This window comes from Gossypium raimondii, chromosome 1 (assembly GCF_025698545.1).
Source record: "Gossypium raimondii isolate GPD5lz chromosome 1, ASM2569854v1, whole genome shotgun sequence".
Taxonomy (NCBI): domain Eukaryota; kingdom Viridiplantae; phylum Streptophyta; class Magnoliopsida; order Malvales; family Malvaceae; genus Gossypium; species Gossypium raimondii.
This window is the reverse complement of record NC_068565.1, coordinates 20,114,255-20,186,343: the sequence shown is the minus strand read 5'-3', so window position 1 is coordinate 20,186,343 and position 72,089 is coordinate 20,114,255. Positions and strand designations below refer to the sequence as shown.

The 72,089-nt window shown below is 33.9% G+C and overlaps 2 protein-coding genes and 1 pseudogene across 9 annotated transcripts; 1 reads left to right on the top strand and 2 right to left on the bottom strand.

The window, feature by feature from the left end:
• Positions 1 to 44,004: 44,004 nt before the first annotated feature.
• On the bottom strand, positions 44,005 to 47,163 carry LOC105785335 (transcription initiation factor IIF subunit alpha-like). Of its 8 annotated transcripts, none has more exons than XM_052632816.1 (8): positions 46,924 to 47,156; positions 46,579 to 46,843; positions 46,374 to 46,487; positions 46,123 to 46,217; positions 45,743 to 45,785; positions 45,143 to 45,513; positions 44,806 to 44,918; positions 44,005 to 44,229 (listed from the first exon to the last, which is right to left on the bottom strand). In XM_052632816.1, exons 6-8 carry the CDS (start codon positions 45,450 to 45,452, stop codon positions 44,050 to 44,052), a joined length of 603 nt encoding a protein of 200 aa, XP_052488776.1. In that variant the 5' UTR covers positions 45,453 to 45,513; positions 45,743 to 45,785; positions 46,123 to 46,217; positions 46,374 to 46,487; positions 46,579 to 46,843; positions 46,924 to 47,156; the 3' UTR covers positions 44,005 to 44,049. The 8 variants fall into 8 exon arrangements, with proteins under 8 accessions (XP_052488776.1, XP_052488762.1, XP_052488765.1 ...); XM_052632802.1 differs by having other exon boundaries at positions 45,713 to 45,785; positions 46,924 to 47,155; XM_052632805.1 differs by having other exon boundaries at positions 45,143 to 45,785; positions 46,123 to 46,228.
• Positions 47,164 to 49,276: 2,113 nt separating this feature from the next.
• Positions 49,277 to 51,012, top strand: LOC105785333 (UDP-glucosyltransferase 29). The gene has a single exon (XM_012611381.2). It carries the CDS (start codon positions 49,346 to 49,348, stop codon positions 50,744 to 50,746), a length of 1,401 nt encoding a protein of 466 aa, XP_012466835.1. The 5' UTR covers positions 49,277 to 49,345; the 3' UTR covers positions 50,747 to 51,012.
• Positions 51,013 to 59,174: 8,162 nt separating this feature from the next.
• LOC105785334 (40S ribosomal protein S15a-1-like) lies at positions 59,175 to 66,540 on the bottom strand (annotated as a pseudogene).
• Positions 66,541 to 72,089: the final 5,549 nt, after the last annotated feature.

Here is a 72,089-nt window from a genome sequence, read left to right as displayed (position 1 = left end):
ATAGAATCGACGCTGGAGACTCGGTATTTCACAAACTTACTTTTTAGATTTAAAAATAAACATTACTCGAAAAAATAGTTTTCTTTCACAAACATAAGTTTGAACCCAAAATTTCACAGTCCTAGTTTTGCAACCTGACTCTGATACCACTACATGTAACACCCTAAACTCGGCCCAGACGTTATAGCCAAATCTGGAAATGTTACCTAAAATAGTTATAAAACCAACTTTCCCTTTTCAAAAAACATCGTGTATCTTTACTTAAAGGCCCGCTTTATTCAAAAACGTGTTTTTCATACTTATTTAATTAAAATTGTTGTTTGTTTGCATTTTCTAACTGATTCGAATATTTTTTAGTGGAATTTCTCAAAACATTGTATTTTGAAAAACCGAGTTTTTTTCTTGAAAATAGTTGATTGTAGAAAAATATTCATTTTCGTAAAATCGTTTTAACAAACATCATGCTAGTAATCCCAAAATAAAATCCAAACTAGAAATAAAATCCAAAAAGTCCAGAGAGTCTAAAATTTACAAAACTCTCAAACCAGAATATAAAATAAGTTTACTTTAAGTAAAATTAGTTTATGGAAGAATGAATGTAACCAAGCTCCCGTCGCACCGGACCGCCTATGTCTGAGGGTTACCTAAAATTAGCGGACAAACAGAGAGTGACTTTTTATAATTCAGTATGTAACTAGTAAGAAACAGAATTTTAGATTTAATTACATGGCAGATGTAACGCTTCGGTTTGTGCAAGTGTACAAAGTCGTTATCAAGTAATAAGTATCGAGTTATCGTCTCCACAAGGATTGTACTTGTGCTAAGTCACTTAATTTGTAAGATTATATTAAAAATTTGGAAAATAAAAACACAATATAGTTGAGAAGTGGTGATTAAAATATATTAAACTAAATGCAATGATCCCTAATGCAAATTATCCTAAGTATGCAAACTATATGAATGAAATAGATTCTAGTAAAATTAAGCACAATTTGCAACAATTATAACATAAATAAACTAGGACAATTACTTTAATTAAACTCAATTAATTATCAACATGCTTAATAACATTCGGAAAAACATTCCATGGCAACTCGATCTTTCATGAGTTTGGAAACCACATTAGGTCCTTTTGGTATCCTTTACTTAGTAAATATGCAATTTAATGATCCTTATTTACTAAGGGTTTCTTAGCATTCGCGTGAGATAACAGGGACGTGTTAGGTTTGAAACAATTTAATCACACAAATCTAAAAACAGATTGGTTAGTGTTGTTATGCAACCTACAATTTAATCATGTTAAGATCTAAATTGAGCATGCACATTTCAATTATACGTCCATTAGCCGTCTTCTTGTTAGGATCACTCAGCTAATTCAGGTGCATTTCAATCACGTATGAACGAAATACAGACTTGATTTTAATTGACAACATGATCGATTGAGGCACAAACGTTATAAGCATTAATCAAATAAATATTATTTAATCAAAGCAATCATCCTAGCTTAAATAAAATTAAGCTAACATTGTTGTAAACAAGAACAAAGAACATATAGCAACATCTTTATATTAAGTTAAAGAAAAGAAAGATTAAACCCAATTTAGAGTGGTTGTCACCCAAGACTCTGACTGACGAGACTCATTTGTTCCTTTGTTTTACTTCTTTACTGATGGTTCTCCAAGGTGGCCAACCAAGGGTTCTTTGAGAGGCTTAATTGCTAAAATCTCTATGAAGAGATGATGCTAGGCATGGGAATGGGAATGGAAAAAGCTAAGAGAAAAAGAGTGAATGATGCTTGATGGATGCTTGAAAGATGATGAATGAAGGAATGAAAGGGTCTTATTTATAGGTCAGGAGAGAGAGATAGTTTGCTAAAAATAGGAGTTTCCATCTTTTGAAGCATCTTCCATGGGTGGCCGGCCATAATTTTAGCAAGTTGAGCTGATTTTTCCTTAATTTTTGGGAAATTTGAATGCCACAACAACTCAGTACTAAGACTCGGTCAAGTGTAAATTTTCAGGTAAATCTCTAATTTTTCAACTCTTTAAGGACCTTGTGCAATTAAACCAAAAAGTGGTTTATGGACAGCTATGTCCAGTAGAATTTTGGGTTGACTTGGCCTCTAATTTAGACGGTTTTGTAATCTAGCAAAGCTATCAGACCTGTCCAAAATAAATCAACAAGATAGAGGACCAAAGAATTAAATTTATCCAATTTAATTAATTAATTAAGACCCAAATTATTAATGAAATATTTTAAAATGAATTATTAAATATAATTTTATATTTTATTATTCAATTTAATCATGCATGGCCCATTTTATGTCTTAAAAAATATAATATATTCAAATTAATATAAAATAAGCCATTTATTGCATGAAAACTATATAATAAAGCATAAAACCACATTTTAATAATTTCTATGTCCTAATTTCATATTTTCACATATTTCATTAATTTATTAAACAATTCTTGAAACAACCCAATTTTAGCTAAATCGGAACAATGGTTATGAAACCACAAATCGAGGTCGCAAAAATATTTTTATATTATTTTGTGTGTTTATAGCATGTGAATTAACATGTGTGAAAATTTCATGAATTAATTTTATTGATTGGTTGTCTAATTTGATAAAAGGACTTAATCGCGTAAAGTGAAAATTTTGAGGTCTATTTGTTAAAGGCATCAAATTAATGTAAAATGGAAATGTAGAACACTTTCATGTCAATTATACCATTAATAATAGTGGTGGACAATATTGGATAAAGTTAGGTGAATTTTAATGATAATGCATTAAGGGCATAATGGTAAAACATGAATTATTGTTAATAAAATTAAAATAAGACAAAATGTTCATCTTTCTCATGCATTCCACCACCGAATATTGAAGAAAGAAATACCCATTGAAACATTTTAGGTTTCGGCACACTCATAGCTCAATTAAGGTATGTTTTGAGCTCAGTTTTCGAAGATTTTTACGTTTTTGAGATCGTTGCTTCGTATTCTAACTAGCCCGTGTCCTAATTTTTGAATTGGTTGATGAATTTGTGAGTTGCCATTGATGATAGCTTGATGTTTTTTTTTTGTTTGATGATGAAAAAAAAATATTTGTTGATAGATTATTAAATTTTGTTAAGTAATTTTTGATAAAAATCCAAATAAGGGATTTATTTGTGAAATTTGTAAATTTAGGGGTTGAAATGTGAAATAAATGAAATAAATGGGCTGCTATGAACCTTAGCAAAATTCGGCTATATTTGGGTTTAGCGAAATTTTGTGTATTTTGTGTTTTTTTGAAATAGAGACTAAATTGACAAAATATGAAATGTTAGGGGATAAAGTGAAAAATGCCCAAATTATGTATTTTTGAATGAATTTGAGTGAATATGTTATTAAACAAGTCAAATTTGAATTAATTTAGATCAAGAGAGAAAGAAATTGGATTTGGATCGGGAAAAGTCGAAAGTTGTCGAATAGTCATTTCGGTCCGTTCGTCTCCGTACGAGGTAAGTTCATAAGTAAATAAATATTGTAAATTTTGAATGTATATGTTTTAAATATGTTGAATTGGTATGTATATATATTTGACATATTGTCGAATTCTTATAAGCATGGTGTGACTTGTATCGAGCTCGAATCAATCGAATTACGACTTCTGAAAGCCTCATACAAACCATAGGAATAGTTAGGATACATATGTCATGAAATAGGATTTTGATATGAGATTTAGTGTAATACCACGTCTGGGATGTTGGCATCGATTGGAGACTTTCGTGTAAGACCCTATCTCGGACAATGACATCGATATTTGATTACATGTAAGACCACATCTGGGACGTTGGCATTGTACGAGCTTTATGAGCTATCCGAGTATCCTTATTGATTTCGAACGGTTCAACGGGCAATGTCAAGATGAGACCGAATGTGAATTTGAGTTAAATGGCTCAGGTACGTATAAGGTTTAAATGTTCATGAAGTAAAGGTAAGTAAAGTACTTACATGATTATATGAATTTGCAAGCATGATAAATGTATATGTGGTAAAGATTTGCTTGATGGCCTTGTTAAATTGAATTATGTATGTTATTGAAATGTTTTATTTGCTTATGGCTTACTAAGCTTTCCAAGCTTACTTTGTGTGTTTATTTGTTGTTTTATAGATATTGAAAGTTAGCGTGAGCTTAGGGATCGCCAAGGAACATCGTCACACTATCGATCGCTATTTTGATACTTTAAAAGTTTGTACTTTTGACATATGACATGTATAAACTAGTTTCGATATGATTCATTTTGAATTGTGTATAAGTAGCCATGCGAAAATGGCTTGATGATGATGTTAATTATGATGTGAATTGGCCATGTATTTAGCTTATTTTGAAAGTATTTTTAAGGTATATCTTGTGAGATGGATGGTCTTATAATTCGACTTAAGTAATGAGGTAAATGATGGATGCATCTTCGACTTATGATATGTGTTTATAATTTCCATGGAATGACTATGCTATGCCTTTGAATTTGGCTATTTGGTATTATTTATTAATGACCTATGTGTTGATGTATAATTTGCTTTAAGAGTTGGCTTAAAAATAGTGTTTAGGTTGGTGTGCATTCGACCTTGTCACTTAACTCATTTTGGGGAATATGTTACATGGTTTAAGATGTGGTTATAATGTTTTAATGATTTGGAAATGTTTGAATGAATAATTTTGGTAATTGGTTGATTACGTATTTGGTAAATTGTTAATAATGAAATTTCTTTGGTCATTTGTGAGATAAAATATGGTATATGTTGTCCGATTTTGGTATGTTTGGTTTAGGCAAAATGCATTTCGAAATGGTTGCATTATTATAGTTCGAATTGGGCATAGTTTGGATTTGTTTTAGCTGCTTATTTGAATGAGATGAATAGTATCGAAATGTGTTGTTGAAAATGGCATGTTTGATAATTAGCTAATGGAGTATATATATATATATACAAATGAATGTTGTGAAATGTGTGCTTAGTATATGAAATAAAGTATGCTTGAATCTTGATTTTAAGTTAGATATTCGAATGCCATGAAATTTGATGGTTATAAGGTTTGAATTATGCTTTATAAAGCATATGTAGTATGACCTTGATGCATGATAGTTGATTCGACACTTTGAATAAATAAATAATATTGACATGGTTGAATTGATGAACCATGGTTCATATATGTATTATAAGTAGTGAAACTTTGAATGATTTTTATTATTTATGTGTTTCATATGTGATAAATTGACTTTTATATTTGAATGAATGATTGCTATTTAATTTAACAGTTTATTTATGACAATTGAATATGAGATAAATTTCATGACTGTGTTAAACTGTGTTTTATTCGGTAATGCCTCGTAATTCTATTCTGGCGACGGATATGGGTTAGGGGTGTTACAATTACTTAGTTTTAACAACGGATTTAAGTAAAAAGGTGATAAATTACATAGGAAAAATCCTATATATTTTTCCGTTTACAGCAGAACATATACAAATATACTTCTCATGCAGAACCAGAACCATATCAGAGTAGTACAAATGCAGAAATATATAATCCTACCCCAATCCTCTACACACCAGCTCCGACCATTCCAACACACTACATCGGGGTATAAAACACCCTGCCAGCCCTACACACCGCTTAGTATCCATACGACACTTTTCAGAATAATCGCAGCAGTTCTACCAGTATAGTGGCAAGATATCGCCTCACACAGAACACTTCCTCCACATAATATATGTCCCACCCCATAGCTAGATATAAACAAAATAACATAAATAATAGATACTGAATTTACATTTCATACATGCTCGTATAACAGGTGCGGAACATGCTTTGTATATAGCAGATCATACATATCACATCACAATACATTAACTTAAGCGTAATTTACGTCAAGTTTCATACTAACAGATTGACAAAATTCATCCTTTAAGGCTTATATAACCACATAACGACCCCACGGAGGGCCCACAGTTAGTCGGGACAACATGTAGGGCCCTAGGGAAAAATTCTGAATATTGGGCTCACATGCTCGTGTGGCCCACACGACCCAAAATGGCTTGTCTCTGTGGCCCACACTCCTCAAAATAGGTTGCCCGTTGGCTCACACGCCCCAAAATGGTCTTCCTCGTATGGCCCAAACGGCCTGGTACAGGCCTACACACGTCTGTGTCGCCCACACGACCCAAGTTGGCCTAGACTGTGTGGCACATGACATGTCACACGACCGTGTGGCATTGACAGGCCCCAATTTTGGCTTTCACCATTCACTGTTTTTCGAGTTTCTCATTACAAACTTGATCTAGATCCGATACGAAAGCCCCCAGAAGATAACCAACACCTGAAAACATCACAAAATTAACAAATCATTTCTTAGGAACACTTCAATTTACGAAACTAATTGCCAACGACTTCCTAAATAATCAAAACTTTAACAACCACAATTATCCCAATTTGACAGAATTACTTACCTTTGAATGAACAGAACTTCCCTACGAGGATTGATTCGTCGAAGGACATGTCCCACCTAAACCAACATATTCACAACTGTTAAATTCTTGTTGCAAAAACCATTACTACAACTTCGTCACTCCCAAAATCCCTAAACCACGTGAACTCACATAAACCCTACTTACCAAACTATAAGAAAACTCAAAACGAAACCAAGCCACAACGATTCAATTGAGCAGAAAGAAGTCAGAATTGAAGAAAGTAAAAGGGGGAAAGACCAAAACAAATTAACATCAGAAGAAGAAAATTTGCGAAGAACAAAATCATGGGAAAAAAAAGGGAATTTGGAAACAAGTCATAAATAAAATAAAATTCCAAATAACACTCTCAACTCCCCAATACCCTCATTACCAACCAAATCCAACAAAATTTGACCTACTAATCCTCATACAACTACCACAGAATATCAATTCCACCCAAACTCTACGACACAAACGGCGCACACACCAAGAAGCAAAAATTATTGCCATCCACCCACATAAGGATTCGAACACAAGATCTTAGGGCAAGCCAACACCTTACCACTTGAACCACCAGACTCATTCTAACATGAGTTGACCGAAAGTACAATATAAACCAAGTAATTAAGGACAAGGCTAGGAACAAAAATAACAAAATTTCCAAAAGTGAGACTTGAACCCAAGACCTCAACAACACACCCAAATCTTTTAACCACTAAAACAAGTGCTCATTAACGAAGAAACTTAACAAATCACACACATACGAAATTTGTAGCGTTACAACACCATTTTCAAGCCATCATCAACATGCCAAAAAAACCTTATAAACAAGCATTTGAAAATGACCAAAATGACATAATTTGGTGAGAAGATAAGGTTCACCAAACAAAACATGAAATTCAAAGCTCATACATATCAAATACGTATTAACACATTTACAAAGTACCATCACTAAACAACATATACATGTCATTATTAACCTTGGCCAAAATACACAAAATCTACCCAATTAGTTGTTGGATAGTGTGATAGGTCTCTGACAAGCTTCCAACTGGTCGATCTTCCGATAATCTATAAAATAAAGGAAAATAACTACATAATCAACGAGTGCTTAGTAAGCTCGTATAAACTTCAAATAAAACTTACCACTTCCAATAATACAATTCATAGGTTAAGCATAAACCATTACCAATGAAATAAGCTTAGTAAAAGCCTATACAACATCATCAATTCAAAAGTTAGTATACTTGTTTATGATACATATGAAATCAACCATAAGATATGTAGTTTACCATATACGTACATAACATTTAACTCATCAATGTTGTCATAAGATCATGATTCATTCCATTTGCATACTTACCATTTCATTTCCCTTTTCTTACCCGTTGAACCATCTAGAATTACATCTGATACTCGGGAAAGCTTACACATAGTGTGTTTTTACATATAATCGTAACCTTCCCTTTACATCAATGCTCACACGAGCCGTGAAATGGGCCTGCCCACACGAGCTGTGGGTCAGAATGTAAGCTACACAATGCTGCTCACATCTGATTTGTTTCAATTTGATCCTTGATTGCTCGAAAGCTATTTTAATGCCACGTAGGCTTGATTTAAAGCTCGTAAATTCATGATTTATTCCATTTTGAATTTCTTATGTATGTATTAAATTAATTTGAAAATTAATTATTATTGGCTATAAAATGTTTCGTTATGTACGGTAATACAATGTAACCCTACTTCGGTGACAAAAACGGGTTATGGGTGTTACAACTACGTAACCTAGACAGCAGGTATTATTGTTCAATTCTAAGCTCAAATTAGTTCCTGGTAAGTTAAAATCTCTATGGTCTAGACCTTTTGAAGTAATTCAAGTGTATTCATATGGTGATGTTGTTATTAAAGACCTAAGAACAGGGGACACATTCAAGGTTAGTAGACAACGCTTGAAGCATTACTGGGGGTGCTCCTATAGAGCGTGAGAAGCAAAGCGTTAGCCTTCGTGATGTTTGAATTTTTTGTTTTCGTCAATAAGTAGTTTTTTTTTCTGTTTTATTTCTCATTTTTATTTTTATTCTCTTTATTTTTAATACAATTTCATTTCTATTTTTTTTATTATGAACAGGAGCATAATAAAAGAAGCAGGATTTGTTAGTATGTACTTAGCAGTAGTTTGTCGTAGCATTACAAAGAAACGTTATGTCGTGACAAACTGAACGATGAGGTGTTAATAAAAGAGTTGATCGGTTAGAAAATTCCAAAGGAAAGATTTTTAAGCAATTGCATTTAGTGAATATTAGAAAACTATTCCTCCACGTCATAACCCTTCTTCCTCACATTTCCCATTCCCCAAAAACTGTCATCATTATCCCTTTTTATTTTCTTCAAACTGTTCATGTTTCTAACTTTTCACAAAGTTCACATTTTTATAGTTTTCTTGTCTTCAACCTTTCTGCTATTTGTTGTTTACTCCATTATTTTTTGTTCTTTGTTTTCCTGACTTTCTCTTCATGGCTCGTCTAAAGAGTACTTTCAAAACAACTGAATCTTCGCTGGTTTGGCGCCCCGTAACCGAATATATTCTTCAATGCTACTACTGCCACAAGGTATTCAACTAATATTCTAAAGTGACCATTTTTCTTTGAACTAGGATTTTTATTGAAGGATGAACCCCACATGGGGTACGATGAATTGGTATCCTCAATTGTAGAAAAGAACAATTGGAGCAGATTTTGTCTACACCCAGGGGATGTTATGGGTAAAGTGGTAAGAGAGTTTTACGCTCATGTAAATTCCCCAGATTCTCCCTTATTTATATGAGGGGTAAATCTGTACCATTCAATGAAGATTTTATTAATGCCTAGTTTGGCATCGAGGAGGTTAGAAATGAGCATTCAGAATTTGCGAGAATATTACACCGGAGGGGTTGGCAAAAAGCATTGGAAGATTTATGCATTGAACGAACGTAATGGATTATTTCAAGCCAGAAGTGTTACATGGTTGAAAGAGGTGCATTAAAACCAATTGGGAAGGTGTGGTACCACTTTTTAAGGAGTCCTCTTATGTCGTCTACACATAATATGACTGTTTTGAAAGAAAGAATGTTGTTGTTGCATTCTATTTTACAAGGAAGACAGATAAATATAGGGAATATTATCTTCTAAGAGGTCCATAGGTGTGTTCATAAGAATGTCGGGAGTTTGAATTTTTCTTCCCTTATTTCTACCCTATGTAAGACAGCAAATGTGCCTTTAGTTTATGTTGAAGATGTTACCCACAATAAGGGTGGGATCACGCAAGCAATTTTTGCAAAGCTACGGAGAATTGAGATTGCCACTACATCCCAACACAGTCAAGCTTCCCCTACCACACATGTTCCCACAGCAGCATCTCTCGCCCCTCATGACATGAAAATCTTGACTTCTCTAAAGCAGTTAGCATAGAGGTTGTCTTTGTTTGAGGTACAACAATACCAGATGATGAAAGCGTTGGAACAAAGCAACGAACACCAGGCTTGGTACTGGTTGTATGTGAAAGATAGGGATTTGGCATTAAGATCACTCTAGAAAAAAATTTCGACACCCATGCCAAAATTTCCTACTTTCCCATCTACTTTGCTCTCGTCTAATAAGTTTGGAGAAAAGCTAGTTCCATCCGCTGCCAAAACTGACTCCCTGACTAAAACAACCACTGCAGATAAAGGAAAAGCTACTAAAGAGGAGATAAAAAAAGTCAACCTCTACCGAAATAGAGAAGGATATAGAAGAAGGAAAGTAAGAAACAAATGTCCCAGCTACTGCACCAGCCACTGCACCAACTACTGCCACTGAAAAAGGTAAAAATCCTATACCGACATCTTCACCCACCTCTATGACTACACAGGATCAAGCAATTGATCAAATGATCGATGAACTAACGGACACTGAAAAAGAATGTGAGGAATTTGGCCTAAGGAAAAGGAAGATGCAATACAAAGTCAGTGTTCGCAAGTCCACAAAAAAGAATTGAATGAAGTGCCAACATTCCAGTCCAAGAAAGTTAAGTTCTTGTTTTTATTTTTCTCTCATGCATTGCATATTTTTTATTTATCGTTTGTGTGCATATTCATACTTGTATATATACTATTCATGATTTTACATGCATTGAGGACAATGCATCCCTTAGGTTTGGGGGTGTATTGTACATCTATGTTGCACTTTATATTTAGTATGTTCATTTTGGTATATAGGATATTTTTCCATGGCATAATAACTATTGAAATACAGCTTTGTCTATAAGAAGTACAGTTTTTCTTTCTGATGTTCAATGATGAGCTTCATTTTTTTCCAATATACCTAGAATAGGTAACAATAGATTAGGTGAAGTTAGCTTAGGCTAAGTTGCTTGGGAATTGATTTCTAAAAATGGGATGTCCTATACTCTATTTTTTTTTATTTTTCGAAAGTATCTTTTAACGCCCTTAGAGGTTTTTGAAACCAAACATTAGTTAAATTGCTACGACATTTTGTTTAAATAAGTATGCACTCGAATACGTAGAGTTGCTAAATAGGTCAGCATCACTTTCTTTGCTCCATCGTGCTGTTGATTAGAAATGAGGGTCTAAGTAAGAGTGTGTGATATAATTTTAGGGGCATTCCGTTGTAACAAAGGATTGAGTTGCTAATGAGGTAGTTGTATGCTCCATCCATCTTTTTAGTTAAAGGTCTTAGCTTCATGAGTGACTTTTGGTTTAAATTGTGACATGATGAGGTACTCGACAATTCGGTGTATGTTCCATCGTGATTGTCAAGTCAAAAACATTTTTGTGACATGACTAAATCCCCTAATATGGTTTCCATAAAACAAAGGGAAAAAAGGGGGAAAAAGAAAGAATAGAAAAAAAAAAGAGAATAAACATATAAAAACAAGTGACTCCTGTTTAGGTAACAAATGAACTAAGTGAATAAAAAAGATATTTGCTATAGGACGATAGAAAGAATGCATGGGTACTTAGTAAACAAAAATTTTGCACTGCCTTTGCTAAATAAACATTTGGCATTCGAATCAGTTTTAGGAAAAGAGAATATTACTAAGAACGGAGGTATAAATTGTTTTTCGAATAGCTAGGCAATACAAGAAGGATTTTTTTTCCCTAGGCAAAATGGGTGCATTCATTCATTTAGGTGTATTTTGCTTGAGGACAAGCAATAACTTAGGTTTGGGGGTGTGATAACTCTTAAAAAGAGTTATATTTCATGCCTTTAAACATAGCTAATTGCTTGTACTTAAGTACATTTTGTTGCATTTTAGGACATTTTAATTAGTATTTTTAATATTGTATTAGGACTTGGACTGTGTTGGAATTAGGTGTTTTTAATCGCTCGCGGTGGATTTTTGTGTGCTGGTGTGGCAGGAATAGGTTTTGGAATGAGGAAATAAAGGTGTAACACCCCTAACCCGTCTCTGTCACAGGATTAGGGTTATAAAGCATTGCCATACAATCAAAAACAATTAAACATCACATCATTCAATATATTAATAATATCATAAATCATTCATTTACATGCATATTGTCCTTAAATTAAGCCCTTGAGGCCCTAAAAACAGTTTAGAAACAATTCGAGACTAATATGAAATAAAACGAAAAGTTTAGAAAAAAGTTGCAAAAATTGGAAACATGGGTCACTCGGCCGTGTAACTTTCACCCCGGGCCATGTAACTTTCAAACAAGGGACACACGGTCGTGTCCTAGCCTTTGTCCTCACAGTGTAACTCTTTGAGATGCCCCACACGCCCATCTGGTAGGTCATGTAACTCACTAACTTGGTACCATAAAGAATCACAAGTGACACACGACCGTGTCGCTAGGCCGTGTGACAGCCTATGTCTCAAGCTGTGTGAACCCAAAATTCACCTAAGATCAAACCATTTCATAACCAAACCATGCATAAACATCCAGTCCATTTGTGCACACTTTCAAGAGACTCAAACATCATCCAAATACACTTAAACATACCATTCAAAACATCTTAACTTGCCTAATCAATTGGCCATTCATGGGCACCACAAACATACCAAAACATCAACTATCAATACATGCCATTTTGTTCAAACATAATAACCTAATTCAAACACCTACCAAAACACATCACATTTACCATTTTCAAGCCACCACTAGCATACCAAAATACCATACCTTTCAATTACCCTAAAGTAGTCAAAAAGACCTTACTTAACAAGCAATATAGGTTCTTCAACTAAACATAAACTTCAAAGACATAAACTTACTAAATCAACCATTTAATACATCCATGAGCTATCAATATAAAATACCTATACATAATAATATTGACATTTCTCTACATGATAACTTAGCTCAAATATGAATTAAAACATGTCACGAGTAATCATTTTCAAGTCATCATCAACATGCCAAGATCATCTTATAAATAAGCACTTTAAAGTAACCAAAATCACATAACTTGGTAAGGCATCAAAGTCTACCAAACCAATATAGCTTTCCAAAGCTTATACATGCCAAAGCACTATTAACACATACACCATAATACCATTACAAATCACCTTATATATGCCATTATAAACCTTAGCCCAATTACTCAAAAACTACCGATTTGTCTAATGGATAGTGTTATAGGTCTCCGACGAGCTTCCCAACTAATTGAGCTTTCAAAAATCTATAAAGCAATGAAAGAAAACTGCATAAGCAATGAATGCTTCACAAGCTCGTATAAACTTAAAACATAACTTACCATTTCAATAAGGAAATTTATAGAATAAGTACAAACCTTTACCAATTCCATAAACTTGGTAAAAGTTTATATAATACCATCAAACTCACAAGTTAGTATACTTGTCCATGATACATATGAAACCAACCAGGTATAAACATAACATTTAATTCATCATCGTTTCCATACGATCATGATTCATTCCATTTGCTTACTTAAAAATTCTAATATTACAATTCACAGATTAAACATAAACCATCACCAATGCCATGAGTTTAGTATAAGCCTATTCAAACATCATATAACTCACATGTTAATAGGTTCATCAACAACACATATAAACTCATTTACATCATAAATAGAATTTCATAAGATACATTACATAAGCATCAACCCTTTTCATATAGTCATGAACATTTCCATTAAGTTACTTACCGTTCCATTCCTTTTCTTACCCATTAAAAAATTTAGAATTACATCAGATACTCGGGAAAGCTCACATGAAGTGTGCCTTTACAAATAACCGTAACCATTCCTTTACATCAGTACTCACACGAGCTGTGAAATGGGCCTGCTCACAAAAGCTGTGGGTCAAAATGTAAGTTACACGATGCTGCTTACACGAGCTATGGAGAATCTGCAACAAATGCAGGACCTCAGCCATTGGTAGGACATTCAAGACCAGCACCCGAAACATAAAATCCCTAATGACATGTCATTTGTATCCTAAAAATTCCTAAGGTTCAACCAGGACTCAATATCCGTCAATTCATAATAGCTTTAATAAATTTATATTTTTATTCATTTACATCAAAAAAAACATAATAAACATTAAATTTAAAAAATATTTAAATGATTACAGTTCATACTAACTTACCAGACTAAATTCTAGCAATGACTAAGTATAGGGGCTATTTGGTAATTTTCTCTTCTCCTCAATTTTCCACTCGTTCTTGATCTAAAATAATAATTCTATTCATTTCACTAATTCTAAAAGAAAATTAAATTCATTTTATGCAACTAAGTCCTTTTTGATATTTTTACAAAATTGCCCCCAATATTTTACTTTTATAAAATTTAGTCCCTAAGCCCAAAACATGCAAATTAATCATTTTTATTCAATTTCATGTTTAGCCAAGTTGCTTGGAACCCTATTGCAGCCTATATTTATCCATAATTTACATTATTTTCCTTGAATTTTACCTTTTTCATAAATCGGTCCTTAAACTTGAAAATCATAAAAAATTACTTAACAAAATACTTATATTTAACAATAAAAGCTTAATAATCTATCATAAAATTTTAAGAACACTTCAATTTCATCCATGGTAAAATTCTAAACATTTAACAATTTAAAAAATTGACCCCCGGGCTAGCTAGATTAAGCTAATACGAGCCTAAAAACATAAAAATCATTAAAAACGGGATCAAAACACATACCATGCATGAAATGGAAGCTTGGCCGATTGTTTTTCTCCATAACCATGGATGAATCTGTTTTGGCTAAGCTAAATTAAAGAAGATGACAAAATTTCATCTATTGTTTGTTAAATCATTTAACTTAATAATTCAATTACTAAATTAACCTTTTAAAATCTATTAAATTACACCAAAACCAATCCAATATCATCCACTAACTTAAAACAGGGAATAATTATCATCCAAGTCCATGAATTTACCTTTTCATAGATATTAGATCCATTTAACTAATAGAAGTCAACCTTTGCACCTTTTACAATTTAGTCCCTTTTAATTAATCACCTATTTAAGCGTTAAAATTTCTTAACGAAACTTTAGTATAACCTTAATAACACTCCATAACTATTTTAGTCGATTTATAGAAATGAGGTCTCGATACCTCATTTTCTAAAACCACTTGACTTTAGGATCATACCACTTGAACCTAATTATTCATTCAAATAGCATAAATTGCATATTTAAAATTTATTTAAATTTATTTTAATACTATATTTGACTCATAAATATTAAATAATAACATTTATGAACTTACTCGTTAAATTTGGGGCCCTGAAACCATTGTTTCTGACACTACTAAAAAACGGGTTGTTGCAAAAGGAGTGAAGTTTTGTCAAGGCAAAGTGTAGACACTTTGCCAACATGAAGGTCGTGGCAATTTCGAGAAGACCAAATCAACATTTTTCGCGCAACAGTCCCAGCTTAAATTCAAACTTGTACTAGATAAATCCCCCTAAAAGAGGAGAAGATAATCACAAGTTGTTAGCCGACCCTAGCCTAATCTATCTATAAAATTCGATAAAAGGGACCTTACAAATGGTGAACAAAAAAAGTGAGAGAGATCCTTAGGCGTGAATAAGGGTCTGGCTGCGCAAAGCCAAAGTGTGGATTGGGCAAGTGAAATCTATTTCCCGAAGTTCTTCCATTATTTCCATTGGTGTTCCTTTGAAAGATTGAATTGAAGTAGTTGAACACAATGTCGGATAATATTTTGGTTTGGAATTTTATTTCCCAACCCATGAGATAAATCTCATAGAGTTGGGATTACTTCCGATGAAACCTTAAACTATTTTTATGGATGCAGTATATACCAAATTTACTTTACTATTTCATTTGAGTGTTCTTATTTCTTAAATAAAATTCAAACGATCTCTAGACATAGAAGATTATTCGTATACTTATAAATTGATTCTAATTTTGAAAGGGTTGGATTGGTTAGATTAAAATTAAATGAAATGAGCAAGTATGCGATAGACACTTGTTGTCAACCTTAGACGTAGATTCACGATCATACAGAAGGAACCCATGCAAGATATCTAAAAAGCCTATAGACACGGGTAAGGTAACTTAAGGTTTTGCTCTCGAGAGAGGCAGGGCATTTTAGAACTCTTTTGTGCAATAAAGTAGATACAATTTTGCCAAGGTATTATTGACAATAAGGGTCAATTTTGGGTAATCCTAACCTTCTGAATCAACATCACTCCATTCTTATTCTTTGTCGTAGTAACTTTGCCATAACATATATAGTTGTTTATTTCTTTGTTTACATTCTATTCAGATGATCACTCTTGTTATTGCCATTACATTTCTACTCTCACATTTGCCATAGCATTTCCAATAATTCATCAATTTCATCTATGACATACATCATCATTCCTTTGAATTCCCACTGCATACTTATCTTAATTTACCATAGCATCTTATTCGTTAGTCTATCCATAACATTAACAATATTGCAATAACTTGACCAATTTTATGCCTCGATCTGATACTCGTGGGAATGATACTCACTCATCACTTTATTACTTGAACCAATGTGTATACTTGCACAAAAGTGCACATCATTTTCCATGCAACACATGGAACTATAGTTAATTCATGCTCGTAAAGCTAAAATAGCGAATACTCATAATAGACCCATACAAAATTTCAACATACTTAGCATTTTTGGGTTGGAGTATAGAAACTCATCAGATACTCCTTTGTCTCTCCAGCTTAGCTTTTTAGATGCCAGAGCTTCCATTCTTTTGGCAGCTGATCTGTCGTAAATCAATGTGGCAAATTAGGTTTTTCTAACACACTTAAGCAACTTTTTCTCGATCAAAATAGATTTTTTAGCTTAGTTTTTTTATATTTTCGTGTTTTTATATTTTTCGGGTAATAAGTGAAAATCTTTCATATTTGTTTATTTTTTACCCAAATTGGCTGATAGTGCCATTGGGAGGTCTAACATGTGTTTGAGTGACATAGGGACATGTTAGAGGTTAAAAACGAGTGAGAACGACATCTAGGGCAAGGGTATTACGATATCTAACCCCTGGAATCACGATACCTCCAACAATATAGAAAACCAAAGACCCTTCAGTGGTACCGCGACATCCTCCTCAGGTATCGCAATATCTAACTTTCAAGGAAGACCCTCAAGTTCAATACTGCCCCAGATATCATGATATCCTCTTTTGGGTATCGCGATATTGCCTTCGTTAGAGGGATAAACATGGAAAAAAAAGGGCAACGTTTGTCTACCTAATCCACCAATCACACAAAGGCCATATAGGGGCAATTTTGGCATCAAAAAGTCATTAGAATACCCTTCAAAATAGCCAAAATTTGTTGAGGAGAGAGACACAAATTGCTGAGGAAAGGAAATTTCAGTTTACTTTACTTCAAATCTGTTAAAGCTTGTTCCTTTTATGTTTCTTACTTTAGATTTCTTTGTTAAATGCTTTTGATTTCATTCTATTTAAGTTTTCTTACTTAAAAATCTCAAGTTTCACATTTTTCTCAAGTTTTACTTTACTGGCTGATTTGTTTTCGACCGTTATGTTTATTTTCTTGACTTTGAGCAAGTGTAGCTAAATCCTTAAGGAGGTTGGTTATGGAGATGTGGATAAGCTAAAATATTTGGACAATGGACTAAACCGTAACAAATTGGACTAATTTGAGTATAACTCAGAACTTAGGTAATGACGTCCCCAAGGGAATTTTAAGATAGAAACCAGAAGGTAAAATTGTCGTGGACCCGTTTGTTAGTCTCAGATTAACTGATGAGATTGGAAGATAATTCGGACCTAATCCATCTAAGTCGGTAAAATTGAGATTAGAAGATAAAATGGAGTCATTTGGTAACTTACGCGATTTATATCCCTAGTCTGAGATTTGGTGAACCACATCAAAGTCAATAAACCTCCATCAATCATTTGCTAGACATTTCCTATAATTTACATTTCTTGCAATTTAGTCCCTAGAGTAGAATATTTAATTTTCTTACAAACTCATCTTTTATGAATTGTCGTAATATAAATCGTATTAGAAGCCACTTAGTCTCTATTATGTATGCTAGTTATTCTCAATTGCCTCTTCCTTTGGGTTCGATCCTTAGAATATTTCAGTGTTTCTTTGTAACACTATAAGTATTACAACTAACCTGTATGCTTGCAGTAAAATCGGGCTTTAAAATTTTTTTCATAAATTAGTTGTTTTAATGCACACGCGCGCAGCCAGTTAGTAGCTAAGCAAGATAATCGATCCCTAGGTTAAACTTAGCAATCCTAGTTTAAAACTTAGTTTTTCAAAAACATGCAGAACCGTTAAAAATGGATTCTGGAAACTCTTAACTTTATTTTCTAAGTCTTACGTACATCGAAGGGATCAAAACCTTACCAGCTTATTGGCTTCTTTCCTTTCTAACTTAAAGCTTATAATCATCGCCCCATGCAGAGCTTCCATGGCTATCTCTCTTTCAGAATAATTAAGGAATAAGATGAAGAAGAGAAAAAAATGGAACATAATGGAGTTCAATCCTCCTTGCAAAGTCCTTTCCCAACTATATATATAGCCCTTCATGTGCGCTCTTTCATCGCATAACAACCATTCATCCATAATCATTTTATCTCCCACTAACCTAACCTAACCAAACCGAAATCGGATTTCAACCATGTCCAATTTCATTTCTACCGTTTTCCTAATTTTTCAATAAAGATCACCAACTCTTGGCTTCCTCCAATTGCATCCCTCAATTGGCTCATAATTTTCGGTCTTTGTGGAATCTGGGTATGATACGTAGGCAGACTCAAACCTTGAGAGTGACCAATTGGCTAATTGAGTGCGTAGGATGCCAATTCGGGTCAAGAATACAAGGAATAAATGTCAGGCCGTGATATAAGGAAGCCCATATTGCAACATGGAACAAAAATGATACCAAGGTTGGAATAGCATTCCAATCGTGACGAGGATTTTTCCCTCGTCACGTTGACATGACGATCATGGGAAGGAAAGCATGATGGAGATGTCGTGACAAGGAGTCTTCCCACGTCACGACAACGCAACAAAGGCAAGTCAAAATGAGTTGAATCCTTTTTCGGCACTCTTGAGATATTTCCATACTGACCTTAGTCATTTAAGAGTATCTTGTATTAATTGGTATCTAAATGTATCTTAAGTTGTGTGGGCACCAAGTAGCCCGTAGCCTATATAAGTAACCTTAAGGTCACCGGAATTGGTGTGCAGACTTAGGCGGACAAATTTTCCTATTCAGTTTTCTTTGTATTTTCTTTTCATGTTTGCTTAGTCGAAATTATTCTTATTCCAATGTGAAGTCATTTGCGAGCGGAGATTGCTCCGAAACCGCGCTTCCATATATACTCATGCGTATTCTCTTGACTTTTCTATTTTATTCTTCTATTTATATTTCGTTTCTCTAGCCAATTAATGTTTGTATGAATATTAGAATAAATCTTGTGCTTTATTCATATCTCGCATGATTCAATTATTAAACTAATATATTAGTTAAGTAATTATTTATCTAAAATTGGTTGTTTATTCAAGAGTACTTAGTATATTAGAGAGTAATGCTCCTGATAGAATATTGAGACAGGCGAGACCGGAATGGTATCCTATCGTGTATAACTTGTGCCAAGTGGTGAGACCGAGAGGGTATCTGTATGCCTAGGAAGAGACTGAAAGGGTGACTTAGGTGGTAATCCTTAGTGAAGATGAGACCGAAGGGTATTCTTAGCTAAGGGTGATAAATAACTTAATTGGGGATAATGAATTATTTAATTAAATAATTAAGGATTTAATCGGTCATAGTCTAGAGGCTTGCATTGTCAACATTAGGAGTAGGAAATTCCATTAGGTTAGTTAGGTTAATTAAGTTAATTAGTTTAATTAATATTTTCATCTGTATTAAAACTACTAATTCATGAATCGATTATATTAGTAATTATTTCCTGTAATTAATTTAATAATAATTTCTCCAATCTGCAATCCCTTGGGTACAATCCTCGAAATACTTACCAGTGTTCCGTTGTAACACAAATCTATATTATAATTTGACATGCACGCTTGCTCATATCACACTTAAATACTTATATTTTTATTTGTACATTTTTAACTCTAAACATTCACACGTTTGGAGGCAGTCAATCGAGTCAAACATTATAACCTTTGATGAGCTAGTGGAGTTGATGGAGAATGCAAGAAGATCGAATATGTCGTTCAATGATAATTGAACTTGATCATGGATAATGATATATATAGGCACTTGTATGAACAACATATGAGTAATTAAAGATTAAGACGATCGATCAAAGCCTCGACGAACCAATGGAATTATGAGGGAGGATGTGGAGAAAATGACTATTCATACAAAACACCTTATGATATGTATGACCAAGAAAATTTTATGCTTAATTATCCAAATGAGCACTCTTATGATTCTCATGAGATATCTCATACGAAGCAATTAAGCGGCCAATATCCGAACGATTGGAGACAATATCTAATCGATGGGAGGTTATGTCAGACCAAATGTCACTCATGATAAAGCTACTCTAATGAAGGCGAAGCAATGACCCCATTGAAAGAGGTCATGTACGATGTTCCCAACCCTGATCATGTGGACCACAACATTGTCATCGATCATCTTAAAATAGGTGATAATAGTCAACAAGAATTTGCAACTAGAGACCATGAAGAGTTAAAAATAGCCAAAGATGTATTTAATCCAATTCATATAGAGCTAGACGTAGCAGTAGAGGTAGAGGTAGCATTGATAACTAACATTCAGTTGCAACTGATTCTAAATGAAGGTGTAAAAGAGCCAATACACTTTCTGGATAAAACCAAAGAGGTTCCAACCAAAGGATTAGGTTGGTTTATACTATTCTCATACGACGACAGAGGCCAAATTTGTGCAACCAAAGCTTCACGCAACATGGAGGTGACGAAGCTTAAGTCAATCATACCCCAAAACATAATTGGGGTTGGCTTGGATTCGGCACCAAATGGCTTGTAATGTGGACATTGCACCGGTCGAAAATAAGACAATATCATTGGAATCGGCCAAAGTTGTTTGTTCAGATACATCGACAATGGAACAAGCAGAGGATCAAAGTGTTGAAATCAGCTGAAAGTTCTCCGGTGGCAATACGAATTGTCTCGGTTCTAAAAAAGAACTTCTCTTTTAAATTTATTTTGGTTTTAGATTTTATTTTCATGTGTTTATTTTTATTTTTCGTTTTCTTATTTTAAGCTTTGAATTATATTATTTATTTATTTATTTATTAGAAGTTGTTCAACTCGTAAAGTGAACGAATCAAAGAATCAAAGAAGTCAAACTTCGCATGGAGAGATCTGAACCAATCCACCACATCGTGAAGAGGAAAGCCGTGTCGTCGTAACGAGCAAACCACGTCCCAACTTTATTAATAACTTTGTAAATATAGTAAAGTTTTGTGTGTTTTCAATTTTTTGAGTTATACTTTTTTAATTTTAGTCTAATTTAGAGTTGGAATAAGGTTTTCTGGAGCGAAAGTGTTCTTAGAGGTTGTCTAGAGTGATTGAGCACAAATCGAGAAGTCCGACACAACCCGAAAAAGTAGTTTTTGAGACTTTCAGGCTGCGTCGCGAGACAAATACCCCTGTGTTGTGATACAAAACTTTGAAGCTTAAGATTTTGAAAATTCCTAGTCGTGTCACGACATAGACCCCTGTGTTGCGACATGCAACTTCGAAATAAAAATACTGAAAATCCTAGGGCCGTGTCGCGACACGTATAGCCCGTGCCGTAACACGCAGCTTCGAACTCAAAAACCTGGAAATTAGGGCATTGTGTCACGACACAGACCCCCTATGTCACTACATGTTATCGGTATTTTGCAACTTCGGGATCATTCCTATGTGCGGCCCTTCAGATTTCCTATACATACCAGATGATTTTTACCCTAAATGTCACTTTCGAAACACCCTAAACAACCACCAAAGTACCCCCTTAGGCTGTCACACTCCCTCTTTCCATCGCCAATCGAGATTTTATGATTCCAACCCCGTCTTCCACTAGTCTTCTCTTTTCCTTGTTAGTTTTCCATTCTCTAGTTCTTTCTTTTGGTTGTCGTCTCTTTTGTGGGTACAAAGTGTAACAACCCGTTTTTTAGTGGCATCGAGAATAGTAGTTTTGGAACCCTATTTCTGATGAGTGAGTCTATAAATATTAAATTTAGTATAAGGTTAAATTAAATTTTGGTTCTTTAATTTTGTCATTTAAATAGTTACTTCAGGTACAGTGACTAAATTGTAAAAGTGGTAAAAGTTCTATCACTATGAGTTTTTTTTAATTTAGGGATCAATTGAATCATTAGACCCATTTTTATTCTAAATGATGGATGGTAATGACGTCATCCACTTAGTTTTTCTTAATGATGATTAGAAATAAGTTAATTAAGGTTTAAATTAAATTAATTAAGTTTACTAATTTTCAACTAAGTATAAAAGACAAATTAAAAGAAAAATTAAAACATTTTCCTTACCTTTATCTTCTTCATCGTATGAACAAGGAGAAATAGGGTTTCTAAGCTTCCAAATTTTAATCATTCAATTGGTTAGTGATTTTGAATTTGCTTGTAATTTTTATATTTTTGATATCCCAAGAGCTTGATTTAGATAACCAGTGGACTATTTTGTGAAACTGTTAAAATTTTTAAAAGTTACCGTTGTTGAATCTTAAAGCTTTTGGTACTAATTGTTCGACTTTAAGTTTTAAAATGAAAAACTAATTTGTAAAGGGAAATTTGTTAGTTTTGAACATAGGGACTAAATTGCAATAATTTCAAATTTGACATGAATTTTCTATAATTATAGTTTTTGATGGTCTAATCATAATACGGAAAGACAACTCATATTAGTAGATAATTTAAACACGTCCTTAATCTAATCAGAATTGAGCAAATCGATTAAAGACTAATATGTCATTTATCAAGTCCAATTCGGGAGAACATTGCCTTAATTATCGAAACAAATGACTGTCAAAAGATTGAAACATAGATGTGACTGATTGGATTGACAGTACATTAGACAGGACCCAAGTAGAATAGAACCTAGATTCGTTTATGGATTTCTTCACTTGTGACATTCATAGAGTGACATATCTTAATCTTAAGTGGAAGAAGGACTATGTGTGACTTATATACTTTTATGTAAATTAAATTCTAAGTTCAAATAGGTAAAGAATAGAAAATTGGTACGTTGGGTATGTGAGTTCTACAATAAGTGGCATCATTCCACACAGTGGAATTTAAATCTCAATAAAGGGTAAATGATATCCTCTCATTGGCATTACATGATAGATTGAAAGTAACATGGCCACAAATTATTTTTCTTTGTGATAAATTATTTAATTACTATTTGATAGTAATTGACGTTTCATGAAGGAAGATATAATGATTACCATGAGATAAAATAGAATCATATTAGGAGAACGAATTTATCCCAAAGTAATTAAGGATATCCTATAAGGATAACCCACTTATGACAAGATCATTGGACGAGCACTTGATAAGCAGCTTTCGTATAGTATATAATAAAGGAAAGCTCAATCATGATACTTTAGTGGAATCACTTTATGACTAAATTATTTGAACCCTAATTATATATGTCCAATTGATCCCTCCGTTAGCTCGAGATAACTAGAAACGAATTTTATATAAAATCAATATATGAGATGAATAAAAACAAGGAAGTAAGATGAATAGATCGCATGAATAACTATCCGTGAATGCGTTTTCTCGTTAAGTACAAAAGATGACTTGAGAATTAATTTAAGTTTTTCAAGTTATTATTTAATTAAGGTAAAATTGTCATGACTTCAAAAAAAATAGAATTGGGTTGAAAAAATAATTTAATTGACAAAATTAATTTAGTTAATTTAATTAATTTATTTAATAAAAAATAGTTTGGGAAATAGAAAATAAACATTAGGTTGGATAAATTATAAGTGTTGAATAAAAGTTAAGATAACACATATAATTGGACATAATACATAAAAGGCCAACTAGGCCTTGTGAGATGCATGAGGCGGCATACCCTAGTAGTTTTCAGGGCATGTCGTTGCCGCCCTATACTTTTACTTAGAGTATAAGTTATAGTTTTCATTTAGATATTATTATTTAATCAAACATTATTCAAATAGAACTCTTGTACTGATTCTTTATAAATAGGAATTATGTGTTGTACTATAAAGGTATTTCACATACGCCGTTATCCAGTGGAAATTTATTTTATAGAATAAAGTCTATTTTTCTGTGAAAAACATATTGTTTTTGGTTAAAGACAGAATCAACTTCCCTACTGAAAGTTAATAAAGTTTTCATTTTGTGCAATTCGTTTGTGACATTTTGAGCCCACATCTTTGGATTCGCGGTTCAAGAATAATAGAAAAGGTCATTTCGCTAGAAAGTGTTTTTTCACAGAAAAATAGACTCTCTCATACAAAGAATAAGTCTATTTCAATTAATATCACAAAAGCTTGATTTTAAAGAAAAAAATTTAACTTACACTATACTTAATAGCATTATTTTTTAAACGGATTTTTTAACATGGTTGAATTCTTTCTCCCCAAACCAATGATTCTGCTTCTCTTTATTTCCATGCATTGTAACAAGGACCTAAATGTGTGTAAAAAAAACATTATAGGATCGTAAAATTAGTATTTAAATTGATAAAAAAAAAAAAAAGAAAACTATTTGGTAGAATTTGATTTATTTTGTTGTAGGAAATAGGCACACAAAATATATTTTTGAGTTAGACAAAAGTGTTGCTGACCATACTTATATGAGTATCGATGGAGAACCATAGAAGTAGGCAGTGCCGAAAGACAATGATACAATTGTAGTTGAAACTTCCCACCTTGGACAAGTCAACATGCTGACAACCCAAAATTACTTATTCACTGTAACAACATTTAGTTTTAATTTGGTTTAAAAATTGTTGTAAAAGCTTATCATTCAAAACAAATATTATTTAATATTTGTTAAAAATTTTCAAAAATAATGATGTCGGATATGGAACGACCAAACTCGGTGATTCTTTCAGGGATCGAGCAGGCGACCAAGAAAGCCAGGAATAAAGAATTAAAAGAGGATATTCCCGGGGATCTGGCCATGGAAGATGAGGTTCTCGGAAAAGTATCGTTTAAAGATAAGCTTATGGCCAATATGGTAAGCAACGAGGGAGAGACATGCAAATTTGGTTAATGACGAGTTTGAAATATTTGAGAATGACATTAGAGTATCCATAGACGGACCATATCTAGAAATAGTTTTTTTCTGACCAGATTCAAGCGATTTTAGACAAAAGCATGGAGCAGACAGTGGTGGTGAGACTGTTGGGAAGAACGATAGGCTATAGAGCACTTCTTAACAGAATCCAGTCGCTTTGGAAACCTATCGGTTCTTTCCAAGTGATTGACATTGAGAATGATTACTTTCTAGTTAAGTTCTCCATGAACCAGGATTATAACAAAGCATTAACCGAGGGTCATTGGGTGGTTTATGGGAATTACCTCACGGTCCAACCATGGAGCCAGGATTTTTCCACAAAAGAGCGACACCCCTCTAAGATCGTTGTTTAGATGCATATATTGGGTTTTCCTTACAGATTCTATAATGAAAAGCTTTTGAGAATTATAGTCGAGACGGTGGGGAGAGTGGTTAAAGTGGATTATAATACAACAATTGGGAGATGAGGGAATTTTACGAGATTTGCCATTGTTGTGGACCTTAAGCATCCTCTGAAAGCCTTCGTTGGTATTAATGGCGTCCCTTATTGTATCAAATATGAGGGGTTTTCGTCGATATGCTATAAATGCGGCTGTTATGGACATTATCAAGAAAAATGTCCGAAGTTTGTTAAAGACATAGATTTGCCATATCCCATACTGAATGAGTCTAGACCTTCACCACCAAAGGCTGAGAATATGGCTGTAGGACACAGTGGTTTTGCCCCATGGATGCAAGCAACAGGCCGGAAACGTCGATCGGCGAAACAAATAGCCATTAACAAATATGGAAAGAGTATTGTCGTAGAAAAGGCAACATCGAAGAATACTCGATTCAACATCCTTGCTGATATGGAGGAGCCGGACATTGGGGAATCTTCTGGATCTGGGACTGAGAAGATGGCTAAATTCACGAAAATGTAAATGGGAGGAAGATTGAAAAAGGGAAAGGTGTTCAGTTCAAGGAGGGAGCCGTTGTTAAAATCATGGAGTTGACTAAAACTAAAGAGGTGGCAGCCAAGCAAATAGGGAATGAAACCATAGAAGTGGGACAAGGAATGGATAGGACTGGAATAATAACTAGGTCAACTGAGATGCTTGGACCAATAGTGGATGCGCCAGGTGGCCCAAGTGGGTTAAAAGCAGCTAGTTTGGATTGCCATAATTCAGTTATTCTTGAGCAGCCTACAAGCCTAAAAAATGCATGTCATAGAGCAATGATAATTGTTAAAGATAATGACAAAAAGGGAGATGGTCGTGGCATGCATGAACCATGCAAAAATAAAGGTTTAACAGCCATGAAACAAAAAGCTTTATCGATAAAAGAAATGACAAAAAACGACACAATGTGCGCAAACGAATGAAACAAAAATGGCGTTTGAAGCCAGTCTTGGTAGAATGGGTTGAATCAATGTCGAAAGAGCTCGATAATCCTAAGACTTGTTGGATTAGAGTTCGAAAAGATGGCTTCCAATGAATTAGCTCTTGAGGGTTTTGAGAGATTGGAGTTTGACTCATCGAAGGGCCAGGAGGTGGAAGATCGTAGGCAATAGGAAGGGGAGGCCATGCAAAGGATTGAAGAGTTTCAACCGGGTAGTACTTTATCATCCAATTAGTAAGGGTGCTTTATTTCTTTCTTTATTTAATGGATATCAAAATTATTTGTTGGAATTTCCAAGGGGCGACTAGCTACAAGTTTGGCATGGTTTTAAAGAATTTGTTGCAAATACAGAAACCAATTTTTTTTTTTTTTTTGTCTTAATGGAGACAAGAATTAGTGGGAAAAGAGTAGATGATGTAATACGGAAAACCAACTTTGATTATTCGTACGAGGTTAAAGCGAGGGGTTTTTCGGATGGTATATGGTTTCTTTGGAAGGAAATTTTGATGGTGGATGTCATGGTGGTCTCTAATCAATGCATTCATTGTTGATGTTTTAGCCAAGGTATGAGACAAAGCATTTTGTTTTCTGCTGTCTATGCAGGTTCTCATGCAGGTAAACAAAAATCCTAATGACACCAGCTTGCTTAATTAACTCCTAAGGAGAATGTTTCATGGCTTTTCGGGGGTGATTTTAATTCTACTGTAGCCAACGAGGAAAGAAAAGGAGGAGCAAGTAATCGAGCGGGCACGGATCGTTTGTTCCAAGACTTCTTGTTTGACAATGGTTTAATTGATATAGGGTGTAACACCCCTAACCCGTATCCGTCACCAAAATAAGGTTACGGAGCATTACCAGAAATTTTAAAACTCAAAACTTTCAATTCAAAACATTTCATAAATCATGGTAATATCGATCAAACTCATGCATAATGTCCCTTATTAGAGCCCTCGATTCCTTAAAAACACTTTAGAACCGATTCCGGACTAAATCAGAAACATATAAAACTTTTGGGAAAAAGTTGAAAATTTTCACACTACAAGGGTCACATGGCCGTCTGGTCAGGCCATGTGACTCACACGGCTAAGACATACACCTATGTCTCAGGCCGTGTGGGCATTTGAAGTAGGGTCATACGGCTGTGTCCCAGCCCATGTCCATGCTCGTGTAACTCTCTAACTTAGGTCACACAGCCAAGCCACACGGCCAAGCCACACCCCTGTGTGCCAGGCCGTGTGCTAGGCCGTGTAACTACCTGATTTGCAACCCTTTAAAACCTATAAGGGACACACGACTGTGTCGAATGGCCGTGTGTCACACACGGTTGAGACACACGCCCATGTCTTAGCCCGTATGGACAAGAAATAGGTCATTTTCAAGCCATTTCCTTCACCCAAATCATGCACACACATACAAGCCATTTGCACCCATTTCAAGCATTCAAAATGGACCTAAAATATGCATAATCAAACTAGATCAATATGGTACCTATTCATACAACCAATATGCCAAAAGACACCTCAATTCACATACATTAAATATACTTAAACATAAGCATAAATTAGTCATTTGTCAACTCAACATTTGCAACCTAATTCCATACCAAATCCTACCATAATAGCCACATACTAAGATCAAATTCTAGCATACCAAAAGAGCCATTCAATACATATCATAACTAACCACTTCAACATTAGCCAACAAGCACCAAATGCTATAATGTCATCAACCAAAATACCTTATTTACAAAATAAACATATTGGCTATTTTGTCAAGTACAAAACACCTATACATGCCATTATAACCATGACTTAAAAACATCAAAATCTACTGATATAGTCGTCGGATAGTGTGATAGATCTCCGACGATCTTCCAACCCAAACGAGCTTCCAATTAACTATAAAACATAGAAAAAGAACACAAAGTAAGCATATAATGCTTAGTAAGTTAGTAATTCATAAACAATGCTTACCATTACAATGAATAAGCTTAAAATAAATATGGGTCAATCCAACACAAGCTTGGCACAAGCCTAAGCATCACCAACAACCCAAATTAATGCTTAATCACATAACTTCAATATCAACATGATAAGATAAATTTCATAAATATAAATCATACGAACTCATACTATCCATAATTATGAATACACATATTTCTACCTTTCCATAATAACAAAGTAATTGTATCGAAAACCCTTACCGAAGCTTACATGAAGTGTGCTAACGATGGTCGTAACCATCCCTTTTCATATTCGATGGCCGTCACCATCCCTTTTCATTAATCGATGGTCGTCACCATCCCTTTTCATATTTGATAGTCGAAACTATCTCTTTTCATATACGATGGTCGTCACCATCCCTTTTCATAATTGATGGTCGTCACCATCCCTTTTCATAATCGATAGTCAAAACTATCCCTTTTCATAGTCAATGGTCAAATCCATCCCTTTTCATTGATCGATGATCGTCGATACACCGTTGGATTTTTCCACTGAAACATAATTTGACAATATAACATGATAGCATTTAAGACAAACTTAAAACGCTATTTAAACGTACGAACATACCTCGACATTAAAATGTTGATACAGAGTCGGTTAGTCCGAAACTTTATCTTTGCCCCGATCTAAAGCCGTACGAGGTCTATCTTGATCTAAACGAATAAATTCAATCAATTTAATAACCATTCTATTCAATTCAATCCAAATTCATATTTTTCAAAATTACATTTTCCCCTAATGTTTTGATTTCTTTACAATTTAGTCCTTAAGCTCAAAAAATGAAATTCATGCAAATTCCTCCCTACCCAATTCTAGCTGAATTTCATATGCATCCTTAAGAACTCATACATTTCACAATTTCCACCACACATTTTACAAAATTTACAAATAAATCCCTAATTAACATTTTCAACCAAAATCACTTTACAAAAGTTGTTTATCTAACAACAAAGATTCATTTTCTTCCATCAAACTTCACAAACAACATGAATTCATTCATGGAAAAATTTAATCTTTTAACAATTTTGCAAATTAGTCATTGGGTTAGCTAGATTAAGCTACAACGATCCCAAAAACATAAAAATCATTAAAAACTGACCTCAAAAATGAACACATGCATTGACCAAGTTAGCCGAAACTTCAAAGCATCAAAAATGGTGTTTTTCCAAGCTTATTTCGGTGGAAGATGAACATAAAAGATGATATTTTGTCTTTAGTTTAATTAACATTATTTACTAAATTACACATTTAACCTTTTTATTAACCTTTAAAAACAACATATATAATGTCCATAACTGTCCACTCTTTATAATCTTGGTATAATTACAATAGAAACCTTCTAACCATTTAATATAATAGCTATTAAATCCCTTTAGCTTATAGAACTCAATTTTTGCATATTTTGCAATTTAGTCTTTTTTACCAAATTAAGCATGTAACTTGTAAAATTTCTTAACGAAATTTTTATACGATAATACTAACATGTTGTAGACATTAAAATAATAATAAAATAATTATTCTCACATCGAATTTGTGGTCCCAAAACCACTGTTCCAATTTCACTGAAAACGGGCTGTTACAACTCTCCCCCTAAAGGAATTTTCATCCCCGAAAATCTTACCAAAACAGAGGTTAGGATATTTCTTTCTCATAGCTTTTTTCAATTCCTAGGTGGCCTCCTCTAAACCTTGTCATTGCTAAAGAACTATCACTAAACTTATGATTTTATTTATCAATTCTTTAAGCTCTTGAGCTAAGATTCTGATCGATTCTTCATAGTACGACATGTCAGGCTGAATCTCAATGTCAACAGGCGAGATAACATGTGAAGGGTCTAATCGGTACCGTCGTAACATAGATACATGAAACGCATTATGGATCTTTTCTAACTCTAATGGCAAAGCTAATCGAAACGCTACTAGCCCGATTCTTTCAATAATCTCATACGGCCCAATAAATCGTGGACTTAGGCTTCCTTTACGATCGAAACGAATAACTTTCTTCTAGGGTGATACTTTCAAGAACACTTTATCATCGACTTGAAATTCAATATCTTTAATTTTTAAATTCGCATACGATTTCAGTCGATCTAAAGCTACTTTCAAGCTATCTCGGATTACTTTAACTATTTCTTCAGTTTCACTTATCAAATCAACCCCGTGAATCTTTTTTCTCATTGATCTCAGTCCAATACAATGGAGTTCGGCATTTACAACCATACAAAGCTACGGTGCCATCTTTATGATCGATTGATAACTGTTATTGTACGTAACTCCACTAACAGTAAAAGTTTCTCCCAATTGCCTTCAAATTCTGACACACAACATCGAAGCATATCCTCGAGTATCTGAATTACTCGATCAAACTAACAATTGGTCTGAGGATGAAAAGCAGTGCTAAAATGTAAACGTGTACCTAAAGCCTCCTGCAACTTGCTCTAGAACCGTGACGTAAATCGAAAATCACTATCAAAAATAATGGAAACTGGTACCCTATGCAATCTAAAAATCTCAATAACATATAGCTCGGCTAACCTTTCAAGATAATAAATTGTACGTACCGGAATAACATGTGTAGACTTCATCAGACGATCAACAACAATCCAAATTGTATTTTTCTTTCTCGGAGACAGAGGTAATCCCGATACAAAGTCTACCATAACACGCTCCCATTTCCATTTCGGTATGATAACAGACTGTAGCAGACCAGAAGGTACCTGATATTCAGCTTTAACTTGCTGACATACTAAACATTTCGATACAAACTCAGAAATCTCTCTTTTCATACTCGGCCACTAGTACATTTGTTTCAAGTCGTTATACATCTTATTACTACCACGATCAACAGATAACCTACCACTATGAGCTTCATGCAAAAAATTTTCGGAACGAGATCTGAATTTCTCGAAACATAAATTCAACCTCTGAAATACAAATAATTGTCAGATCCAATCTAAAAATCTGAATCAGAAGTCGACTCACTCTGTTTCCGTTTAAATAACAACACATCATCACATTTTTTAGCCTCGTAAATCTATTGTAAAAACATCAGTCTAGCTATCAACTCAGCTAAGATCGAACCATCATCAAACAACGTCAATCGCGTATTCAACGCTTGCAAAGTAAATAGAGACTTTTTACTCAAAACATCAGCAACTACATTCACTTTACCCAGATGATAATCTATGATCAAATCAAAATCTTTCAATAGCCCAAGCCATCTACGTTGTCTCAGATTCAAATCTTTCTACGACATTAAATACTTCAAACTTTTATGATCTATAAAGATGTGACATTTTTCGCCGTACAAATGGTGCCGCCAAATCTTCAATGCAAACACAATAGTTGCAAGTTCTAAATCGTGCGTCGGATAATTCTTTTCATGCGGCTTCAACTGTCTAGAAGAATAAGCTATCACTTTGCCTTCCAGCATCAAAACACAGCCTAAACCATTTAAAGATGCATCACTGAAAATTACAAACCCTTTACTCGACTCAGGCTGAACTAACACCGGTGCCTCGGTCAGCAACACTTTCAACTGATTGAAACTTGGCTAGCATTTCTCAGACCACTCAAATTTCACATCTTTTTATAATAATCTCGTCATCGGTATAGTAGTCATCAAAAATCTCTTAACAAACCTTCTGTAATACCCGGCTAATCCCAGAAAGCTTTTAACCTCGAATACATTTCTCAGAGGTTTCCAGTCAACAACAGCTGAAATCTTGCTAGGATCAACTCTGATGCCTTCGGCTGATACAACATGTCCTAGAAATCCAACTTCCCGAATCCAAAATTCACATTTTCTCAACTTAGCAATTAATTACTTTTCACACAGAGTTTACAAAACAATTCTCAAATGCTCGACATGCTCAGACTCATCTCGTGAGTAAATCAAGATATTATTGATGAATACCACAACAAATCAATTTAAATATTGTCAAAAAATTTTGTTCATCAAATTCATAAATACTGCAGGTACATTAGTTAAACAAAACGGCATCACAAGAAACTCATAATTTTCGTACCTGGTCCTAAAGGCAATTTTTGGCACATCTGAATCTTTAACTCGTAGCTGATAATAACCAAAACGAAAATCAATCTTCAAAAATACTATTACACCTTTCAATTGATCAAATAGATCGTTAATACGCGGCAAAGGATATTTATTCAACTGCACTTTTAACTCTTTCAACTCATTAGGAGTCATTTTGTAAGGAGCTATCGATATCGAAAATGTTCCCGGTACTAATTTAATAGAAAACTTAACCTATCTAATCGACGGTAACCCGGGTAACTCTTCTGGAAACACATTTCGAAACTCACAAACCACCGAAACCGATTCTAACTTCAACTCAGAAACTCTAAAATCAAATACATACGCAAGGTACACATCACAGCCCTTTCTCACATATTTATGTATTGACATAGTTGAAATAACATTAGGCATACCACTCAAACCATCTGATTCAATCTGAAGCTTTTCACTATTTTAACACTTTAACACAATAAGCTTTCGTCTACAGGTCAGAATAGTATCGTGTAGAGTCAACCAATCCATGCCCAAAATCATGTCAAACTCATCAAATCGCAATAGCAACAAACCAGCCGAAAAATTATAACCTCGAATCATCAACGGACAGTTTTTACAAACCTTATTAACATATTGACCTAGGGGGTTCGATACTTTAACTACGAATTCAGTAGACTCAACAGTTAAGTTCTTATTTAAACTAAATTCATGCATACATACAAATGGGTTGATCCCAGATCAATCAAAGCAGTGAAATTAGTATTAAAGATACAAAATGTACTAGGAATAGCATCTGGCACCGAAGTTTCCTCTCATGCACGAATTGCGTAAGCTCTGGCTGGTGCTCATGCCTCAGATCTCATAGCAGAGTCTTTTGTTCCAGTACTACTATTACTCACATTTCCAATATTAGGAGGTGGTCTACCTCTCGCGACAGTATTTCTAGGTCGAACATTCTGAACCTTTTCTTTTTCGAGTATCTTTGGGCAATCTCGAAAAAAATGCTTATACGACCCACATTTGAAACACACACCGTCTTTCACCCTGCACTCACCAAAATGTCGATGTCCGCACCTTTGACAAGCAGGCTTATTGTCTTTAACACTACCTACACTAGCTATAGACACAACTTGAGCTTTTGAGTCTGCATCTTGTTTACGTCGGTCCCTACTAGAATATCCCACTGAAGCAGTCCAATGGTTATAATGTTCTCTCGATTCCATTGATGATAACTAATACGACTTTCCCGATGATCTCTTTCTTGAATCTCTAGCTTCATAATCAACTTTTCTCTTTTCTTTACTAAGTTCTTCGGCCTTGTGCACTCGATCAACCAGAATAACAAATTATTTTAGTTCAAGTATACCGACTAACAGCTTTATATTTTTATTTAACTCGTTTTCGAACCACTTACACATTGCAACTTCAGTTGCAATACATTCCATAGCATATTTGCTCAATCTAACAAATTCTCTCTCATATTCAGACACTATCCTTCAGCCCTGTTTAAGCTCAAGAAATTCTTTATGCTTCTGATCAAGGAATCTCTAACTTATATACTTCTTCAAGAACTCGGTTTGAAAGAATTCTCAATCGATATGCTCTCTCGGTACCACTAAAAGAAAAGTATTCCACCACTGATAAGCTGAATCTTTTAACAAAGATACGACACATTTTACACACTCTGCCGGTGAACAAGATAACTAGTCGAAAACTCTGATAGTATTTTCTAACCAAAATTCGGCTCTCTTCGGATCATCATCAACTGTAGCTCTAAATTCTTCAGCCCTATATTTACAAATTTTGTCAACTGGAGGTTTATTAACTCGCAATGGTTCCAAACCCTGAGAAACTACGGGGTTCGGTTGGGAAAAAAGGTGGGTGGAGGTCATTGAGCTGCATGATTCGTTCGTACGAATTCGGTAACCCATTCACTCATCATTTGGAAGAAAGCTTCCTTAGCTTCTCTTCTCTGGCCCTCGGATATGGGTGTTGAACCACTCGATGTTGCTTCATGAATCGAGGCTTGCGCGTTACTTTCAACTTCATTAGAGTCAGCGCGGTTGGATGTCATTACTATATGAAAAAGTATTTCAAACGAGTCAAGAGTTATCACACTATCACAGGTAATATAATGGCATGTATTTCTAAACCCACACACGCTACGTTCAGTTTGAGAATCAACTAAATCGTAGTTCTGATACCACTAAATGTAACACTCCTAACTCATATTCGTCGTCAAAATAGGGTTACGGAGCATTACCAAAAAATTTAAAACTCAAAACTTTTAATTCAAAACATTTCATAACTCATGGTAATATTGATCAAACTCATGCATAATGTCCCTTATTAGAGCCCTCGATGCCTTAAAAACACTTTAGAACTGATTTGGGACTAAATCAGTAACATATAGAATTTCTGGGAAAAAGTTAAAAATTTTCACACTGCAGGGGTCACACGGCCGTGTGGGCATCCGAAGTAGGGACACACGGTCATGTCTCTGACCATGTAACTCTCTGACTTGGGTCACACGGCCAAGCCACACGCCCATGTAACTTTCGATATGGCCTCACACGGCCGTGTGCCAGGCTCTATGCTAGGTCGTGTAACTACCTGACTTGCAACCCTTTGAAACCTACAAGGGACACACGGTCGTGTCGCATAGCCATGTGTCATACAAAGCTGAGACACACGACCATGTCTTAGCTCGTGCGAACAAAAAATAGGCCATTTTCAAGACATTTCCTTCATCCAAATCATGTACACACATGCAAGCCATTTGCACCCATTTCAAGCATTCAAAATGTACCTAAAATATGCATAATCAAACTAGATCAATATGGTACCTATTCATACAACCAATATGCCAAAAGGCACCTCAATTTACATACATTAAATATACTTAAACATAAGCATAAATTAGCCATTTGTCAACTACAAAATAAACATATTTGTTATTTTGTCAAGTACAAAACACCTATACATGCCATTATAACCATGACTTAGAAACATCAAAATCTACCAATATAGCCGATGGATAGTGTGATAGATCTCTGACGATCTTCCAACCCAAACGAGCTTTCGATCAACTATAAAACATAGAAAAAGAACACAAAGTAAGCATATAATGCTTAGTAAGTTTGTAATTCGTAAATAATGCTTACCATTACAATGCATAAGCTTAAAATAAATATGGGTCAATCCACCACAAGTTTGGCACAAGCCTAAGCATCACCAACAACCCAAATTACTACTTAATCACATAACTTCAATATCAACACATGATAAGATCAATTTCATAAGTATAAATCATATGAACTCATACTATCCATAATTATGGATACACTTACTTCTACCTTTCCATAAAAACAAAGTAAATTGTATCAAAAACCCTTAACGAAGCTCACATGAAGTGTGTTAACGATGGTCGTAACCATCCCATTTCATATTCGATGGTCGTCACCATCCCTTTTCATAGTTGATGGTCGTCACCATCCATTTTTATATTTGATTGTCGAAACTATTTTCATATACGATGGTCGTTACCATCCTTTTTCATAATCGATAGTTGAAACTATCCCTTTTCATAATCGATGGTTAAATCCATCCATTTTCATTCATCGATGATCGTCGATACGTCGTTGTATTTTTCCGCCAAAATATAATTTGACAATATAACATGATAGCATTTAAGACATAAACTTAAAACGCTATTTAAACATAGGAACTTACCTCGACAATAAAACGTAGATACAGAGTCAATTAGTCCGAAAATTTATATTTACCCCGATCTAAAGTCGTTCAAGGTTTATCTTGATCTAAATGAATAAATCCAATCAATTTAATAGTCATTCTATTCAATTCAATTCAATTCAAATTCATATTTTTTTAAATTATACTTTTGCCCTTAATGTTTTGATTTCTTTACAATTTAGTCCTTAAGCTCGAAAAATGAAATTCATACAAATTTCTCCCTACCCAAGTCTAGTCAAATTTTATATGCATCCATAAAAACTCATACATTTCACAATTTCACAATTTCCACCACATATTTTACAAAATTTACAAATAAATCCCTAATTAATATTTTTAACCAAAATCACTTTACAAAAGTTGTTTATCTAACAACAAAGATTCATTTTCTTCCATCAAACTTCACAGAAAACATGAATTCATTCATGGAAAACTTTAATCTTTTAATATTTTTGCAAATTAGTCCCTAGGCTAGCTAGATTAAGCTACAACGATCCCAAAAATATAAAAATCATTAAAAACTAACCTTAAAAATGAACACATGCATGGACCAAGCTAGCTGAAACTTTAAAGTATCAAAAATTATGTTTTTCCAAGCTTATTTAGGTGGAAGATGAACATAAAAGATGATATTTTGTCTTTTCTTTTGTTTAATTAACATTATTTACTAAATTACATATTTAACTTTTATTAACCTTTAAAACTACATATATAATGTCCATAATTGTCCACTCGTTATAATCATGGAATATTTACAACATAAACCGTCTAACCCTTGAACACCATAGCTATTAAATCCCTTTAGCTTATAGAACTCATTTTTTCACCTTTTGCAATTTAGTCCTTTTTACCAAATTAAGCATGTAACTTGTAAAATTTCTTAACGAAATTTTTATACAATAATACTAATATGTTGTAGACATTAAAAAAATAATAAAATAACTATTCTCACATCAAATTTGTAGTACCAAAACTACTGTTTCGATTTCACCGAAAACGGGCTATTACTTAGGGTTTAAAAGGCCAAGTTTCAGTTGGAGTCGGGGTTCACTTCTTTAATGACTAGACCATTTCATCTGTAATGACAGTTGGATAGAATCTTTTCCTGATTATTTTATGGCTCATCTTCAACGTATTGGATCAGACCATAGACGAATTAGTTTATCTACAAGAGTTTAGGGATTATCCAATAATAGAAGGCCATTTTGATTCATTGCTGCATGGTTGGAACATGACCACTTTGATACGGTTCTACATGGTTCATGGCTCTTGAATGATTCTGTGGTAGATAACATTAATGATTTCTGTTCTAAAATTAAGGACTAGAACTTAATTTCCTTTGGACATATAGGTATGAAAAAAGGTTCTTAAGGCTAGACTTAAGGGGATTGAAAAGAGGTTTGACAAGTATCCCTCGGTTGGTTTGTGGCAAAAGGTGAGTTTGTGGCAACAAAAGGCCCACTGTAAATGGTAGTGTGATGGTGATCGTAACACTAAGCTTTTTCCATGCTAGTGTCTTTAATAGAAGAAGATCTAACTTGATCAGTATGTTAAAACTGAGTGATGATAGTTGGTGTGATGATCCTGAAGTTCTGCAACAAATTGCTTCTGATTTTAATAAGAACCTTTTTACAAAGAATAAGTCAACTCATAGAGATTCCTTCAACAAGGGTTATTCTATAAAATGAATAAAGCTAAAGTTGATACCTTGAAGGTCTCTGTTGCTAATGAGGAAGACCAAATTTTTGTGTTTGAAATGGCCCCTTTGAAAGCTCCTAGTATTTTTGGGATACATGCAGTTTTCTATCAGAAAAAATGGTCAGTAATGGGAAAAAATGTTTGTGATTTTGTGAAGAATATTTGGAATGGTGGAAGGCTTGTGGATTGGACTAATCGCACTCTTATTGTGTTGATCCTAAAAGTGGTTAATCCCGAATCTCTTTCCTAATTCTGGCTAATTAGTCTTTGCACGGTGCTCTATAAAATTGTGTCAATAGTATTTGTGAACAGATTGAAGCCTTTGATGCAAAAATGGGTACATCCAAACCATTCAAGCTTTGTACTCAGTAGAAACATAATTGACAATATTATTGTTGCTCAAGAGATCATTTATTCAATGAGGAGGAAAACTAGTAAGAAAGGTTGGATGGCGGTTAAAATTAGCTTAGAGAAAGCATATGATAGACTTGACTGAGATTTTATTGAAGATACTTTAGTAGACAAAGGTATACCAAGTAATGTTAAACAAATTATCATGCATAGTGTTAGCTCTTTAACTATGCAGGTATTATGGAATGGGAATTTGTCGATGTTTTTTCTCCTTGTCATGGGATAAGACAAGGTGACCTTATACTGCCTTACCTCTTTGTTCTTTGTATGGAGCGTTTGACTCAGGCTATTAATATTGAGGTCCAAAATGGTTTGTGGAAGCCTATAAAACTGTCATGGGATGGCCCTGGTATTTCTCACCTCATTTTTGCTGATGATTTAATCTTGTTTAGTAAGGCATCTATTGATCAGATGTTGATTATTAAAAAGTTATTGAACATTTTTGTGTTAGTTCTGGCCATCGAATTAGTGAACAGAAAACCCAGGTCTTTTTCTCTAAGAATGTTTCCCTTACTTTGAAAATGAAGATTAGCAATGGACTTGGTTTCTCTCATGTTGATAATCTGGGGAAGCTTTTAGGAGTTCCGCTCTTACATCAAAGAGTGAAAAAAGATGACTTTTAGTATCTGATCAATAACATGAAGAATAAATTAGCAGGATGGAAATCTAAGCTACTATCGCTAACTGGTAGAATCACGTTGGCTAAAGTAGTTTTAGCTGCTACTCCTATTTATGTAATGCAAACAACGGTCATTCCAAAGGGTGTTTGTTTCGAAATAGAGAAGACTATCCGTAATTTTGTGTGGGTCACACAAAGGAGAAGAAAGGTATCAATCTAGTTAAATGAGACGATCTTTGCAAAATTACAAAGCATGTTGGTCTCAGCTTTAAGAATTTTGACTGCCTTAATAAGGCTTTTCTTATGAAGGTTGCGTTTAATACTATTAGGAACCCTCACCTATTATGGGTTCAAGTTCTTAAAGCTAATTACAAATGGAATGGTGACCTACTGGTTGTGCTAAATGCGAGTAATGCATCGCGGTTATGGAAGGGGATTTGTCATGTTTGGAATAGGATCCAGGATGGTGTCCTGTGGAACATTGGTAATGGATTAAAAATGGAATTTTGGAGGGATAATTGGATCAAATACTGGGGACCCTTTATTGATGTTTGTTCACAGTCTGAAAGAATTCCATCTAAGCATGTTCATGTTAAGGATATGATGATGCTGAGTTGGGAGTGGGGTTGGAATAAGATCGGCTTGTTTCTACCACAGTCAATACTTATAAGCATTTCTACATTTAAACCTTTATTAGCCCATGATGTGGATGATTTTTTTTGTTGGAAATATGATAAGTATTTATTCTCCATTCGCTCGGCTTATGTTGCTTCTTGTGATGTTGACAGAGATAATTGTAGTAGTATTTGGAACCAAATTTGGCATATTTTGGGACTTCAAAAGGCAAAGGTATTTATTTGTCTTGCTTATCTAAATAAAGCCTTGACCAATGACAACCGAATAAGAAGAACTTTACCCCAGATGCAAGATGTATGATTTGTGAAAGTTCTTCGAAAAGCATTGACCATGTGTTGCGTTTATGCACACCAGTTGTAGCAAGTTAGAGCTCGATAATCAGGCTGAAAAAGAGAGATGGATTCTTCTCTATCAGCTTTGGAAGTTGGTTGGAAATTAATATCTTTAATTCTAAGCATTTTACATGCGATCCTTCAGAATGGCAAGTCCTTTTTTGTGTTATTTGTTGATAGCTTTGGATAAGGAGGAACAATTATGTGTTTAACGCAGACTTTATTGAGAATGAAAGTGTTTTGGAAAAGAGTTACCGTATGAGGGAAAGTTATCTTTGTTCAAACTTTGGATCGATAGGGCCTCAAGGCATTCAAAAGCTAAAACTTGTAAGTTGATCAGATGGATTCCATCGGATGATGAGTGGCATAAATTGAATACTGATGGTGTAGTCTATAAGGTGTCTGGGAATGCTAATGCAGGTGGTATGATCTACGATCAGCATGGAACATGGATTACTGGTTTCTCAAGGAATATTGGTCGCTGCTCAGTTATCGATGCTGAATTTTGAAGAGCTCTGGAAGGCCTCCAACTCACCTAGAAGCTTGGGCTGAAACGAATAACTCTCGAGTTGGACAACACTAGAGCTATTTAAGAAAATATAGCTGATCAACATTACTCAACTGTGACACGTACTATTAAGAACATGTTGCAACTTCCTTGGATGGTTAAAGTTACTCATACCTTCAGAGAGGATAACAAGGTAGTTGATGGGTTAGCTCCAATGGCATTTTCAAGACCGGTGGGTAGGTACTTTTTCATGCAACAGCCAGATGAAGTCCTACTGTCATTACATGATGATTATTTTGGAGTGGCTTGGCCACAAATAGTTTAATCTATGGTTTAATCCTTCTCTTTGTACCAAAAAAAAAGGTTATCATTCATAGTTGCATTATCAAATCAGAAATCAACCGATTAAGTTTTAGTTCGATTGGCATCGATATTGTTGTTAGTGCAGAAATACATGGGTTTGAGTGGACTGAAGCGCATTATCCTCCTATTTAAGAGTTGGGGAGAGGTGTAATGGGATTTTTGTGCAAGTGTACACAATTGTTCAAGTAATAAGTAAGTAAAATGAGTTATTGTCTCCATAGGAACTGTGTATGTTAATTGATTATTTGCAAAATTATAAATTCACAATTTGGTATAAAATCACAATAATTTGAGTGATGATGATTTAACTAGATTAATTTAACTAGATGCAAAATTGATCTCTAATGCAATTTTAAACTAAGTATGCAAAATTATTTAAATGTACGAATAGATTTTAGCAACAGAAACACAACTTCAACAATCAATAACATGTATAGGCTAGAATAATTATATTAATCATTTTAATTCATTTTCATCATGCTTAACAATGTTCGAAAAACATTTTATGGCAACTCGATCATATTAAACTAAGTTTTTCTTAGTATTTATGAGAGGTAACATGGACAATTAAGTTTGAAACAGTTTAATCACATAAACCTAAAAACTATGCAAGATAATAGAGCTAACTAAAGATATTATGAACGTCTAATTAGTCGGGTTTAATGATCTAAATTGAACATTGCACTTTTCAATTATGTGTCTACTAGTTGTCGTCTAGTTAGGATCACTCAACTAATCTGAATGCTTCCAATCAAGTATGAGTGAAATACATCTTGATTTTATTTGAAAACATGACCGACTAAGGCACAAACACGTTAAACATGAATCAAACAAATATTGTTGAATTAACATAACCATCCTAGATAAATAGAATTAAGCTATCATTATTGATTGCAAGATCAATAAACACTTAGCAAACATGTTTAAATTAAACAACAAGGAGGAAGGAGTAAACTCTAATTCAATTCAGCAGCCTTTCGAATCTTTCTAGCTGAGGTGTTTCTATGATCCGCCCATTGCTCCTTTACTAAGGGTTGCTCAAGGTGGCCGGCTAAGAGTTATTCTTGTAAAGGCTTTTGTTGGCTAAAAAATGGAAGGGAAAATGGAGTGGCTAGGCATGGGGGAAAAGGAAAGGAAAATGGAATGAGAGAAAAGAATGTAGAATGAGATATGTGTTATGAATGAATGGGTGAAGAATAGGGGATGAGTAGTGTGGTATTTATAGGTGAAGGTGAGGGTAAAGTTTACTAAAAATAGAGTTTAAAATCCCTCCATCTTCTCCATTGCATGGTCGGCCACAAATTGTGGAAAGGGAGGTGGTTTGATTGATTATTTCAAACATAAAATCATGATATAATTAGTATAGAGTGAACGGTTTCAAAGGCATAGTTTGTGTGTCAATTTCTAATTAAATTGCAACAGCAGAAACCTCCAATGAAATATCCCAAAGCTGATTTTTGGGCAGCCATATGCTTGTGTTGAAATTAGGCTTGACTCCCCATTATTGCACAGTTTCATGATCCAAAAATTAATCAGACATGTCCGCTTTGTAACACACTTTAACTAGGTCAAATTAACATCCTTATGACCCAATTTTGCATGGTATAACTGTCCAAGTAAGGTGGATGTGTCAAGTCCATGCATCCTTATGGTAATCTCATCTTCCATAGACCCACTGCATAATAAAAATCACATATTAATAATTAACATGAAAATAATATAATTTATGCACAAAAATCATGTAATAATGCATAATTTCGCATACTTCATAAATTCATGTCTCATATTAACATTTAAACAAAATCCACTTAATTTATTAACAATTACTCAAGATTAATATAATTATTAAGTTAAAAGGTGGTAAAATATATAGAAAAACCTTATATAATTTCAAGTTTACAATGGGATATGTGTAATTATAGGCATTATATCAAAATAATGACATAATAAGAAACTATAATGAGATTAATGTTCTAACCAGAAACCAAATGATCCCATCTTATTGACCACATCAGCTTCCCAATAATTTGGTTTGGCTTTGGTAATTTTGTAGTTATTTCAATCCATCAACATTACAAAAGTTATTATTGTTAATCGTTGATGCCTTTTCTTTTTTTGGGAATTAGAAAGCATTGCAACAACTATCTCTATATAAGCAAGTCTATTAATTATAATTTATGAAATTGGTTCTCTATAGCAACATATTGTCTAAAATTTCAAATAAAATTTTAACTATTTCATATAAGCAAGCTTATTAACTATAATTTATTGAACAAAATTATCTTAATTAAAATATTATTTTAATAAAATGTTAATCTTCAATGAGTGGAATTAATAATATCAATTTAATAAAGTATTAAGTTCCTTAATTAAATAATTTTACTATGAATTTGAAACATTATAAATTTACAAATCGATTACTTGAATTTAACAACTCATAATTAATTAATTTAATTTGATAACTCATACTAATTAATTGAGTCTCATTAGATCTATGATTGATCATGTGTAAGAATCTATTATTCTATGAACTCGGAACATCATAAACTTATAAATTGATTACTTGAATTCAATAACTCATGATAAATTAATTAATTTAATTTGATAACTCATATTGATTAATTGAGCCTGTTAAATTTAAGATTAATCATGTGTAAGAATGTATTCTACTATGAATTCACTGCAACAAAATAGGCTTTTATCGGCATTTTTTTAGAAGCGCTGCTAAAACTACTTGCGGCGCTTTCACAAGCGCCACAAAAAACGTCGCTATAGACAACGCCGCTAAATTTTACGACGTTTATGTGACAAAAATGCCGCTATAGAGCATGACCTTTAGTAACACTATACCCACAAATGCCATTAAAGAACATGATCTTTAGCAACGCTTTTATCACAAACGTTGCTAAAGAGCATAACCTTTAGCAATGCTTTTTATCACAAACGCCGCTAAAGAACATAACCTTTAGCGGCACTTTTATTACAAACGCCGCTAAAAGTAACAAATGATACTTCAAATTCAACAAAAAGATATATGATATAAATTGATAACTGAAGTATAATTCAAAATATTCTTACAATAATGTTAAAAGTTACAATGTTAAAAATATTCTTACAATAATAAAACAAATGTCTAAGAAAACTAATATCATTAAGCCCACTAGCTTTCCCTAATAGCTTCTTCAACTCTTTCCCGGACTTACTCAGTCCTCCTCCTTGCTCCTCATCCTCCTCGTCTTCATCCTGAAAGAAAACAGAAAATGTTATCTACTACTCAAAGGAGACCAGATTCCAGTCATAATGACGCTTTATAAATGATAAAAAAAGGCCACCTCTACCAACAGAAGAAATAAATTGTTTTGGTGGGGAATTACGCACACATACACAAAATGCAAGCACTAACTAGCAAAACTTTACTCTGAATACGGTACTATACAATCCAAATGATTCTTATTTGCAGACAACCCGTGGAAGTAAAAGTAGACTATCACCAAAGACAAACTAACACTCGAACCAAGAAAATTTGAATAAATTGTATAGTAAATGATTTCTAGAAACTGGAAATTTATATTTATTGCAACCTTCTCAATAAATTTTATACTATATAGTTTTAGATTCCCATGCAATAGTCTTTGAATAGAGAATTTAAAATGATACCAAAAAAAAAGTGGGTAGAATAATGTCCTATCCAATGCAAACTATAGAATCTCTAGTCTAAAGAAGTTATGAGGCTTAAAACTATTCTTACATGAGGCAAACAAGATCCTAACAGGTAATGTGATCCTTAGTTAGCAGGTTTGATAAGTGTATCAAAACTACCTCCTTGATTTCCGGTGGAGCAGGAACTTCAGGGGCCAAATCCCTTTCCTCAGGATCGTTACCAACAGCTTCATCATCATCAGTGAATATTTCTTCATGCTCCCAATCATAACCTTAACCAAAAGCATATGAATAAACAAGAAGAGTAAAAAAGATAAGAAAGACGGGCTAGGGACCTTCTGTGTCACCCTTATCTCTCACAATAGTTAATTTATACTATTTCTATGTTAATTTCATTCATCTTCAGCTTCAACATCGAAAATCATACCAAATATTCTACAAATCAGAATGATAACAAAGAAATAGACACCAAGACATAAACATTATAAAAGCTCACCCTTCTCAATATCATCATCATCCATATCAAGATCACCTCCCCTTGGACCTTCTTCATCATCATCACCACTTTTTTTGTTAAGTCCAAGCCTATTCTTCCTGGCAGCTTCCTCTTCTTCATCTTCTTCTCCTCTATCTGATACATGACCTTCTTCCTCCTCACCAGTTGACTTTTTATGTCCTCTCCCACCAGCAGCAGCAGTTTCTTTTTCATCAATCTTCTCCACTTCACCAAACGCAGCAGCGCCATTATTCGAAGCTTTCATCATCCATCTCTCATAACCATCTACAGTCTTACTCTTGTTCTTCATTTTTTCTTCAGCTTATTCTAGTGTAAGTTGCTTATACTGAGCAACCTTGTTAAAATTGTACCTGCCAAAGAGTTTCACAATTAAAAAACTAATAAGACTCAAATATAGCGATATTATAGAACAACAGTGCAATGAGTGGTCGGAACAGTGATGAGTAGTCAAAACAACAATAATATGTCACTCATAATAAAAACCAGCAGGAATAGCTACAAATTCCTTTCTTTGCATCATAAGCAGGTAATAAGTTGTCGACTGTGAACCTTCAAGTTGACCTTGATATTGAGCCTGACCTGTTTCATCCTCCAATAACCAAGGTTTGTTCTTATATTTCTCCTGAAAAAATAGGAGCCAGCAATAATAAAATTCAGCATCAAAGTCAATAAGGGCATTATTAAATCAAAGTCAATAAAGTCAATAATGAAAACTGCTTCAGTCTACTTTTTACTTTACTTGTACAACAATTACATGATATGCCAAAATAAAAACATGGGTCTACGTCACAGAATCCAGAAAAAACTTCATAGAACTTTCTCTAAAAATTTACTTGTCAATGTTCTCAACCTTTTTTCAGGAATTTGGAGCATGCAGAAACCATATAATTTAGCTATCCCGTTTTACAGTGAAAGCTAGGAACATACAAGAAACAGATGAAAAAGGATAAATCTAATACCTGTAAAGCATCAGTAACTTGGCGTCCTTGTAGCCCATCTTTTTGCAGAGACCATCTATTCTCAGCATTTTTCTTCTTTGAAAAATTGGAAAACCCTGTCATAAACCTACCAATAAATTGATTTTTTGTATAAAGTGCATGCCCTAAAAAGTAATTAAAAAAGAATAAGTTTAAGGTATGCATGAACAACCCTTTCATTTCTCCATCCTTGTAAAATGAAGCTAGAAGTTAAAAGATTTCATGAAAATTACCATTCTTTCACTACTTTTCAAATTCTTCAAATACTCTATCAGCTTTTGGATCAGAACAAACTTCTTTTTTTGCTACTATTGTATTTATGTAAATAGCAGCAGAACAATCCTGAACTGCAGAAGGCATGTTAAAAAGCACAAAGTGAAAACATAGAGAAGCTTCTCCATGTGTATATATATAGTATTAAGTAAATTAGAGATGTACCCTGAATTGAACCCCAAGAGTGAAATTCTTGTGAAAAATGGAATGGTTCCTTTCATCAGCTTCATCCCTGGGAGAATACTTGACCCCACAAATTGAACAGGCATGGAGAAGAAAATCAGATTGACCTAACTCCAAATGAAACTGTGCATAACTTCTCTTCTTATTTAGATTTCTCCCATTTGAACCACATTCTTCCCTTGAAACCCTAGCCTCTGATATGGGTTTGTCGAACTTGTCATCGCCAGATTCTTTTTTCTTGTCATTCCTTAAAAAGTCCCAAAAGTAAATAAAATTAAAAAAATAAAACAAAACAAAAATCCAGACATTTTGTAGAAAAGAAAGTACCCATAAAAATTTGAAGGTCTACGCATGTAGGTGTTAACAATGGTATGCTGACTCTTCTCCTAGGTGGCTAATTCATCGCTCTCATCATCGCTAAAAACTGGAGGTGAATTTGAGCGCTCAACCGACAGAGAATGAGGCTTGAAGAAGGAATTTATTTTGGATTGCATCTTCGACCCTCTTTTGGATGATTCATCAAAATGGCATATGGGTGGAGTTTTTGACTTTTTGTTGCTGCTGAAGTGGCTTTAAAGATTTTAAAAGATATTTTAAAGAAGGGGGAAAAGTAGAAGAGATTTCATTTGAAATTTTGGGATAAAAAAATATAATTACAAAACAATGTTGTTTTGCAAAACAATAATAGTGGCTTTTGGAAAAAAAATGCTAGTTCGACTTTTAGTGGCGTTTGGACCAAAAACGTCACTATTGCTCAACTTTTTTGCAGCGTTTGCAACAAAAATGTCGCTATTGCTTACTTTTTGCGGCCTTTTTTTAAATTTTAAATAAATAATTTTTTAAATTTTAAGTAATATTTGAAAGAATTAGATAAAATTATAATTTTTAGTTTTTGTATTTCATTTTTATTTTTGCATTTCATTTTCATTTGTTATAATTTGGTCCTATCTAAAATAGATAGTTACCTATCCATATCAATCATTACTTTTTTTTATCAATGTTTTTTTAAATCTAATATTTAAATATATCAAATGGTTTAGATTAAATATTTTTAATTATAAAAGCATTAATTGATTGTATAAAATTTCATCATTTAACAAATCTCAAGTAAACCTTAAATCCTAAACCATTTAATATATATATATAAAGTATATCTATTATCTCTTAAATACTTTAAACTATAATCATAATTTTAATATATTAAAATTAATATTATCTCTTTACAATTATATAAGAAATTATTTAATATATAAATTAAAAAATACTAATTATTGTAAACCCTAAACCCTTAACAAATATCCCTTAAACCCAGAATTATAAAACATAAACCCTAAACCCTAAACTCTTAACCCTTAACCCCTAAACCTTAAACCCCAACCCTTACACCATAAACCATAAACCATAATCTCTAAACTCTTAATCCATAAACCTTAAAATAGTAACTCCTAAATCTTAAACCCTAAACTATAATGATAATTAATTCAATATTTTAAAATTAATACTATCTCTTTTACGATTATATAAGAAATTATTTAATATATAAATTAAAAAACACTAATTAAGCCCTAAACCCTTATCCCCTAAATCCTAAATCATAAAACATAAACCCTAAACCCCAACCCTTAAACCATAAACCATAAACCATAAACCTTAAACCATAAAGCTCGATCTATAGCGGCGTTTTTCAAAAAGCGCTGCTAATGCCACTAAAGCTCAACATAAAATGACGATGTAAATAAATAACTCATTATAAATTAATTAATTTAATTTGATAACTCATATTAATTAATTGACTTTGTTAGATTTATGAACTTTAAAATTAATCATGTGAAAGAATGTAAACAAATATGCATAAAAGTAATAATGCGTGCACCTGTTATACGTCTTTTAATTTCATTGATCTGATTCTCACTTTATTTCTTTTTTGAATATAATGTTTACCTTGTTTGATGAAAATTCACGATATGAATTCTACAATAGGTTTACAACGAATCTCTCTCCATAACAACGTGATGATATCGACGTATAATAATCATCTCTTCATATGAGACAAATAAAATTTCACGAATTAACCAAAGATAACAAATGATGTGAATAGTTATGGATTAGTATTGCGGGTTTGAGAAGCAGAAATAAGTTAAATGGTAAAATCAATGTTGTTTCTCCCTTCTCAGTTCCCCAACAACTGAGTTGTGATTTATTTGACAGCTACTGTTGGTTTGGTTAAAGAAATTTTGTAACCGCGGCAGAGGTTTGAATAAAAAATTACAAGAAATGCATGGTTGAATACAAATATAAAAAAAGTATTCAGCGTTGAATAAGACTGCACAAATACACACAACAATCGATGCTTGTTTTTCCCCTATTTAATAGTGCATCCTTTCATGCTCTTTTGCATTTAATTGACATATAAATGAAATTTACCTAAAGTGTTGAAAATATTCTTTTAAAGAAAATTAAATAAATTATTCATGAAATACAACTTTAAACAGTTCACTGACGTTACTCCAGCTAGAAATTCAGATTTTCAACGCCCCATGCTTCACGTTTGTATGAACATGATTAAGGTGGATCCATGCTGTAAAGGAAGTTTCCCTGACCCTGCTCGTGGGGTGGGTCCATTTTTGTCTCTTTCATATCATATACATTTGTTTGAAATTTTTATGTGCGTAATAATTGGTATTCTGGACTTTCATCTATTTATAAATCCATCAAACATAGAAGGCAAAAGAGAGGTAGAAAGAGCGAGATGGATACAAAGCAAAAGAGAATTCGTGTGTTAATGTTCCCATGGTTAGCTCATAGCCATATTTCATCCTTCTTAGAGCTAGCCAAGAAGCTCATGAACCATAACTTGTACGTTTACTTCTGTTCCACCGCTACAAATCTTGATTCCATCAAGCCAAAAATTTCACCTCATCACTCACTTTCAATTCAATTCATTGAGCTCAAGCTGCCATTGTTGCCTGAGCTTCCTTCTTACTATCACACCACCAAAGGATTGCCAACCCATCTATTGAACGCCCTATTTAAAGCCGTCGAAATGTCCGGCGATGGGTTTGCCACAATATTGAAAACCCATAACCCGGATTTGCTTATTTATGATTTGCATCAACCCTGGGCACCTACACTTGCTTCCGCACTCAACATACCTGCCATACTTTTCTACACTGCTTCTGCAGCTGGGCCTTTTTTCGCATTTCATGCATGGAAGAAACTTAAAGGGGAGGAGTTTCCCTCTCCTGAATTTTACATAAACGATTGCTTTATGCCAACAAAAAGCTCCAGAAACGAGTTTGGGCGTACTCCACCTGATTCAAGTAATACAGAAAAGATTTTTCAGGCCTTTAGACACTCTTTGGATATCATTTTGGTTAAGAGTTTTAGTGAGCTTGAAGGGAAATACATGGACTATCTTTCAATCCTATTAAACAAAAAGGTAGTTCCAACAGGTCCACTAGTTCGAGACGCCATTGAAGAACACCATGAGAACGAGAAAGAGATACTTGAATGGCTTACCAAGAAGAGAAAAGCCTCCACCGTGCTCGTTTCCTTCGGGAGTGAGTATTATCTCTCGAATAAAGAAAGGGAAGCCATTGCTGAGGGGCTTGAGCTTAGTGAGGTGAACTTCATTTGGGTCCTCAGATTCCCTGTTGGAGATAAAGATAAACCCAAACTTGAAGAGGCATTACCTGAAGGATATCTGGAAAGGATTGGTGAGAGAGGGCTGATGGTGGAAGGTTGGGCACCACAGGCGAAAATACTGCAACACTCAAGCATTGGGGGATTTGTGAGTCACTGTGGGTGGAGCTCTGTAATGGAAAGCTTGAAATTTGGAGTTCCAATCATAGCGATGCCTATGCTTATGCATATTGACCAGCCATTGAATGCTAGGCTTGTACAAGATGTTGGTGTTGGAGTAGAGGTAAAGAGAGGTAAGGATGGGAGCCTTGAAAGAGAAGAGATAGTCAAAGTGATCAAACAAGTGGTGGGAGAGAAAGATGGGGAGAATATAAGAAATAAAGCTAGAGAAATGAGTAACCACATTAAAATCAAAAGAGATGAAGAGGTGGATGAAGTTGTACAAGAAATTAACAAAATTCTACATAAAGGAGGGTTGAAGATTCATGATAAAAAAGTAAATGTTTGACAGTTCAATTAGGGGACAAACAAATAAGCTTGAGGTTTGATGAAGTCTCTTCTTTTTGGTTTCATCACTTTCCCTGTAATGGAAATCGTAAGAGTAATGGAGCTTATTGAATGGAGAGATCTTATGACAGGCTTCGTTGATTGTCCATCTTCGGGTTTTGCATGGCGGTGTTCTGTTGTGCATTTCTTTTAATCTTCTTTTCGAAGCTGTTGTTTTTGTATTTGCGGTACTAATAATATTTTAAATTAATTTGATTTTATTTTAAACCTAATTTCTTTAATTTTAAACCAAATCCAAAACCACGTCTTTTCTCCCCAACAAGTGGCCAAATTTTGTTCAGATAAGTTGAATACACCTTGAATCATTCAACCCAAAGCTTTTAACTTATCCTCAAATCAATCTTTTAAGATTTGATTTTAAGCCATAATATAAACTAATAGATACAAATTCAAAGTAAACAAGAATGAAATCACGTAATTGAAACAAATATGAAATACAGACTAACTAAATCGACGGTTGAATAAAAATTAGAGACTCAACTATTGAGAATGGATAAACACAACAATCAAATTAGTGGAATGCATGTTTTTACCCTCTTTAATAATGCATCCTCCCTCTTTGCATTTACATTTCATTTAATACAACCATATATATCAAAATTTAGCTAAAGTGTTTTAAAATGTTCTACTCAAGTAAATTATTCATCAACGTTGCTCTGGAATATAAATATATAATTTCAAAATTCCCACAAATAAATTTAAAAATAAATAAACGAATGTAAATATATATGGTTGAACCAGAAATTCAGATTTTCAACGCCCCTGCTTCACGTTTGTATGAACATTATTAAGGTGGGTCAATGCTATAAAGGAAGTTTCCCTCACCCTCCTATATAACATGCAGATGAGGTGGGTGGTCCATTTTGTGAGAGAGCAAATTCAGATTTTCAACGCCCGTGTGCTAGTCTGTGTGGACAATTTAATTTTCAAAAATTAGGTGCAAGGGACACATGGCCAAACCACACGCCCGTACGCATAGCCATGTGTCACATACGGCTGAGACACACATCCGTGTCTCTGCCCGTGTGGACGAAAAATATGCCATTTTCAGGCCACTTTTCTCACCCAATTTGCCTTTCACCTACAACATCATCCAAACACATTCACAAGCCAATTCATAACCCTCAAATCAATGTCAATCCCAAGTTTTATGCATGATATATTATCTCATATGTGCAAGTGTTTTAAACTTGCCAAATACACATTTATGCTCATAGGCATGCTTTATCAATTATGCTAATTCGCCAAATACACATTTATGCTCATAGGCATGCTTTATCAATTATGCTAATTCTAAACCATTCATCAATAGGTTTGTATACTTCCCATCATATCACCATTTTATCACACATCAAACTTGATAAGGCTTTATATAATTACATCAAAATATGCCTTACACTAGCCATTCCAATAGTCAGTTACAACCAAAATATTTCATCATTATGCCTAACTTAGCTTATACATTCCATTATACCAAAAGTTAGATTGCTTTATATACCGAGAAGTTCGAGGGATAGTGTGATGTGTCTCCAACCAAGTTCCAACCTTCACGAGCTTCTGAGTACTATAAAACAGAGAAAATAAAACAAAATAAGCATTTCATGGTTAGTAAGCTCGTATAACTGGAATTAACTTACCATTTATTTTCATTAAAATAAACTTATAATTGGCATCCAAGCAATTGGGCTTAAAGCCTAAAACACACAATTTCACTAATCATGTCAGTTAAGTAATCCATACAAATACCAAGAACATGAATGAGCTCATCATGTACTAATTTTCTTATACATATGCTTTCCATGTCATATTTCCACATAACATATACATTTCCATGACAAATCATCTCAAATACAATTTAACCATGTCATAACTTTGCCCGTTGAATTTTTTTCTGAAATATCGATGAATACACATGTAGTACACTCAAAGTGTACAAAACTATAATCCGTCAATTCATATTCAGGGGTACTCATTAGAGTACATAATCAGGAAGCACTCTCCCGAGCCATGTAACAGGAAGCTTATCCGGGATATAACAGGAAACTCATAAGAGTTTGAAACAGAAAGCTCAAGTGAGCTTAACAGGTAACTCCGAAGAGCTATTATCAGGAAACTCTAGATAGCCATATATTAGGAAGTTCAAGCGAGCCATATCAGGAAGCTCACAAAGAGCCTATATTGGGACGCTCATAAAGAGCTGCGATATGTCCGTAATATATGCAGGATCAATACCGATCATATAACAAGACGCTCACAATGAGCTGCGGTATATCCGCAACACATGCAGGATCAATACCGATCGGGATGCTCGTAGAAACCATGCAACAGGATGCTCGAGAGGGCTTATAACAGGATGCTCTTTCGAGCTATGATGTGTCCACAACATATGCAGGACCACAACCAATACGGAAATCCTGTATCCATCGAATTTCATTTATTCAAAAGGAACTTATTACTTATCGGGCATTATCGAACATGTGATCAATTTCATATTTTCATAGCATTTATACAATTCACATATACATAACATTCAATTCAAACATATAAATATACACAAATTAGTTACACGAACTTACCTCGACACTTGCTCATATATAGAAATCTACTAATCCGACACTTTTTCTTTTCCTCGATCTAGCTCCTTATTTGATCTTTCTGGATCTATATAAATGAATTTAACTTCAATTTAACACATTTCATATCCAATTCAATCCAATTTACATCTTAGGCAAAAGTATCATTTTGCCCCTATACTTTTGATTAATTCCAATTTTGTCCCTAGGCTCGGAAAATGAAATTCATGCAATTTAATCCTTATTCCAAGCCTAGCTAAATTTTTCATATAACAATAACAGTACATGTATTTCAAAAAAATAAAAATTTTCCATAAATTTTACATCTTTTCAATTTAGTCCCTAAATCACAATTTCATGAAAATTTCCTTTACAAAAGTTGTTTATGTAACACCCCAAACCCGTATCCCTTGTCGGAACTGGGTACGAGGCATTACTAAATCACATACACTTTCTTGCATATTAAACCGACTTACAAAATTTCATCCAAATTAAACTTTTTAAATTATTAACGTGCTTTTAAATTTATTTACAACCTGTCTTCAGAATATTATATTCATAATAAATAGAGTCTATAAAAATCGATACCTACTCATTCATATACTCAATTTATCCATTAAATTATTTCAACCTTGAATAACCCACATTATGCCAAAATCAACATTAATAACAATCATAAATCTCTTCATGTTAATTTCACATATTATTACATTACATATCTCAAGCCTATGCCCAAGTTCGTATACACAACCATCAACAAACTTATTTCTCCTTTAATCGATTAGTAAATTAGCCTTAGAATTCACATCAACCACTAAAACTCACAATTTTTATGACATCTCATAACCAAATGACTCTAAAAACAAGACACTTTGCAATCATCCTTATGACTACAAATATTTCACAAAGCATGATTATCATCCAGCATTATCCATATACCAAAATAACTAATTCACAAATAATAAAAATTCAATGTTTTATTTCAATTCACAACTCTTTGTGTTCACAATTCAAATTAATTTCTCAATCCAATTTGTATTTTAATACTACAATAATTCTTTTATTTCAAATCATATCCATAATAGTTCCCATTCAACTCACAAACAATTCAATATCGATATTTACCTCATTTTATTTCTAAACATATTACTTAAAATTTCAACAATTTCTATTAATAAAATTCAATACCGACATGAATTCACTATTCAATTCGGCCTCTATCGATTATAAACGAACATATAGCCAATTATACATCAATCATTCGTATATTTTATTTTTCAAATTTTATTTTATTTCATTCCATTCCATACCAATTATACGCAATTCATTCATATAATTTAATGTCCTCCTCCTCCTCTCCATCCCACATCCTTGATACATATAACACACTTAAATGGCATTATACATAATTTCACTATTCACTTATTTTTAAATTCAAAACTATCTAGTCGAGTTATAGTCACTAAATTATTTTTATCCGGAGCTACGGAGCTCCGAATTAAGTTCCATTAATTTTACCCAAAACTAGACTCACATGTCTTCTTACCATAAAATTTTCAGAATTTTTTACTTGGCCAATTAGTACAGTTTATTCTTTAAAGATTCCTCTGTTTCACTACTCAACATCTCTGACCTCTCTTCACTAAAAATGAATTATCTCACTGTACAAAATTCAGATGATATTTTTGTTTACTTCATTTGTAAATAGACTCATCAAGGATTCTAAAATATAAATTATAACTCATAATTATTTTTTTACATTTTTTAATGATTTTCCAAAGTTAGAACAGGGGATTCCGAAATCAATCCGACCCTGCCTCACTAAAATTCAAATATCTCAAAATATTTAACTCTTTTGCTTGCTCTGTTTCTTTTATATGAAAGTAGACTCATTAAGCTTTAATTCCATATCTTATTCAATCACTAATTCAGTTTCTAAAATTTTTGGTGATTTTTCAAACTAACATCACTTCCACTGTTCAAATATGTTCTGTTTCAAATTCACTCATTCACATAGCACTACAACAATTTATTTTGTAAACACAGTACGAAACTTCATCACTCCAATTATTCTTTTGCAACTTATCACATTTCAATCACATATTCATATTTGTTTACCAATACTCATATCCCGTTAAACATGTCGGTATAATAGCAGATATTCGGTGGTTTGCACATAGTACCACCCGTGTAACTATTATCATTCAATACACGTAGTAGCCTTCACATAGTATTACACACGTGATCAAACTTTCCGGTTCACGTAGTAGCCTGCACATAGTACTACACACGTGACCATTAATATCCGATACATGTAGTAGCTTGCACATAGTACTACACACGTGATCAAAACTATCTGGTACGCATAGTAGCCTGCACATAGTACTACACATGAGACCTTTCATTCCGGTACACGTAGTAGCCTTCACATAGTACTGCACACGTGACCATCACTTTCACTTTCACATAGTGACCTACACACAGTCCATGTCACACATGTGATCATTTCTGTCACTTCATTTGTATCCCTTTTTATTTCGAATATTCAATCGGGAAATTTCTCACTTTTTCTCATTTTTTTTCTTTTTCACTAATCAAAGTCAATTCCTTGTCTTTCTTGACTTATAATAAAAAATTTAACTTATTTTACACTCACATTATTCAATCCAGTCCAAAAATCACATTTTGGAAAAATTACATTTTTGCCCCTAAAGTTTCACAAAATTACGATTTTACCCCTAGGCTCGGAAATTAAATTTTATTCCTTTTTCTTATGTTTTATGACATGCTGAACATTTTTTCCTTCTATATAAACATCAAATTCTTGCTCTAAAGTACACTTATGAACAATAATAAATTTTAACAATTATACTGTTTCACTCGTTTTCGCTGAAAATTGTTTAGCAAAAATCGTTTAACATAATTCTAAGCTTTATATTCCATCATAAAACATCAAAATTCACACTTTTCATCTATGGGTAATTTTCCAAACATAAATTCTAGCTCGAATTAATGGTAAAATTAGCTTAAGCTAGTTATCGGGATTCTAAAAAATATAAAGAACAAGAAAAACGAGGCTAGAACGGACTTACCACGAAGCTTGAAAGAATGAACAAACCCTAGCCATGGAGAAACCTGATATTCGGCCAGCCCTTATGGAGAAGATGATGATTTTGGCCTTATTTTGTCTTTTTAATTTGTTTTAATTATCAAATGACTAAAATGCCCTTACTTTAAAAAAATCCTATTTCACTTATCGCATGTCCATTTTTGTCCATCACTAACTAATGGTCTAATTACCATATAAGGACCCCTAATTTATAATTCCATAACAATTAAATACCTTTAACATATAAAACTCAACTTTTGCACTTTTTACAATTTAGTCCTTTTGACTAAATTGAGTGCCCACACGTCAAAATTTTTGAATGAAATTTTCACAAAATATTTCTGTGAAATTGTAGCCATAAAAATATAGTAAAAAATAATTTTTTTCTCGTCGGATTTGTGGTCCCGAAACTACTGTTCCGACTAGGCCCAAAATCGGGCTGTTACAGTTTATCTATCAACAACCTTTCATTTTCTACCATAAATTTCAAAATTTTAGCATACTCATCCATGGAAAAATTTTAATACTTTGATAACTTTGCAAATTGATCCCCAAAATAGATATATTAGGTTATTATGATCTCGAAAATATAAAAATTACTAAAAACGGGACATGATTACTTACCCAATTAAGCTTGCTTGAATTTCTCTCTCTTAGCTAGGTTTTCCATAGAAAAATTTGGGAAGATGATGAAATAAGATTATATTTTTATCTTTTAATTAATTATCATCTTTTATTTTCTCCCTTTCCAATTTAGTCATTTTCTTTTCTTAAATTTCCACGGATGAATCATCATAAATATCTACTAACTTCTCTTAATGGTCTATTTTCCTTATAAGGACCTCAAATTTTGAATTCCATAGCTATTTAATCCCTCTAACTACTAGAATTCAACTTTCGCACTTTATGCAATTTGGTCCTTACTAACAATTAAACATGAAATCGGTAAAATTTTCTTATCGAAATTTTCATACGTCTTTCCTATCATAATGCAGACCATGCAATAATATTAAAATAAATTTTCTTTTTGGCTCGGATTTGTAGTCCCAAAACCATTGTTCCGATTTCACTAAAAACGGGCTGTTACACTCCGCTTACAATTATCTTCACATCGGAATAGAAAAGTTCCGACTAAGCAAACATAAAAAGAAAATACAAAGAATTACTCCTCATCATGGCGTCAAGTGTTTTCACAGCCTTCGCAGCTTCGTTGCCCTATTGAGCTCACTTATCTCGCGGCCCGATTATCATCCCTTGTATTCTTGGACCTGAATTGACATCCTACACACTTAAATAGCCCATTAGTCACTCAGAAGGCTCGAATCGGCCTTACAGGTCATTGAAATAGCAGAAAATGAGTAAAAATACTTATTTTATTAATATTTGGTTCTTAATCTACTAAAACTGAAAATCCAATAATTAATTATAAAATGCCAAAAAAATAAACTCATTGTAATAACCTGATTTTCAGCATACCGAAAATGATAGTTTCAAAACTTCATTTTCTAATGATCTAGTTAGTAAATATTATTTATTAATATTATGAGATTATTATAGTATTATACTGAATTCTAGTTAATAATTTTTGTTATGTGAAAAGTTAGTCAAGGTATAAGTGTATCGGTTCAAAAGTCAGTGGTGTTGGAAATTGAGGTATCGAGACCTCGTTTTTGTAAATTGAGCTCGTAATTATACAGGTAAATTGAATTTTGGTCCAAAAATTTTAGAAATTTGATGGCTAATTGAGGTGCAATGACTAAATCATAAAAACCGTAAACGTTAAAAAGCTTAAAAAGTGAACGTGCAAGGGTTTAAGTGGGAATTTGACCATATTATTTTGAGGTGGACGATTAGTGCCTGTAATGTTATGAATTGTATGTTAATTTAAGATTAAAAAGGTAATTAAATAAATGTTAAAACATTAATAAGAAAGAGTCATCATCTCCTTCATTTCTTCTTTTCCAGCCGAATCCACCATGGCCAAAGCTTAGAGAATTCGACCAAGTTCTTCCTCCTTAGATGCAACCGAAGCCCATTTTTAATAATTTTTGTATTTTATTATTAAGTGAATGTCCATTAAAATCAAAATCAAAATAAATTTGATGTAATTTGAGATTCATTAGAAATAGAATTATTTCATTAAAATATGAATCTCTCTTTTTTACTCTCCTATCTCTTGTTCCTTTTACCCTCTTTATCATATGTTCCATAACAAATATATTATTTAAAATTTTGTTTTATTAAAATATTTATAAAATTATAATTTTCTATGTTATCATAATCATTCTTACTTTATAATTTCTAAAATTTCAATAACCACATTTGCTTAAACAAACAATCTTGGCATTTTCAAGAGAGAAATTTAGAATTTTTATCATAGCGAGGATTGAAATGATGAAAACCTTTCATTTTCTTTTCAAAGAATGGTTTAAATTCCAATGTACAAGAATAATCAGGTTAACATTATATGTTTAATCAAATTAAATAAATAGTCAAACAATTTACGTGGATTTCATATGGTTTTTAATACCACATAAGCTTCTGCTGTTCCAATAAAAATTCACTGCCAGACAAAAGTGATGAGTTGTGTAATTTACTTCTTACCCATTACCATTTTTAATTCCTAAAATAATTTTACCAATGAAAAAATTATCATCTAGCAATCCAAAACGACCCACCAAGCCAGTGTAAAATGCTTTAAAAACATAACAATCATATATGAAACTCCCAAATAGACAAAAAATCTCTTACCAACCCAACAATTCATAATCGTAAACAAAACATTAAAAGCATAATTGCTGAACTACAAAAAGATGCCATCTTAATAAACGAGTTCGATTCAAAATGAAAAAGGAAAATTTCTCAGTAGAAGAAGCCAAGTACTTTCCCACCAACATTCTTTCTTCTGGCTTCTTCATGGTCCATAATTCCAGCTGATGTTGTGAGCACAATCTAACCAAACTGCAATCATAACAATCCACAATATACACAACTCAATTTTCTTTCCATTCAACAACCTTATAGCTAATGCCAAACAAGACATTTCCTCGGATTTCGATACAACAAGCTGCAGTCCCTTACTACTTGACTTTAACAACACAACATTGCCCACAACTTTTGTAATGTTTCGTGTAATTACACAATTAAACAAAATATTATTCAATTACAAAGTTCATTACGATTTTCATAATGTTTTATGCAATTATACAAAACATTAGCCAATCACACAAATTATTACAACATTTGTAGTTGTGTGATTGCACAAAATATTACCAAATTACACAAATTATTACAATCTTACAACATTTTGCTACATTTGGTAAGTGTATTATTTCTTACACATGTTTTAGTATATGGGTTAGCAATAAACTAATTCAATTAGTAATATTTAACCACTCCCATGACTTAATTTTAGCAAAAAGAAAAAAAATTATTTTGAATACTCATCTTTCTAATTTCATGTTTAAATTTGTACTAACTCTTCTTTATTTTATGTCCAACTATTGTAATACATATGTAATAAACAAGATTTTTCCTAATATTACTACATTATTAACTAATCAAGACATTTGTGTAACATAAATTACACAAAACATTATCCAACTAAACAAATTATTACAAATTATGTAATATTTTATATAATATTGAGTCAATAAGAAGCTCAAATTATTACAAAACATTACTCCTTTTAGAATTATCATCAAATTTTGTTCACGCCATTAAATGTATTTTGATCTTTTCTTGAGACAAACACATACCAGTTCTTATGACTGTATTTCCATAAAAGTCATACATATGTATGTAAACTAACATGAACTTGAGCTTCCATAAATGCATTTCCAGTATAAGGAAAACATTATACATAGAGATTAAAAGACTGAAAAGTTTCTAAACTAACCTGTCTTAAAGGAATCAGTCGAGCAGTCCAAGCCTCGATCTCCTTAACTCTGACATCAAAACGAGGACTGATCACCCCACACTTGCTCAGCCTCTCATTCAATTCAACCACAATTTTACCAGATCTATGATCATCAACATACTCAAACTCCCCAATATAACCTGCAATGCCAATCAAAAACCTAATGTATTAGCATCTTCATATTACCATGAATCAGATATAAAATTATGTAGCTTGTCTGACACAAATCCAACAGGAGCATAGAGATATGAAGCTACAAGTGCTTGTAAAAGCTTAGATAAAGTTTAACTTATCCACATATATGAACCCAACCCTAACATGCATGCCTAACCTAGGTTTAAAATAGAACAAATAAAAAATGTAGACTACATAACCTACAATGCCAATGAAACCTAAGCGTACCTGCATCTTCATTTTACAATAAATCAAATCATAACCTATGTTGCTCACCCAACACATACACAACATGAATATGTAGATAAAACAATCTAAATGCATTAAATTTTATAAAAGAAAAAATTGAACTTATCAATGTCCAACACATGCCCGCATCTACACTTACACCTATATCCGTATACTGTAAATTACAACTTGAATGAAGGATAAAAGGTAGAGATTGTTAGAAGTAACTGTTTCAGTTACTAAGTAGTTATTAGTTAACAAACTGTTATTACTGTTATTACTTTCAGTTTTGAGTAGTTGTACGTCTGCATGCTATATATTCTTGTAGATGAGTTTGTAGAAAGCAAGTAAAAAAGAAGATTTCTTTCATTATGTTAAGCAGATTTTAACATGGTATCAAGAGCCACTATTTTGCTTTCCTGATCAGTTTTTTTTTCTTTGCATTTCCATGAATCTTGAAGCGGTTCTAGGATCGACACTCGCATCATTCCTCCAACTTTGGAGGGCAACTCGACCACCGATCTTGGAAATGGTGGGTTGACTGCTCGATATTTTCGAAACATGATACGGTAAAACTTGCGAGCACAACTTCTTCTTTGTGGAAGCATCGATTATTGCTGATTCTTGAAGGTTACTGGTGGAAGGTTTTGTTTGGGAACGGTTTTGGTTCCTCCTGCGGTCGTTCTTGGAGCCGATGGTCGTCGGTTGACAATCCAGTTTTCTCATTCATAAAAAGCAAGATAAGTTTCTTGCTTCTTGGCTTTTATCGGCGATTCGGATGAAGTTTTAGTTCATCTTCTCGCAGCTAAGACGAGTGTTGCTATCTGGACCACTATTGAGAGACGTTTTGGTACAACGTCCGATATTAAGATTTTGAGTTTGCGTCATGCATTATACTCGATTAAGAAAATTTGGTTTGACAGTTAAAGAGTATTTGTCAAAGGTGAAGACTTTGTGTGATAGCTTAATGACTATTGGTAGTTTGGTCACGTAAAGGAACAAATTAGTGTTATTCTATCTGGACTTCCCATTGAGTATGAGTCCATACGGGTTTTGCATCTACCACGTCCATCTCCTTAGATCTATTGGTGACATGCTTTTCGATTGTGAAACTAGACATTTGGATTTACTTTCGAAGTTCTGTGCGAGCAAACTTAACCAAATATCAAGATGAAGCGCAGATTGAAACCTTTGCGTTCTCAAGACTCGAGCAAGGTAATCGTAGTTCGTGCCGAGGCGATCGCGTGGTAGAACTAGAGGCGGTGGTCGTGGTGGTCTCGGTCTAGACCTCAATGTCAACTGTAGCAAAATTGGCCATATTGTTCAAAAGCTGTTATCATCGATTTGATGAGAATTTCTTTAGTCAAAACCCTTCGATTAATTTTCATCAAGCTCATGGTTTGACTCCGCAACCGCATGCTCTCCTATTCACTGCTCGGCTCGTGTTCTTGTTTTTCATCCACAACTTCGGTCGACTTGTTATCCGGACTTGGGTGCAACGAATCATGTTACACCGATGATTCTAATCTGTGTCTGTCTCTCCATATAAAGGTACAGGACAAGTCGTTATGGGCAGCAGTAAGTGCGCTTCAGTAGCTAATGTAGGTTCTTCTACGATTATGGCTAGTTCTAGACTTCTACACCTTCAACATGTTTTACATGTTCCTACGTGTGTAAAAATTTGTTGTCTGTGGGGCGATTCGCTAAAGATAATGGAGTTTACTTTGAATTTCATCCTTATCGTGTTTTGTGAAGAACCTTGACAGGGAAGATTCTTCTCGAGGGCCACATGCATGATGGCCTCTACCGATTTTAGTTTTCCAAGTCTACTTCGGTATTGACAGATCGGAGTTGAAGTCCACTCGTGCTTCATCAACGATTGCTTTCGATTTTCAAGCGCCACTCTTTGGCACAATGAGACTTGGACATCCTCGCTCTCTTGCCTTAACTCGTGTGTTGAAGTCTTGTAAAATTCCTTTTGTACAAAGTCATTTGGATCAAATTTGTACTGACTGCCGGATGGGCAAGGCTCATAAGCTTCCATTTTTTTGTCGCAAACTGTCTACAAATTTCCTTTTGATCTTGTGGTCTCGAGATGCACTGGGGCGGCTCACATGCCTTCAAATGGGTTTTCATACTATGTATCGTTTGTTGATATGCATAGTAAATACACATGGGTCTATTTCCTTAAAAACAAATCGAGGTTCTTCAATGTTTTATCAACTTTTATCGATGGTTAAAATTCAGTTTGGTCGATCTATCAAGATGCTACAAACGAATTGGGGAGGTGAGTATCGTGTTTTGGCTAAGGAACTCTCTCGTCTTGGTGTTCAACATAGGGTCACGTGTCCCTACACTTCGAACGAGCGGAGTTCTTGAGCGAAGCGTGAGCGAGTTGTGGATATGGGGTTGTCCTCCTAGCTCGATCACAGTGCGTCATTGAAATCTTGGTATTATGCCTTTGCGCATGCGGCCTTCATAACAAATAGGCTCCCTACTCCGGTATTACAACAGTTAAGTCCATATGAAGTTCTTTATAATCATAAGCCTAACTATGGGGTTTTTCGTGTTTTTGGATGTGCGTGTTATCCAGATTTGAGGCCTTTTCAACAACACAAATTGAATTTCCGGTCTAAAGTTTGTGTTTTCCTTGGCGGTATTCCAAATATGAAAGGGTTCAGGTGTCTTGATGAAGGTGGCCGTATTTATCTTACTCGTCATGTTCGTTTTGATGAAGGTCGGTTTCCATTTCAGGATGGTTTTTGTTCAAATTTCCCAGCAACTTTCTCACGGAATTATTGTCAGAAGCCGACTATGCTTCCTGTTGTAGTCTCTGGAAATTCTTCTGTTAGTGAGGTAGCACCGGTCCGCACCACTTCTGTGGTACCTTCTTCTGTAGCACAACCAAGTTATGCACCATCTCGTTCTTCGGGTCATGATTCTCCTGAAGCTTCAGTTCATGGTTCTCCTGCAACGACGGTATCTCCTTCATGTGATCAGACAGACGGTTGTATAAGAGCTCCAACAATAGCTACTATGCACCCCATGCAGACTAGGTCAAAGAGTGGAATTTTTAAGCCAAAAATCTTAGCCTCTGTCATAATGGAAAATGAGCCATTGACCATTACCGAAGCTTTTCAAAGTCCTACTTGGACTGAAGCTACTCGAACTGAATACGATGCCTTAATTGCCAACCATACCTGGGATCTCATGCCGCTACCTGAAGGGCGTCAGGCGGTTGGTTGTAAATGGATCTTTAAGATAAAAAGAAACGATGATGGATCAGTTGCTCGATACAAGGGCAGGCTTGTGGTCAAGGGATACTTGCAGGAAGCGGGCATCGACTTTCAAGAGACGTCCAGCCCTGTTGTCAAGCCAACTACAGTCAGAACTGTTCTTGCACTAGCAGTGTCATTAAATTGGTCCCTTAGGCAGGTTGATATTAACAATGCCTTCCTAAACGGGGATTTGAGTGAGGAGATTTATATGGTGCAGCCTCCAGGGTTCGAACAACAAGGGAACAATGGTGAGCAGTTAGTTTGCAAGCTCCGGAAGGCCTTATATGGTCTTAAACAGGCACATCGGGCTTGGTTTCACAAGTTGAGAGAATTCTTGGTGTCTATGAAATTTGAAGTTTCCAAAGCGGATAATTCTTTATTCATTCTTCGATCAAAGTCCCAGCTAGTCTATGTGCTAGTCTACGTTGATGATATTATCATCACTGGAAATGATGCTCAGGCTATAGGGAATTTTGTCCAACAACTTCATGCAAAGTTCTTATTAAAGGACCTAGGCAAGCTGACATACTTTCTTGGTGTTGAAGTTCGTTACACTTCACAAGGACTTTTTCTGTTCCAAAAGAAGTATATTTTGGACCTTCTCAAGCAGGCGTCTATGGGCGGGTCGAATAGCCGCCAACACCGATGGTTACTACGTGTCATCTCTCGTCTACTCAGCGGCCCAGTGGAGGATGACCACCATTATCGGAGTATTGTTGGGGCCTGCGAGTACATAGTCATCACACGACCAGATATTGCATACTCGGTTAACTGGTTTGTCAAGATATGCACAGACCTTTGGATGTTCATTTTAAGGTGTAAAAAGAATTCTAAGGTATCTACAAGGGACGTTGAATTATGGACTAAAGTTCATTCGATCGTCAAATTTTCTTCTTGAAGGGTTCTCGGATGCAAGTTGGGGTTACGATGTGGACGATCGCAGTCCACTTCAGATCTTGTGTGTTTCTGGGAAATCCTATCTCCTGGAGCTCCGTAAAGTAGCAAGTTATCTCTCGACGGCAAAGCGAGAATACTGAGAGTGTCGCACATCTCACTTCTTGAGTTGGTTTGGATCCGGTCATTATTGGTGAGTTGAATGTGTCAATCCTAAGAAGTCTTTGATTTGGTGTGATAGTTCATTGCGGTTGCGAATAGAAACCCCGTTCTTCACTCAAAGTTTAAGCATGTTGAGATGGACCTATTTTTGTCCGAGAAAAGGTTGCGGTGGTGTTCTACAAGTAGGGCATGTTTCGCTTCAGATCAGATTGAGATGTGTTGACAAAGCCTCTATCAAGAGGAGCTTTCACTAAATTTCGAGAACGACTATGCGTGTGTGATTCAAGTCAAGAAGCGATTACTAATGACAAGAGTTAATTAGTACGAGGAATGTTAGGAGTAACTGTTTCAGTTACTAAGTAGTTATTAGTTAACAAACTGTTATTACTGTTATTACTTTCAGTTTTGAGTAGTTGTACGTTTGCATGCTATATATTCTTGTAGATGAGTTTGTAGAAAGCAAGTAAAAAAGAAGATTTCTTTCATTATGTTAAGCAGATTTTAACAGAGATCATATAGAAACTTACCATGTTTCTACATGACCAAAAGGAACTTAATGATCACCTTCGAGGACGGTCGGATCATGACCTGTCATTTGCCCCTCTTCTCTGCATTGTACATGCTCTTGAGTGCATCATTCAAAATGCTCACCCTCACCATTCTTTCAAATACAAGCTGCTGCTATAGATTTTTACATTAAATATGTAACAATAAAGCATTCATCTATATAATATTCAATTTTACGTCCATTTTATGATGAAATTAAGATCCAAAATCTACACGCATAAATCAAATTCGAAATGTAGAAAGTGAAGAATTCAATTTCAACCAAAACCCTGGTTTTCTTTTTCTATTAAAAATGAGCAACCTTCTATATCATATTCAAATCAAAATCTTTTTTTTCTGATGAAAATATAGTCCAACAATCTACATAGGCTATTCAAAACATGAAAAGTCAAGAATTCAATTACAACTAAAACCCATATTCACTTTTTCTAGTAACAAGTATGCATCACTCTAGATAGTATTCAAATCCAAATCTTTTTTATGATGAAACTAAAGTCCAACAGTTTTTACAGACGATTCAACTTCGAAAAGTAGAAACTGAAAAATTAGGTTTCAACAATCTACAAAGGTGATTCAAATTCGAAATGTAGAAAATGATAACTTCGGTTTCAAACAAAACCCAGATTTTCTATTGATAGATAGAATATAGGCAAGCAGAAGGGTGGGAAATGTTAAAAGCACTCATTTAAGAAAACCAAACACTAAGAGTTGTTTCTTAACTTTCTTATAAGCCTAAAGAAAACCATTTCAGTTTTGCTTTTGAAAATGGAATATAAGATCAATAACAAAAATTTAACAATAAAAAAAGTATGTGCATCAAGATCTACGAACGGTGAATAGAAAAAATAAAACGATAAAGAAAAAAGAGAGGAATCTTTTTATGTTTGTTGTTTGGATCTTTTATCCTGATAAAGGAGGAATCTTTTTGAGTGGTTAGGGTTTGGGTTTGGGATGTTTTGGTAATTGCTGGGGAAGGATTAGTATTCTGATAAGATGATATATGGTGGTTTTTTTATTTTGATTTTAAGACACTGAATCGCCGGGGGAGGGGGGAATTAAATCAGGAATATACAAGTTGGAGCCAAATGGGGTAATCAAATATACTATAACATAAGGCAAATTATATCAATATATAGTAAACCATATTGTTATACATGAAAATATATAGTAGATATTTGAATATTTGATTTCATCAACTGTAACATAAGGAACCACAAAATGTTTGATCACCGGACCCATATGTGAAGTTGAACGGCTCTCTCTGGGTTTCAACTAAAAAGCCCTATCAGCTTTATTCTTTTACTTAAAAAAGAAAATTAAAAATTATTTTTTTAATTAGAGGCAATTGAACTATTAGTTTTGGTCTTGATTTATGAAACTTATAAAACTTATAAGGTAATAAAAGAAAATGCATAATGTAATCTTAGAATTGTATTGATGCTTATTGCGTGTCCCTTGATGGAGTTAGTCGTTTGATTTCTAGTTCCTATTGAATTCTAGAAAGCAACTTATATATATATGTGTGTGTGTATATATATATATCTTTTCCGTAAAATTACCCTGAGGTGAGTTTTGTATTTCAATACGAGGCTATAGGATTAAGGGTAGCTGAGCACAATTAAGAGCAAAATTGTGTTATTCAATTATTATTGGATGAGAATTGATTTATGTTTTATAGAGCATGTAATTTGCAGGGCTGAGATCACAAGCTTAGTTTCTTCATTTAATCTCATCTTTTTTTTGTTTTTGCTTTGTTTTATTACAGAAACAGGCTATTTAGCGAGGCAGAAAAACAGCAGAACCAAATGTTGTGAATCTTAAGTTACTGAGTTTCTTTGTGTTTGGGAAAGTTTTCCATGAAAAACAGCAGACCCAGGCAGGTTGCTATCACTATCTCACACCCTTTCCTTCGAAACAATCAACCTTAGCGACTTTTCCTAAATGATGTGTGTTTTTTTAGTATTACTTAAAGACACGTGACAATATATATGATCAAACTTGTATCACAAGGCTAGCATAGTTAAATAACTAGTTTATTATCTCGTGCAATATATGAGTTCGGTATTATGTATTAATTAAAATATATTATATTTATTTTCTGAAAAATGTTATAAATTTTGTAACTTTTTGAATCAATATAATTCTTCACTTTTATATTTGAAAAGTAAAAATAATATAAATATATCACATATAGAACATTTTCTTTTGGTTAAAACGTTGCATTCAATGAGGTTAAAAGAAATTCACACATTAATTGAGGCGAATTATGTTCTTGTTTTGAGTTATTAGTGTAATTTTTTGAATTTTTCATTTTAAGTTGTATTTTTCTACCAAAAACGGGACGGGCCGGGCCAGGCCAGGACGGGCCAAGTTTGGGCTTAGGAATTTTCTTGGGCCGGGCTTAGACAAATTTTCAGGCCCATATTTCAGGCCAGGTCGGGCTCTAGCCTAGAAAGCGGGCCTAAAATTTTTTCTAGGCCGAGCCGGGATCACCTCTAGTGCAACATAGTAAGACTTTTAGGGGTTAGGGTTTTATGCGGGCCTTCTGGAATCATCAAAACAAATTATATGAAAGCCTCACCCAGTTAAGCTGTTTGGGCCTAAAATAAAGCATTGCTTCAACTCTTATCAGATTTAAACAAAGTAATATGTCAATCACGCTTTCGGCTTTGTGGGTTATGTTTAAAGTTATTATAATTTGAGTCATTTTTTTTAAATTGATACAAATTACAAATGAAAAAATAATATGATAATAATAGAATTTAAACCCTATTTTTTGATATCTTAATAAGAGATTTAATCATTGTTGTTTATAACGTTTGGGTTTTTTTTTCTGGATTTAGTATATAAAAATTTTCTCATATTTTTAAAGATAAATTTATTCAATGAATGGAACCATATAATTCAAAGAAATAAATAACAAATACTCGTCATAGATGATGAAGGACAAGCTCCATCAACACAAAAAAGGTTTTAGCCACAGCATCAATAAAACATTATGACACGTTGACAATTGGCTTTATCACAACTCAAGTACGACGTATTTGAAATGATTACAAGTACTTAATATGATAAGGAAATCAGCTCCAGATGGTCCAAAGTGGCAAACAAAAATCGATAAAAGAATCAAGCATTCACCAAACTAGAGAGGACGGTAACAAAATCATCCCTAAAATCACTTGTAAAACTAGGATTGCATGCATAAACAAGACTAAAAAATGTACTACAAGAACAGACAAAAACTTCAAAAACTAAAGACTTATTAAATAATGGAAAAACAAACAAAAAACATATAAAACTTAAGACAACACAGGTTCAAATCCACACGTGAAATCATTTATTATTCTAAAATACTCTCAAAACATAAACAAATTAAGAAGTTGACAAAAAGCCACCCACTTTTCAAGAAAATTTACTGGTGGCCGGTGGAGTTTTAGCGAACGACAAGCACCGTCATCTAACCATCATAACTTATAAAGACAACAAAGATACCCACAAAATAGATCTACAAATTGAAGAGAGAGAGAACATGTACAATGAATGAGAAGGAAAAAAAACAAATGACTTAGAGAGAAAAAAAAAAGAAAAAACATTTAGGATTTTTTAGTTATTACCAATTAATTTTTTAAAACTATATCCCTTCAAGGTGTACTTGCAAAATTTTAGTATCTCATGATTGATTTAGTGATAAATGGATGCTCACTTGTAAAATTCAATTCACCCAAGTTCAAGCTTCCAAAAAAAGTGATAACCTTTATTTGGATAATGTGGGTCTATGGACGTGAATACTTTCTAATTATAAAAATCTATATCTAGACCATTTTACCAATAAAGGCCCATTTCCAACTTTATTTACGGAAATGAGCTAATTTTTTTATTATTTATCTGAATGAGTCGAAAACTCCAAAACGCGTCCACGTAGGAGCGTTTTAGGGGGAATTCCAGCAAAACACGTCCTTGAGGGAGCAATTTTGCCATGTCTGCACAAAATGCGCTGACGTGGACGCGCTTTGCTGACATGGCAAAATCGCTCCCTCAGGGACGCGTTTTAGCCCGTATTTTTCTAGGGTTAGAGCTATTTGCATGTTTAGTGCTTAGGGTTTGTAAGTTTAGTGTTTTAAGGTTGTAGTACTAGTGTTTTGTTAAAATAATTTTGGGTTTTATTTATTTAAAGTTTAAGAATTTTAAAAAATAAATTAGGGTTTAGAATTTTTCTAAAAATTAATTAAATTAGGTTTTAAGGGTTTTAAATAAATTAATTAAATTATATTTTAGGGGTTTTAAATAAATTAATTAAATTAGGGTTTAGTTTTTTAAAATAATTTTTGTGTTTAGCTTTTAGGGTTTTTGTAAAAGGGTTTAGGTTAAGGGTTTAGAAGGGTTTATATTGACAAGAAAGATTTTTTTTGTATAGTAGTTTCAGAAAAATTAATTTTGAGAAGACGGTTCTGAAAAGATAATGTCAAAAACGCTTTAAGTAGGATGCACCGTCAGCAAAATTACTGAAAAAAGCTCCCACGTAGACGTTATTTTTCTATAGTAGTTCCTAAAAAATAATTTTGAGAAGACGGTTCTGAAAAGATAATGTCAAAAACGCTTTAAGCAAGATGCACTGTCAGCAAAATTAATGAAAAAAGCTCCTACGTGGATGCTCTTTTTCTACAGTAGTTCTTGAAAAAATAATTTTGAGAAAACGGTTCTGAAAAAATAATGTCAAAAAAGCTTCAAGCAGGATGCATTATCAGCAAAATTACTGAAAAAAGCTCCCACGTGAACGCTCTTTTTCTACAGTAGTTCTTATAAAAATAATTTTGAGAAGACAGTTCTGAAAAAATAGTGTCAAAAATACTTCAAGCAATATGCACTGTCAGCAAAATTACTGAAAAAGGCTCCCACATGGACGTTCTTTTTCTACAGTAGTTCCTATTTGGCCTTAGGCTATAAATGATCCAAATTTCATTCTCATGTTGCATAAGTTACAGCAAAAAAAATTAGAGAGGCTAAGCAGAATAGAAATTGAAGATGAGTGAACATATTAGTGCTATTATTTACTATGATGGTGATATCTGTGACACCCAGAACCGCGTTGTTTTTTTATCAGAGAACACAATGTGATTGGTTTTTAACCATAACAGATATTTGACAGAACTTCGTAAAAGACTTAGGTGTAAAATCTTCTGAACGGCGCCAATGAGAGTTTCGTCTATTAAGTATCGATTTTGTGCTTCGGTTGCTCCTGTGGATATATGACTCATTTGATATCAAAGGTGGTCATAGCTTGGAGGTGATGATGTAGACTCATTTCGCTAGTGGATCACCCTATCTTGAGTTATATGTACAATTTTCATCGCCAAGTAAATCATTTGAGACTGCAACATCTACTGCTGTTCGAGAAGAATACACGACCTCTACCTGACACTCTGTTAATGGGAGGCAGAACACAGAAGCACCCATGTTTGGTGGCAGTATGGAATACATAACTCCTACACGACACTCGGTTAGTGGATGGGACATGCACCTCGGTGGGTCGATGTTCGATGCTGAAAATACGTACTGGGAAATGATATCAACTTCTAGTAGTTGGCAATCCACTTCTGATTGGGGACATTACGAAACATCTACAAGAAGGGATGATGTACTCCCTACGACGTCTACCAGCGAGGAAACATTGTACGTTGCAGATGTTGGTGGGTTGGATGATGAGCCTAATATGGATCTACCTTGAGAGCCCGGCCTTGATAATGCAGAAGTAGCATTATTTTCTGAACTAGAGTCTGTTCCAACCAAACCTGAAGACGGTGAAGGGGATTCAGATGAAAAATAAAAAGATCTACGATTCATGGCGTACTCGCCTCTAACCCACATGTGTAATGTCAATCTATTGATAGATGATGCGTTAGAGTTTCCAGATCTATCACATAGAAGGCGTGGCCGTACAAGTTCATCACTGGATTCAGGTGAATTGGAAGTTAGTAAAGAGTTTTCCAGTAAGGATAGTTTTCTTGGTGCATTGAAATAACATAACATCATGAACGGGGTTAACTATCACATGGTTAAATCCAATTCTGATAAGTTCGAGGCCAAATGTGCAATGTAAGACGGTACATGTTCATGAAAAATCATGGCTTTGGTTAGGAAAAAGACAGGCTTGTGGGAAATAAAAAGTACAAAGGTCCATATATCTGTGTTGCCAATACAGTATCACTGGGTGTTTAGGGTTTTTGAATAATACTGTTATTACTTAATGTTACATTATTTAACGTACTTCGTTGACAGGTGTTTCACAAGATCATTCCAAGATGGATTCAGATATGATAGCTAGCTTAATACTACCGATTGTGAAGGTGGACCCCAAAACTTCTGTGTCGGTCTTAATTGCC

Bases quoted from the DNA above. Each gene is read 5' to 3' on its own strand.
- LOC105785335 (XM_052632805.1), bottom strand. From the start codon at position 45,452: ATGAAGAACAAGAGTAAGACTGTAGATGGTTATGAGAGATGGATGATG. The intron at 44,919-45,142 runs GTGAGCTTTTAT...CTTTTGGTTAAG, and splicing joins TGATGATGATATTGAGAAGG to GTTATGATTGGGAGCATGAA. The intron at 44,230-44,805 runs GTAGTTTTGATA...GTTTTCTTTCAG, and splicing joins CTCCACCGGAAATCAAGGAG to GATGAAGACGAGGAGGATGA.
- LOC105785333 (XM_012611381.2), top strand. From the start codon at position 49,346: ATGGATACAAAGCAAAAGAGAATTCGTGTGTTAATGTTCCCATGGTTA.